The sequence below is a fragment of the Cupressus sempervirens genome, chromosome 9 (assembly GCF_028749045.1).
Source record: "Cupressus sempervirens isolate cs-2001-9-10 chromosome 9, ASM2874904v1, whole genome shotgun sequence".
NCBI classification, from domain to species: domain Eukaryota; kingdom Viridiplantae; phylum Streptophyta; class Pinopsida; order Cupressales; family Cupressaceae; genus Cupressus; species Cupressus sempervirens.
In genome coordinates, this window is record NC_143126.1 from 498720734 (window position 1) to 498792822 (window position 72089).

The following is a 72089-nucleotide window of genomic DNA, read 5'->3' on the forward strand; positions in this document are numbered from 1 at the left end:
TTCTTTGGTCGAATGGCAAAGGTACTAAGAAAGCCCATTCTGTTAAGTGGGCTTGGTGCCATCTGGAGAAAGGTCTTGGTGGGATTGGTTTGAAAGATCTCAAACTTCAGGGAATGGCTCTTGCCTCTAAATGGATCCTTCAATCCCTTGTTGGTAATGAGCCCTGGAAAGTGCTTGTTAGAAGTAACATTCAAAATGGTGTGCCTAAACCTGCTAAATCGTGGAAACATCTGCCCCTCAGTGATCTGATTTTTGGCAAATTCCACGTTTCTGTGCAGGGATCTTGGGTTTTTCGTTCCATTTGGAAAGCATGGGAGAACATTCGCCACCATATTGATAACTCAGCCTTTGACTATCACTATACTCTTCATGGTGAGTGATCATTATGGTGGAATCTTCTCCATCAGGGCAAACCTCTTGCTTTGACCAAAGGCTGTTCAACTAGATTTTGGGCCAACAAAGGTGTTAAATATATCATGGACATCCTTGAGCACAATCAGGTCATCAGCTGGGATGTCCTTGCCAATCAATATAATCTTCCTGCTTCTCATAAGCGTACTTACAATCTTATCAAAATTGCTTGTTCTTAGCTTAATCTTCCCCATAATACTGATGTGGATTCTCACCAATTTCTCTCCTTTAGATGGCAAGATGGTACTCTCCTCACTTCTGTCAAAGCTAAACATATCTACAGATTTCTTAATCATGATAGCTCTATTTCCCACCATCTTAATGGCATTTGGTACTGCTCCTTTACCTCCTCAGACTGGCATAAATTTTTTGATAAACTTTGGAAAGCTCCTATTTAGCCTAAAATTCAATGTTTTAAGTGGCAACTCCTGCTGGACAGACTCCTCATAACAAACCAGCATGCTAATCTTGATATTTGTTCTATCTGCAGAGTTCCTGAGACTATGAGACATATATTTTTTGATTGCTCTTTTGCTAGAGAAATCTGGCTCATGTTTGGTATATGCGTCACTCATTATGTTTACACTTTGGATATTATTTCTGGTTTTATTGAGGGCCTTAGAAAAGATGCTAATTTGTTATGGCAGATTCTCTCATCGCTCATCCTTTGGCATATATGGAAATTTAGAAATGATGCTAAGTTCCAAGGTTTTACCAGATCTCTTACTGGATTTCATAGAAATCTCATACATTTTAAAATTGCTTCACAGGTTTGCTATGTGTTGAATATGGAAAAAAGGAAGTTGCTTAGATTTCTGAGGGATGGTCGGGCTACCATGTTTATCTACGAGATGTAGAATGGTTACGAGCTGGCCACTATAATAGACAATCAGGTGGCGTTTGATGAAGCCCTTGCCAAACTCATGCAAGAGATCAAGAACAACAAGAACCCCTTTGCGGATAATCTCCACGTCTTTCACCAGCTGCTGAATAAGAAAAAAGCCATATGGATGGAGGGACCCCTCGGTTGGACATCCCGGATCAATAAGTTTGAAGATGCTATCCCGTAGCTTTCCATTTGCTATGACTCTGGCTCACCTTTCTCCTTGTATTACTCTGATGTGTTTGTATTTCGGATAGCAGTCCCTCTTGGTGGACTGTTTCTTTTGCTATTTTTTCGATTAGTTGGTTGAGGCTCTGCCTCCCTCCTTTTTGATGTACCTTTTTGATCCCACGATTTATAATATAAAAAAAATTGATTGAAGTTTTAGTTTTTTAATTAATTAAATTTATTTTTAAAATTAGTTTAGCTGATAAGTGAGAGGAGTTGTTATTTTTTAATATCTTTTTATATTTCTCATATTAATTTTTCATAATTAATTTTAAGTTTTAAGTTTTTATAGTTATTTTAGTTTATTTATTGTAATTGCCGTAGGCAATATACTATTGCATTCAGTTCTCCTAAAACTGAATTAGTTTCCATTAATGATAGATTATTATTTTTCTCTAAGTGACATATTTCTAAAGTTTTAATATTTATTGATACAATTTGTATATTATAAAAAATATTTATTTGAAATATGATTGGTTAAATTGGTTGGGTCTTATAAGACCCCTTTTTGCAGAAGCTATTTCCATACCACATTTTTTAGCCACAATTTTCATAATGCACATTATAAAAAAACCTAGACATAATGAATTAAGATGATTATTAATTTTTAAATCTTATTTCTAATTATTTCATTTCAAAACTTAATCTAATATTAAATTATTACTTTTAGATTTTGTTGATTTAGTTTTGAAATTTCATTTAGTAATATTCACTTTTATTACGATTTAATTTTGTAGTTTTAATATTAATTTTTAATTAAAATTTGTGATATTAAAATAATTTTTTTAATATCAGTATACAAAAGTATTAATTATAAAAAAAATGTAAGTTTAGAAAACTATATTATATATAAGTCTTGAGTAATGTAGTTTTTTATTCTCTTTTTTAATTGGTTGAAGATAACAATTATAAGAATGGAGAATTAAATAGTTTTTTTTTTCTATGGAGAATTAAATAGTTTTGAATTTTAAAACTGTATAATTAAATATATTATGGTTTATATTTAATGTACATATTTGATAACTATTGTTTTTATTTTTTGTTGATAAGATGCCAACATTAACTTTTATGTCATTATTAATTATTATTTGTTTAGTGCCAATAGATTCAAACCCAAGACCTCTTCAATAAGAGGCTCACAATTTACATTGTGTTGTGGACTCTTGACTATTTTAATTTATTTTTTTACTATTCACTTTATAAGAACTATTTTTTAGATGATAATTTATTAATATATAAATAATTAAATAAATAATATTTATTCAATTTATTAAAAGAATTAAAATTTCATTTACTTCAATTAAAAATTTATTTTAATTTAGTTTATGCATATTAAATTATAGTTTTAAAAAGTATTAGTACACCTCGTTGCAAGTGCTAGTAATCAATTGTGTTTGGCTGAGGGTTGAAATTTCAGCGAATTAATAGTGCTGATAAATATCATTAACTAAATTTTAAAAGATAAGTCTTTTACATAAAACGAAACGAGCGTGGACGAATAGGCCCCATCATCATCCTCTTTAATATTTATGCTGGGATATTGATTCTGCTGTTTAGAGTTCCCACACATCAGCTGAAACTCATGGCTGCAACTTCCACCCAAATGTTTGCGACCAATCTGCAAAACTTGAAGAGGGCAGTTTTTGCAACCTCAGCTGTTACAGTTCAGAAAACATGTTTATACAGAACTAAATCAGTCCAGATGAGAAGTATACACGGTACCAAGTTAATCCAGATTAAATGTATTTGTAGTAACAGAGAAAAACAGAAGTGGATTGTGTCTAAACCAAGGTACAGGACTCAATGTAATGCGGGGGCAGCTGAATTGGGAGGTTCAGGAATTGGGTCCATTGAAGGAATTCCTGGACAGGATTTAGATAGAGAAAATAGGTTTAAGAAGAAGAAAAAGAAGAAGGTATTTGTTGCTGGAGTAGACCAGGATGAGTTAGTGGATCCCCCAAGTTTAGCTGATTCGGACAGTCTTTTTGTTGAGTTCAATGGGATTCATTTACATCATAAATTGGCTGATTGTTCTACTGAAATTTCAGTTGCGGGCACTTCAGATTTGGACAACGGTGTCAATAGTATACAGAGTGATATTGGTAATTCAATTGGGATTCCTGCAATTTTATTGCATGGGTTTGGAGCCTCTGTTTTCTCGTGGAATCGAGTGCTGAAACCTCTGGCTAGGTTGATCGGGTCTAAAGCGCTTGCTTTCGACAGGCCTGCATTCGGATTAACGTCTAGAATTGAGCTCCCAGATAGTGGGAATCCACTTTCAAAGAATCCCTATTCAATTGGATTTTCCGCTGCAGCAACCCTCAGTTTTATTGACCTCCTGCAGTCACAGAAGGCGATTTTAATTGGGTAAGCAAATCAATTTCAAGTAATTGGATTTTGGATTGCAAGCAAAGTGTTCTGATTTTCTTTTTCAATTCGTAAACGAGTAACAGTTACTTCCAGATGGGAAGGTTCACTAAACTTGGACCAACCGGTTTATTATCACTTCTGTCTCTTTGCTTTTGCTACTAGATAATTATTTCCACTTTTTTGCCAAAAAAGTAAACTATTTTGAGCGGTAGAATCTCAAGAAGAAATTCTTTGATTGTAAGTGGAGATTTTAGCCAACTAACCAGGTGAACTGTAACGGCGCATGGCACAGCCTGATATGTAAGGTACATTGATAGAAACGTTTTGTTTTTGCATAAGACAAGAAATGAATTATGTATCCATGGATCATTTACGGACTGAAAAGCACATCAGTAGTTGATATGGTTTGATAATAAGAACTCTTAGCCATAAAATGAATTATAGAATGCAATAGAACCAAAAAAAAAAGAATAACCCAAGGCAAGTAAACCCCAAACAATTATGTACAAAAGCCATATAATACAAAATAATCCTGTAAAATGAAGTATTTTTGTCATACAAAACTCATCAACAGATCATAGTGCAAAGGGATAATGGAGAACGAAGCTGTAGTTTCGATTGGAGAAACAAGATCACATATCTCAACATCCATAGCTAATCCTCTGGGCATAGAAAGAATTGATTAAACTGTTTATGCTGTTATGGTTAAATATTCTTTAACCAAATATGAATTTTCGAAACAAAATCGGGCAACTGATAAATAAAACATGTGAATAATCTCTAAAATCTAATTTAATTGTTTCTATAAGTATTTCAAAAGCTAAAATTTACTGTAATATATGCAGCAAAAGCCTATTAGTAACAACTTTAGCCTCCTGCATCAGGCAAGGCAAGATAGATCTTGATCCATGTACTGAGCTTATTTGCAGGGATAAGTCTTAGTAGAGGTTGGTGCCTACAAAGATACACAGAAATTGGTATATCTAGTAGGTTGATGTCCACAAAGTTTGTAAGAGAATTTTATATAAGCAATTTTTTGCCATGGTTTACTCCCGAAAGTGTTTCCAAGTAAATCTTTTGTTCTTATGTTCTTAATTGTGGATATTCTATGATTGATGTTACTGTGAACATCAATTTGGAACAGTAAAAGGCTACCTCATACTGATTCAACCCCTTTCTCACAATAACTGCGTGCTCATCACTTGGTATTAGAGTAGATTTCTTCAAGCGTAGTTTGACCGCTAGAAGGTAGATCTTAAAGAGCACACACGGCCTGTGCAGAAGGGCTCTCCTCAAATAGGTCTCCATTGATTGATGGAAGAAACTGTCTTCTACAGCAGAAGGATGTGCACTTACCTAATGGCTCTTGGCTTTGATATTTGGCAATCAGAATGATTGGTTATGTTGCTCCAACTTCACCAACAGATCAAGCTGTAAAGAGATCTAGTGAAAATAACGCAAAAGCTATGAATGCAATTTTGTCTGGTCCATTAGAATTAGAATGTCAAGATGATGCACTATCTATTGTCAAAAGAATAATGTTATAAACTAAAGAATATCTGTGAAGGAGACAATAAGGTGAAGAAATCTAAGCTTCAAACACATTGAAGACAAATTGAGAGTGAAAGAATGAAGTACAAAGAAAATGTTGCAGCCTATCTTTTTCGCATGGACAAAATCGTCAACACCATATGAGGTCTTGGTGAGACGGTTGAAGATAAAATGATTGTGCAAAAAGTAGTAGGCCTCTTCCCTAAAGATTCGATGCAAAAGTTTCCACTTTTAAAGAGATAGAGGATCTAGATAAACTCACATTGGATGAACTTTGCATGGGATCCTCAAGACATATGAAATGAGGACTAGAGAGGAAAAATCATCTTAGCGAGAGACAGCTCTCAAAGCCTCAAAGAAGATAAAAAATATTGAGCCCAAGATAAGTGATACCTCTGATAATGAACTAGATGAAGAGGAATTTCACTTTGTGAGGAGGCTCAAGAAAGGATCCAACAAGTACAAAGGTAAGTTGCCCTTTAAATGTTTTAATTGCATAAAGTATGACATTTTGCTAAATGTCCTTATGAAAATAAAAGCAGTGATGATGAGAATGAGCTTTGTATGAAGAAAGACAGCATACATCATCATCATAAAAGTGACTACAAACAGGGAAAATGAGAAAAAAATAGAGCTTTCATAAACACAAGAAAATCTCTATTCAAAAGAGGAAAGTAGTTCATCCACAGAGTGCTTTTCCTTTACTGATAGGGAAGAGATTCTATTCATGGAATTAGGAAGCAAAAGTGATAGCTTGGAAAGTGGAGATAAAGAAAAAGAAGGGCAGTCAAACAAGGAAGACTATGCTAAAATAAACAGGGAAGTAGATTTGGAAAAATAGCTTATTTGTGCCCAAAGTGAATAAGAGAGTCAGGAAGAAGATCCTCAAACAAGAATTACAACTTTCAGAGGGCAGTGAATCTAAGGCAAAATTATCACAAAGTATTAAAGTATCCAAAAAAATGATCATTGATCCGAAAATTCAATTTTAAGAAGAAAAAAAGGATTGAAGAGGAGGTAAGAATCCAACTGAAGGAAAAGGAAGAAAATTGTGACAGTTTGGAATTCAAAATTGTTTCCTTAAGGAACTGGAAAACAACCACCAAGTTAAACAAAAGCCTTGAAGTTTGAGAAGAGCATCGAGATCTTAGATATCATCAATGGATAGAGGCCACCATTCATAAAAACCAGTTTTGTTTATGAAGTAAAGTAAAAGACTACTAAAGAAGATGTAGACCCAACAGAGCCATGAAAGAAGGCAAAGAAGGAAAAACCAAAGACCTACGCAAATGCTCTCAAAAGTCCTATAAGAAATGAAAGAAACAGGAAGAAAGAGAATCATCTCCCAGAGAATTCAAGCGCTTGTCCAAAAGGTAACAAGGATAATCTTGAAAATTTCTTTCCTCCAAGGCAAGCACATGACTGGGATTCAACATTCTTTCTGTAATCACTTCGGTCATAAAGGCATAAATTATAGGACACATACAAGAAATTTTGGTTGGAACAACAGAAAAGTCTTTATGGCTTTTCAAGAAGGAAGTCTTCGTCTCCGAAATTTGCACCCTGACTAAATTCAAGACTCAGTCACTTCAAGAAACATGGGATCTTTCCCGGCCTGTGGGTTACCCAAGTGGAAAGAGCCTCCGGAGAAGGCTGACTTCCTAAAGTGTCACCTAAAACTGGGCTCTAATTTTTCAAAGGGAAAATGCTAGGAAGAAACATAAATTAATGATTGAAAAAGTAAATGTGGTGATACACCAGAATCTTAAAGCTTGCAATATTAAAAAAATATGGCTCTTTGACTGTCAAAACATAATGGTAAACTTACACAACTTATTTCATCACACATATGCATAAGTATTTCATAGAGAAGTCTAAGGTAAATATATGCTTATGAAGGAATGATAACTTTCACTACAATAAATTATAACAGTACCCTTAAACACGGATTGCAACCTGCACAAAACACTTTAATCACAAAGAGGGTATAACATAAGATACAAACTGAATAGAAGCAAGATACTTTCACTAATAGCCCTTGTCAATCATACACTAATGCACGACTTTGCAACAAATAAGAAGGTCAAAACTATAAAAGATGGTCTCCAATATATTTTCTGCATCTACAAAACTGAGTTACAAGAAGTAAGCTAGAAGTGAGCAAAGTACTGAGAAAAAGTCACTAAGTCTCCCAAATCTGCATAAACCTAAACTCCATTTACAATTGAGCCTTCAACCCATACTTATAGCTTCAATCAAGCTGCACTTAGGAGAGCATTAACTCCTTGGTCAGATTCAATCAATCAGGCTACTTTTTGGGCCCCTATAAGCACTTTAGTAAGATGTATTAGTGGCCCAACAGCCATGCCTTATCAACTTTATCATAATGGCTACCAACTAATGTCCATTTATCTTTTGAAAAAGGCTCATAAAGACAAAAATCTGAAAAGCAAAACCCACCCAGATCTCATTTCCTATTGTTGATGACTGGCTAAACCATTAACGTTTGTCTTATCCCCATGACAACAACACCCATACTACATTTAAAAATCATAGAAGCTCTACCTGATTTAGCTTAGTAGCAAAACTCGGGTAATTATTTGGCAACATCAGCTATATGTCTACATGCTAGACGCCAAGATCAGCTGCCTAGACTATCTGTTGGGCACAGAGTCACTTATATGTGACAAAGACCTCTGAAAAACACATCTCCTTCACTGTTGAAACTCACTTCCAGATCGCAGCCTCCCCTAACTCATGAGGTATATGAGTATGGTTTATGATAGTTGACTAACAAACTCACTATCATGAATGTTATATGTTCACCTCAGAAACAATGCTTGAGATGAATCCAGTTCACTGGGATCCACTCCAAGTTGCCATCCAACCTTGAAAGCTGAAAAACATTATGCTGTTTACACTCAGATAATATAGGGCCCGTTCCAGAATACATCAAACATAGAATGATTCCCTGGCTTTCTTTTACATTCATCCCATTTCAGCACTGTCACCCTCTAGGGAAGTTTATGGAGATGCCCTTTTCTCAAAAGACCTCTTCATCTGTGCTTGACGGTGTTCAACTTTTCCTTAAGGCCTCAGTTCTAACTTCCTCCAGATCAATTAACTGAGCTAGCCTTGCAGTCATTGGCCCCTCCTCTAAAATATCAAGTTGATTGGCCAAGTCAAGAGCTGGAAGCTCAAGTGAATAGGTAATCGAGCCTCTTTTCCATAAACAAGTTTGAAAGGTGACTGTCCTGTTGACCTTTTTTGAGTAATTTGATCAGCCCACAGGGCTGATTTTAGCTGGGTATGCCATGCTCTCTAGTTACCCTCCATAGTCTTCTTACTGATTCTAATCAGATTGTTGTTAGTGGCTTCTGCTTGGTCACTGCCTTGCGGATAATAGTCTGAAGATGTATTAAGATAAGTTCCATTTCTTACAGCCCAATCAAATTTTTTGAAACTAACAAAAGCCAAACCGTTATTTGAGATAATGGATTCATGAATTCCAAACCTGAAAACTGGCTCTTCATTAAAATTCAGGACAACACTTTCATTAGCCTCTTTAAGCATCACTGCCTCAGTTCACTTAGTGAAATAGTCTGTAGCTGTTAGGACCCACTTGTGGCCAGCACTAGATGGGGGATTATAACTCCAATAAAATCCAGCCCTCATCTCATGAAGGGTTGTTCAACTTGAACGGGCTGTAAAGGCAAAGCTGTTAATTTCTCTTTCCCAACAAATAATGCACATTCCCTGCCTTTTCTAACCCATAAGTGTGCATCCTTGAATAGATTTGGACAATAATAGCCACCTGTCATTAACTTGAGAGTTGTTGCTCTAGGTGAAATGTGACCTTCAGCTGACCCATTGTCTGTTTGGTCAGCGTTAATGCATCTAACTAAAACACCAATAAAATCTTTTCTGAAAAGAAGACCATTCAATAGAATGTAAAGAATGGTCTGCAGTCTAAAATACCTCCTCTTGGCTTTATCCAAGCTCTGTGGACATTCACCAACCTGCAGAAATGAATCATTCGCTGCACCCAATCAGTGAATCAGAAGTTGAAAAAAAAAATTGTTCTTCATCTTGTAAAACCAAAACAGCCTCTTGGTCACTTTTTCCTTGCTGATTACAGCATCAACAAGCTTCTAACAGCATCAACAAGCTGCTTGTATAGTCCTTTTCCTCTGATCAGCTTGGTGAACTTGATCTCCACATCATATTCCATAACTGTAGTCACCCAACTGACTCTTTTATCATTTAAATCCTTACTCAGAAGGAATTTTTTCACACTCAGATGAGCAACCTTTAGAATGATTCTGTTATTAGACAACATGTGCTTAAAATTTCTCAAACTCCTTATAACTGCAAGTACATGTTTCTCTACAAAAGAATACCTTAGGTCGTAGTCCTTCAACTGTTGACTGAAAAATGTCACAGGCTGTTCCAGGCCTTCATCATTGCGCTGCACTAACATAACTGAGATAGAATCAATATCTCCATAGGCATACAAAACAAAAACCTTAGAAAAATCAGGATTTATAAGTGTAGGCACTGCTGCAAGTGCCTTTTTACTCAGCTCAAAACCCCTCTTTCCACCAGTAGTTCAGTTGAAGGGTACATTTTTCCTTAGCATGGCTGTTGATGGACTTAACAAATCTGCAATATCTGGAATAAACTTCCTAAGAAAACTTATCCGACCATTGAAACCTTGCAAACCTTTTTTTGTGCCAACAAAGGAAGAGCCAAATTTATTATTATTCTCAGGGTCAAAAGTGATTCCCGGTGTTGACACTATGTATCCAAGCAATCTGCCCACATGAACAACAAAAACACACTTTTTGAGATTAAGGGAATCCCAAAATCTCTGCATCTTTCAAAAATCTGTCATAGATGTTTTAAATGATCTTTTGATTACTTGGAAAAGACAATAATGCCATCCAAGTATACTAAGACAACTTTATACATCAGACTATCAAAAGCCATATCCATGGCCTTTTGAAAGTTTGCCTCAGCATTGGACAAACCAAGGGCATCTTTTTGTATGCCATGGTACCCTACTTGGTATTAAAAGCTGTCTTAAACTGGTCTTCCTCTCTTACTAAAATCTGATTGTAACCATTTTACACATCCAACAAGGAAAACCTCTCAGATCCTGAAACTACTTGAAGGATATGCTCCATAGAAGGCAAGGGGCGTCCATCTTTTAATGAGGCTCTATTCAAATCCTGGAAATCAAGACATAGCCTTATCTCTTCATTCAATCAATTTATTCAATTCTTTCTACATATGGGGCTCCGAATTTTGGGTCTAAAGGCCTATGTTTTTTCCTTACCAGTTTGGCATCAGGTACTAGTTCAATGGTGTGTTGAGCAAGTTTGGTATAAAACGCCTTCAAATCACTATACTCCCATGCAAAACTATCACTAAATTCTTGAAAAAGTTGAATAAATAAATATTGCTATTCTGAGGTACATACCTTGCCTAGCTCGAGTAATTTCTCTTGAATATTTCAACTTCCTCGTAGTTCTCCTGTTGAACTTGCATGTTGGCCTTGGACCTTTTGGTCTCATCATTAGTGTTGAAAATAGATTCAAGGGTGACCAAACCTTTAGGCATCTTATTGTTTGATAAGTAGGAGATATTTTCCACAGCAACTCATATTGTGATATTGCTATCAGGATTTAACTGTGTAGTTTTTAAGTCAAACTCATTGACCCATGTTTCATGAGTAGTGGTTAACACGAACCCATCTCTTATGAGAATGAATGTTTCTGTGAGCATCAACTAGACCTAATGAGTGCTAAGTGTTCTATTCATTCTCATGAGAGATGGGTTTGTGCGAACCACTACTCATGAAACATGGGTCAATGAGTTTGACTCAAAAACTACACAGTTAAATCTTGATAGCAGGATCACAATCTTGTTGGTTTAAAGAACCTCCAGAGAAGGTCGACTTTGTAAAGTGTCACCTAAAACTGGACTCTACTTTTTCAAAGTTTTTCAAAGGGAAAGGGTTAGGAAGAAACATAAATTAAAGCCTGAAAAAGTAAATGTGGTGATACACCAAAGTCTTAAGATTTGCAGTATTCAGAAAAATATGACTCTTTGACTATCAAAACATAATGGTGAACTTACACAACTTATTTCATCACACATGTGCATAAGTATTTCGCAGAGAAGACTAAGATAAATATATACTAATGAAGGAAAGATAACTTCACTACAATAAACTATATCAATACCCCTAAACATGGACTGCAACTTGTACAAAACACTTTAATCACAAAGAGGGTATAACATGAGACACGAACTGAAAGGAAATAAGATATTTTCCCTAAAAACCTTTGTCAATCATACATTAATGCATTACTCTGTAACAAATAAGAATGTCAAAACTGTAAAAGATGGTCTCCAATTTATTTTCTGCATCTGCAAAACTAAGTTACAAGAAGTATGCTAGAACTGAGTAAAGGACTAAGAAAAATTCACTAAGTCTCCCAATTCTGGATAAGCCTGAACTCCATTTACAAATGAGCCTTCAACCCATACTTATATCTTCAATCCAGCTGCACTTAGGACAACATTAACTCCCTGGTCAGATTCAATCAATCAGGCCACTTTTTGGGCCCTTAAAAGAACTTCAAAAAGATGTATTACTGGCCCAACAACCATGCCTTATCAACTTTATCATAATGGCTACCCATTGATATCCATTTATCTTTTAAAAAAGGCTCATGAAGACAAAAATCTGAAAAGCAAAACCCACTCAGATCTCATTCCCTATCCTTGATGACTGGTCAAACCATTAACATTTTTCGTATCCCTTTTACAACTCATTAAGGCATAACTCCACTTAGAAAAGAAAAACTCCACTCAGGTCATCCTTATCCCCATGAAAGAAACACCCTTATTGCATTTAAAAATCACAGAAGCTCTACCTGATTTAGCTTAGTAGCAAAAATCAGATAACAGGAACCTGTAACTCGTTTGCACCTTTAATGGATTATAATATTATACACTTTTAAGTGCAATAGTTCTAGACATACAATATGCTTTTGTAGAAGTGGTTTTGTGGAATTACCTAGACAACACGAGAAAGAGGATACCATGGCCAACTTAGTCTTTGTCGTGTCTCTTCTATAAAGTCCTCACTGCTTCTCACCCGCTGACAGTCAGACGAACCATGTTCTCCATTGGTCAATGCACCTCCCATGGCACTGTGGTCACCTTGTGTGACACCACCGTGGTCCCCTTCGGCAAGTTGCCTGAGCCTTTGCCTCCGTTTGGCTTGTTGGGCAAGAATTAAAGCCTAATGTGCGGCGTGTATGGCATCATTTTGCTCTTTTCTATTTCTATCCTTATTTAATTGGTTTGGCATCAATTACAAGGAAACATCATAAATAAGAAAGAACACTTTTTATTTTTTTATAATCTCTATACATCATGGGTCGTCTATGCAACCGTTTCAAAGTTACACGTGCTCTTTTCCTTAAACATTCTCAAGGCCTAAGGCTCATGGGTTGGACCTCCGTCAGGTCTTATCTCGGTCCTCTTTTTCCCTACAGTTACATTCTGCAAAGTTTCTCAGCGTTTGTTGCCAACGTTTCTCCCTCTTAGTTTCCTCCCTTCGCCTCGCCTGTGCAAGGAATGCTTTTGCAAACAATTAGGGAGACTAATGCAGAAGCCGGTTTGCTGTGGGACTCACAATCAAGGTGTACAACTTCTACATGTACAACTTCTCTTCGTACGAATGTTTGAATCATCGTTCGAAATAGTATTTGGAAGTTTTTCGTGAGAATGTACTCTCCTTTGAACAACTCGTTCACTCCGTCTTCATTCGTTCTAATATTCTCCTATACATGTATTCCCATTTAGTCTATGTATGCCATTCCCTGCACTGCTCTTCCCAAATTTAGTTAGCAACGACGCCAAATGTTTTCCCTTCAATGGTAATAAGGACTAATGCATAAAGACAAAATAAGACATTGAACATAGGAATTATAAGGAACTCAGTAGCAACTTATGTATTCATTCATCATCAAATGCAAGCAAGATTACATTTCCAATGCATAACATGTCTTTACTTGTGACAGAGACTAGTACATATAGTAGTCGAGGGATGCGAGGTGAACTGTCACATCCGAAACTATCTAACTACCCAATTACCCAACAACAATAACTTATTTTTAGAGGCTTGACTATTACAATCCAAATATAGGAAATTGTTAGATAGGGTTATGATACTTACTTGTGCCTTGAAAGCTTTAGACATCCAAGCGACAATATTGTTCATGGGCGATGAAGGGACACTCCAAAATGTGAATAACCCATACTTTCTACAATGATGCCATCCACCCCCTATATATGCATTACGTAAAACAGTCGTGACTTCACAATTAGAGTCCACTCTCCCGCCATAAACACCGTTACCACTCAATGATCTGACCTGTTAGGGAGGCAAAATAGGTTTGGATGATTTAATACCATCATGCTTGATCTTCTCTGGGATATTTGTGAAAGAAACCCTTTATTAGGGTTTTCAGGAGCTTTTTCAATTGTAGACTTAACCATTTGTGTCACCGATGGAAGGGTGGTCGGAGGTCACTGAAAATTTATTTCCTAGAGGTATCTTATTTGCACTAGTTGCACTAGGGTTATTTCCAAACATAGGAATAGCCCATATATTGCCCTGTGAATTTTTTACCCTACTTGTTGAATGGGCACGAGCAAATTTACGACCCTTCACCGTAGTCCATCCATCCTCATTTACAGTGTGATTGCAGATATGTAGTGACAAAATTCTAGGAACCTCATGTTCTATTTCCTTTGAAGAGTGCCCAAAAACAAATTAGGAGTCGTTTCTATAGACGATTTCCCCAAAAGGCTAAACTGATTGCCAATTGAGAAATCCTTCTTTCCATTTTTATTGATAGCCAACAAAGGGTTAAAAACCCCCTATTTATGTGGTTTTGAACGGTTTGGCATCATTCTGTTTTTGAAGGAAAGAGTATTCACATTTGCAAAGTTCACTATCAAGAGCAGAGCCATCTTTTTTATATGATGAGTTTAATATTATGTAATTTATAACTAATAAATTAGATATGTAAAGTTCAAGATCATTATTAATAATATATATATATATATATATATATATATATATATATATATATATATATATATATATATATATATATATATATATATATATATATATATATATATATATATATATATATATGTAGAATTTGATATTATTGAATATATAAGTTGATAAAACTCTATTATTCAATTATCATTATTAAATCTTATTTCAAATAGAGACATCACACATATGACTTCATAATATATTTTATTATGTACAGACACATACCCAAAGGCATCACACTCAACAACAAATGGGTGTGTGAAGTCAGGTAGTGCCAATATTGGGCATGTTCTCATGACTTTCTTGATTTTGTTACATGTAACTATAAGAAGCCTCACACAAATATCCTATAGTAACAATGCATACCAAGATCCTCTTAATTCATATATGTTCTTCAGAGGTGGCCAGTTCTTGGTGTACCTTAACACCATCAACTCCAGTCACATGTCCCACATAAAGAATCATAGTCATACTGAACTCACATTTGGAAGCCTTTGCAAATAGCGACTGTGCCTCCATGATACTCAAAACCACGTTCAAATGCTGCAAATGATCATTCCAAGTCTCACTCTATATCAATATGTGGTCAAAGATGACCAAAACATATTTCCTCAACTATTCATAGAATGTGTGGTTCATGCAGCGCTGAACATTGCTGGTGCATTGGTGAGTCCAAATGACATGACAAGGAACTCAAAGTGCCCATAGTGACAATAGAAAGAAGTCTTATGTATATTTTCTACGCAGACACTAATCTAATGATAGCCTAAATGAAGATCAATTTTAGAAAAGTACACAACTCTTTGTAGCTCATCTAGAAGCATCGATCCTACGAATGGGGTACTTATTCTTTATGGTCTTCTTGTTCAGTGCTTTGTAGTTTATGCACATGCGTAGCATTCCATTCTTTTTGGCCAATACAACTGAAGAAGTTGATGGGCTGGACCTAGAATCTATATGACCCATTTTCAGTAGTTCCTTGATAGTTTTTCAATCTCCTCCTTAAAATTGTGTGGGTGTTTGTAGGGCATAGTGATAACTACTTTTGTGCCCTCCTCAAGATCAATGACATTCTCGAACCCACTATCAAGTGGATGACTAGGAGGAATACCTCCAAACATTGTACTATGCTTATCCAACATAGTGTCGATATCAATATGATACTGCAACTCATTGCTAGGAGAAGATTTGCTGGATACAAACACTGAGCTTTCTACTCCATATCATCATGCCTGAATAGAGCCTCCGTCCTTGCTAAAACCACTTGTGGATCACCATCTACCAAGCCTGAAGCACAATTTTCTTACCATTAACAGTGAATTCCAATTGTTTTTGCTTGGAGTTTTGAGCATACCACTCAAGTGACTCCAACAATTGTAGTCCCAATATGGCATCCACATTGTTCAAACCCAGCACATAAAAGTCACCTGCCAATGTGTAATCTCCAATCTGTATATTCAGCTGTGGCACTATTTAGGTGCAACTTAGTGGGAAACCATCTGCAATCATAACACTGAATCTAGGAACTCTTTAGCTTGAAGCCCATATTTAATCACCAGTTCCTCATCAATAAAATTATGCATGGATCCATTGTGCAACTAACATATGTTGTCCCTTGAGGACACCTTTCAACTGGAAAGGACGGTTGTGATGTACTCCAGATAAAGCAGAAATGTGTTGTCTTTCTGACTACAGTATCCTCCACTTTAAGTTATTGGGGCTGACTTTCCCGTGCAACACCCTCATCAGTACTATCCTCTTGGTCATTCTGATCCTCACCATCAGAGTAGACCTCAACCAAATTTTGCCTCTTACAAGGCAACAATGACCTGACTCCCATGAATCTTTGCAAGAGAAGTATAATCTTCTCCTCCTTATCTCATTCCTTGACCCCTGTTCAGATTTAGAAGGATGTTCTTTGGCTGATTGAAACTTATGTTCTTTTGCTGATTAAAACCTTTCTTATCAGACTTCCATTGGCTGAAACTTTTTCTTTGGTGGCTGATAGGAAGGAGTGACATCCAAGTCAAGGGCTAAATCAATATCATCATCTAGTGAACTAGGCCTATGAGCCTTAACCAACCCTTTCAGCTTGTCACTAAAGCCTTCTACAAAAAGCATTGTGACTCTTTTTTGTGGCATATCAAGAATCATTATAGAATTTGGTTGGAACTCATTGATGTGAGATTTCAAATGTCCTACCTATGTCAGTTGAGCCATTTCCATGTAATAGACTTCTATATCTTTTCTATCAAAGTGAGTAGTCAGCCTTATAACAAATTCTTCATAGGAATGTATCATGGTATGATCATGGGAAACTAATCCATGGTGCCACTAGTCATATGCTACTCCCTCCAGGTGCATGGTAGCAAACTGTATTGCCTTTTCCTCTTTCTTGAGCTTGAGCGCCGAGAATGTGTGTAACTTATGAATCCATGACCTTTATAATATCTCTTCGCTTCCGTTAAAGGCTGGTAGAGAAATTTTATTTTAAGCATCCTTGTATTCCAGAGGCTGAGTGACCTGCCTAACTTGCCCTCTATGCCTCCTGTGTTGCCTAACTGCTTTACATCAGCTGGAAGGTGCATGTATTCAACATGGGCTTCCACAATATCATTTGTAATGTGTGTCTCCACTTGCTCTTCCTTCAGAATGGTTCTCTTTCAATTTGATGAGGTAGAATTGTGAGACGTAATTGTCGATCAGACCTAGTACCTGCTGTCCTTACAACGTTAGAAGTTGCTGTGTCTTGATTGCCATGCCTGACCTAACTCCTGCTGTGTTCAGTACTAGGCCTTCTTGATCTGTATGATCAATTCTCAGTTGACCCATAGCTGTGATCATTCAGTCCTAAAATTGTTGTAGCATTTTTTTGCTGCTGTTTGGCAAAGACCATCAGAAAGTTATTGAGCTGATTATTCATATCCCTAGGTGGGTTTTTTTCTCTTCTTTTTCCCATTGTTGTTTCAACTGGGTCACTTCCAACTCCTCCCACTTTCTGTCCAGACCTACTTCCATCTCTTTGTTGTAACTTTTAGTCCCTTAGACCCTTTTGGTGGCCTCTTGTTGGACATTATTAATTTGTCTTATCTGAATCTAATCTTATCTACCTATGTGGTTCAAACCCTCTACAGTTCATACACTACTTTAAACTGCCATGCGTTTGACTAGGAGTGACATGCAATCATAATTTATGACATGCAACCGCTCAGATCAGTCCCAAATTGACATGCACAATGAATACCACATAAGCTAGAGGGAAAAGTGGCACCAATACCACTGAAAATATTTACTAGAGATTTTTGCTAATAACAGATGTGTTCACAAACATGACTGGCTGTTCGATGAGATATTTGATAGCATTCAAAAAGGATTCTTACCATCCAGATTATCAAATAAAATTTAACCAGAAATACCATTAAATTTCAAGGATAGAATACAAGGCCTACCAATCATTGCATCAGGTTCAGGTTATAATCTTTGACAAAAGCTATTATGAATTAGATGTTGGAAATGGCTCTCACTATTTGAACTGCTCCTATTGATGATGTCTGGTCTGGATTAGCAGCAGTAATAGCCTTTGCATTGAGCATAGCATGTCTTCTACCAAGCTGAGGCAGTGATACTAATTGGACTGTCATTTTTGCTTCTGCCTGCCAAAATGAACAGCTGCAGCTCTTTGCGATATAACCCTCGAATAGTTTTATTGCTTCCAGAAAAGTACAGACTGCTGTTGCAGACCTGCGGCTACGTCCAGGACTGTTGATAGCAGGGGTTTCGTTCTGTTTGTATGCCAAATTGCAGAGAACTCATATATTAACCAAGAAAAAACATAATGACCAAAGAATAATTCCCTTCAAAGGCATTGACCTTCTTTATAAAAAATTAAAAAGCTGTGATTCTTCTAGATTATTCATGATGGTGACTAGGCATAATCTCCGAGGTTCAAAAACATATTTATTAACTACCACCACAGCGCTTCCTAGATGTAATAAGTTGTGGCCCCATCATTAGTCATAATGAAAAATTAAATATATTGCAAATAAACTTTTTCTTTTTGGACTAATATTTAATTATTCACTCATTCTCTTGCTATTCAATCAAATTGCTAGCCTTAGGGAATGAAAAAGGCTAGTTACTTCTTCTCTGCGAACTAGAGCTCGGAGGGGGACATTACATTGAGTCTTAATTATTCATCCCTTGATTCACAACACAATGTATCCCTTTCAATGCTTGGAATGTGTCCTCCTTTATTGGTGGAAGGGTCGTCACCTTTGTTAGGGATTGAGTCACCACTTTTCATTGTTTCCTTTGAGAATAAAATATTATTCCCTGTTCTGATCTCCTTTAGATGCCCTCCTAAAATAAAACCTTCTTCCCTTTATATCTTCCAATGTGGAGAAGAGTCACACCTAATCATCATGTCTACCCATTTGCAATAGTTACAACCTTTCATAGTTACCACATATTGAAAGAGTCGCAACTCTTAAATGTTTTTGCCCTTTGAAAGGGTCATAACTCTTCATAATTGCCCTTATCTGAAAGAGTCACAACACTTTGAAGAGTCAACCCTTTGAAAGAGTTACAATCCTTGATCATGGCTGCCCTTTGAAAGAGTCACTTCTTTATTTTCTTCACATTGCTTTCTTCTTCCATAAATATTTCTTCAATTCTAATGGTGTCCTCTTCCTTCCTTCCTTTATATCCACTTTCCAATGAACTCCCCTCCTTTTTATATCTTATGAAGAGGAGTCACATTCACAACTCTTCATTATGCATCTTTTGACCTTTCTCATTAACTTAATTAACTTGTTATTATATTATATTATTATTTAAAAATTTCTATCTATTTATTAATTTATAATATTTCAATTTAATTATTATTATTTATTATTAAATCCGATTTGACAAAGGTGGCATTACACCTATTCAAGCCAAACAGTGATAACCCTTTCTCTCAAATATGCAACATATACCCTGTAGCTGAAAAAATCCATTGAAATTTATAACTAATCTATCTAAATTCCTCTCAGCACTCAGTAGTCCTCCAGGGTGTTGATGCGAGTTTTGTATTACTTACATAACATATTAGGATTTGAATATTCAATATGGGATATCAAACATGCAACTCCTCTCTTGAAAAGTTATTACTCATGAAGACATAAGCAATAGCTCCAATGTTCCTTACACCGTTGGATACTCACTCAGTTTTATCGATGTGATTTGCTAGTAATCACATAGGCGGCCTTACGCTATTCATTCAAGGATGACTTGGACTTTGGTGGAATGATGGAGATGATGATGGGTTTGTGAAATATGCGAGTGGCAGATAATGTTGATGGTGGTGGTGATGAAGGATGTGTCTGCCAGGGATGATGTTGATGGGAAAGTGATGGTAGTGGAAGGTGAGTGGATGTGTTCTAATGCTTGACCTACTCCTAACTTGCTTCTCTAAGCTTCGACTACCCAACTACTTACTATTCTACTCCTACTCCTATGAATGGAAGGTTAGCAAATGGACGGGGATTGAATCTAATGAGAGCTGGCCAGCGGCCTCACTTCCATAGGTGCAATGATTCAAAGGAATAATAAACTAGCTTACCACACAAAGCTTCCCAACTAGCCGTTAGGATGCTAATGGTCTAGTATTGATCCCTATCAAACATTTACTAATGCTACCATACAACTATCCATCTACTTCACTCCTACTTAGCAACTTGAACAACTTGAAAAGAAATCTAACTATGTGGAAGTAGAAAACATGCAATAACACCCAATGTTCTTGATCAACATGCCAATCGCAACAATGAAAAAGAGAGCAATTTTGGTATTATCTTCGCAACAATTTCTCCAACCCTTTACAAATGAGAGCAAATGGCCTTTTATAGGGGCCAAAAATACAACAGACGGTGGAGATCAAAACAAGATCAACGATCCAGATTGGATCCTCAAAACCCTAATTAGGGTTGCCACCCCATCGGCCAATGAGAAGCTGCCACCTCATCAATGGACCAATGAAAAAAGTGCAAAAAGTGGTAACTAATGAGAAGGCACCAAAATAGTGGCCAATCAGAAATAGACACTTGTCCTATTCTAGAAGAAAGGGAAATTTGCCACTTGGGCTTACATCAAATGATCTTCTAATATAAATCTTCCCTTTTCTTTCATTTTCTTAGCTAAAGCAATGAACTTAGCTAGCCTTTCGGTCGTTAACTTCTTCCATAGGAGGACAAGGTGTGTGCTTCGCCCTGAGTTCACACCACTTGCTGCTTGTAGTATCCTTTCGTGATCTTTCTCATATTCTTTCACAAATCCAATAAAAGCATTGAGAGAGGAAAGGGTGCCCCAAATGCTTTTTCTTGATAGCAACCTTTTCTAGCTCATCCAATCTCGATTCAAGTCTTATCTCATTGATATCCTCTTCTCTGATGTCTTCAAAATCAAGGGCTGCTCCATTGTCGCTCATCATGGTCGTAATGGAAGTGTCGATGCTTGGGCCGTGATGTGCAACTGCCTGTTGTATATCCTTTTATTGTACCGCCATTGGTATCGGTTATTCGCCTCATTTTCAAGAAGAAGGGTGTTTTGGGCATCATATCCTCTTTGTTTTTCTTAGTGTTTGTCCGCTTGGGATTCTTACTTGCACTAACATCCTCCATGCTCGTCGCCCTATTACGGGATGGTAGAGTGGTGGACCAGAAGGCAAGTAGAACCAAGGGAAGCAATTCTAAGACTAGAATGAAAGAGAGAAATCCGCTTAAGGACCCCTTTCAACTCTAAATGATTTGAAATTACCTCTACCTATAGCCAAGGGGGATTGTCCTTCCTTTAGTTTGTCCTTCATCCGTATCATGTCCACTGTATCGATATTAGTGTCGGTTATTCTCTTCATTTTCGAGAAGAAGAAAGTTTTGGGCATCATATCCTCTTTGTCTTTCTTAGTGTTTGCCCGCTTGGGATTCTTACTTGCACTACCATCCTCCATACTCGTCGCCCTATTACGGGATGGTAGAGTGGTGGACCAGAAGGCAAGAAGAACCAAGAGGAGCAATCCTTAGACTAGAGCGAAAGATGGATGTCAGCTTAAGGACCCTTTGCAACTCTAGATGATGAAAATTCACCTTAACCAATAATCTTACTGCGACTTTTCGGAAGCTAGGATATGACTTCAAGAATTTCAAATCCCTTGCAAATCAGAAATTTATCATGCAATTCACCTCCAAATAAAATTACTCAACCTAGGGAAAAAATCACAACCTCTTGAAAAAATCAGAATTTTATCTCCCACAAAATTCGGCTCCCACAAATTTTGCCCTCCACAAATTTCGGCTCCCACAAATTTCACTTTCCACAAATTTCGCCAAGCAAGAAGAGTGCAGATCTGCTCTTGCAAAATCACCAACACCTTGAGAAGGAGAAGCGAGAAGTGAGGAAGAAATGGGAGAGAGGCCTCCTCTTATACCCAACTTTCTTCTTGGACCCTGGGAGCAAGAAAAACAAATAATTAATGCAAAATTATGACCCACAATTAAATACTTAACCAAAATTAATTTTACCATGATAAAAATTAATTTGTAAAATTGCCAATTAGTTCTAAATTGCAAAAAGAAATTAAATGGTGCCTTAAAGATGTTAAATATTTCCATTTAATGAGGATTTAGTAATTAATACGTCATTAAAATTGTATTTTGGCTAACCAAAAGTCATTTTTCAATTTTTTCAATATTAAATTACCAATTTCATTAAAGGCAAAAAGTTTTCAAGGCAATTTTAATCTATTAAAGCCAATTTTTTGCAATTTTTCTCAAATCGATTTTGCTATGCCAATTATAAATTTTGTGACAAATAAAATAAAATTGCTTCTAGAGCCAAAAATCGATTTTTGCAATTTGACTTCACCATCAAAAAAAATAAATTTCTTCACAAAAAAATATAATTAAGATTTTTCAAAAAACCAAATTTAACAAAAATTTCATTTTTTGAAAATTATCCAAATTTATACAATTATATCCAAATTTTCAAAAGAAAATGTCTAAGTACAAAATTCACAATTTTATCCTGCCAAGTATTGCTCTTTAAAATTTTGTTTGGCCTAAGGATGAAATTGGTTGCTCTGGAAAATCAAGTTGAAACTGGGTGAAAAAAAGCTAAGTCTGTCCCACTGGCCTGAAAGTGTCCAAGGCTCAAAATTTTCAAAAAATCAAAATTGTTGGACAATCCAAAAATTTGCCGAGGCGATAAAAAAAAGGGGGGGTCCCCAAAATTTTGGGGCAATGGTGTGAAAACCTCACAACACAGGGTTCTAGGAAGATGGGCATGGTGTTTGAATGCTGCTAATGCTTAATATTTCCCAGGTATGGTAGCTCAGCTGCCATCATTGTCTCTTCACTAACAGAGAACCATGGTGCTTGACCAAGATTTAGGGCTGAATGATAAAACTTCTAACTGAAGATTAACTCCTATTCACATGGCATTAATGTTACTAACTTCAAGGAGATTATAATCACACAGAGGATTTCCTTCTGCCAAGTTGACTATCATTAATTTCAGAGTTAGATATAGTTTCCAAAAATGCCCAAGTGAATTCAGATCCATAATTTTTTTGATGGGTAATTCTGATCCATATTACCCTATTTCCTATGTAACCTACTATAAATGCTCAGTATAATATTCCTGAAACATTATTGACCCACAGAAAATAACAGTCATGCAGGATCATTAAGACAATTTTGTTCATATGTAACGATCAGACCTGCATATAATTAAAGTCAAACCAAGAATCATCTGAAAAGATTCAAAGAACAATAAATATACTGACGACTCAAAATTGATTCAGTAATCATGACAGGCCTAGGATTTTCTTAATTGGATCAACTAGATGTCATTACCTGTCTGCCTGTGTCACTATTGAACCATGAAACATGATTCTTTCCCTCTACTTAGTGATGATACCTTGCAAAACCCTGCAAATTCAGACAAGTTAGTTTTCAGCATTAGTCATGATCAAATATTATCCAAGTTATATTATTTAACAGCTATACTGTCCCAACATATATCAAATAATCACAAGCAGAATTAACTAATAACTCAAATTAATCTAATATACTGTGAAATATAAAAGTATTAAATTTCAGAATTTAATTCTAATAATAATCAATAATCTTTTTGGGGTGCTATTACAATTTCAAGATCCATCGTTTTTGGCAACAGATAGAGGTTCAAACTTAATTCATTTTGTGGCAAGTTATGATTTTTTTTTATGACAGGAAAGCTTTGATCAGGTGGTCTGCCATAGATGAGTGCACACATAAAACACATACATAGTAGGCTAGGTTTTCAGTTAGTTTACTGCTACAGTGCTACTTAGCCAAACTTCTTGATATTTTTGATTTGTACAGGATGGAGTACTTCATAAAATTCAGTAATGTCTGAAACGTAGGGTGAAACATACATATCAAGATAAAGAAATGATTATGGGCAATATGCATCGAAATCTTATAAACCAATTTTTTTATCATATTCCTTGTACTACTCAGTTGCATTTGATTTGGAACATCAAAACTGTTCAAATATGAAAGGAAAAACAAGATAGAATCATATCTCTCTGTTTAGGTTACTCATATAGATTGTATATGGTCATACTTGTCAAATGGGATGATTTTAGTTGGAAAGTAAACCAAGGCATCGCAATCTAATTTATAACATCTAATTATGTAAACCATAGCTTGCAGACTCAGACTTGGAGAGTCCTTTGCAAGCTCAAACGTGTAAACTTGGCAACAACTTGACAAGAACTTAGCAAAACTTGGCAACTTAGAAAGTGCCAAATATTAGAATTTTATAGAAAAACATATTTGTTTTTGCAAAATTCAATTACAAAATGTATTGAGTTAAAATTCACATCTCAAAAGAGAAATTGCATGGTTTTATAAGAAAAAATGTGTGGGAAAACGGATTGTAACCAGAATTTTACTTGCACAGGCATGTTTACCCATGTTTTTCTTGTGTCGATAAAAACTTGCGAGTTGAACTTGTAAAAAACTCACGGATGAAAAAAATAGAGTACTCAGCAACTTGGAGAGCACTGCAGAGTCTGAAAATTGAAAACTATGGTGTAAACAGTGTGTTTGGCAGAAAAAGATTGAGCTGTGTGAATGTAAATATTTATCTATACATTTTATACTTTGTTCTGGATAAGGATGCTCCTATTGTTTAGTATCATTTATTGCAAATGAACAGAAAAAATTGATAGTTTATAACACCGAGTTGTCATGTATAAGATATAAAATGGCAGCCATTCAGCAGGCTGTCTAGTAGCAGCAAATGCATATTTTGAGGCTCCTGAACGTGTTGCAGCACTCATCTTGGTTGCTCCTGCAATTGTAGCTCCTTTAGTCATGGGAAAGAACAAAAATATGAATAGTAATCCAACGCAAAGGAATAGACAAGATGATAACTATAATTCAGAAGAGGGATTGAACCCTTCTAGAAAGATCAAAATGATGCTATTGAGGTTTTGGACAGTTACTTCTAGACTGGTTGCGAACATGGTTCAAGAAATGAAGTCAATGGCAAATACATTTTATCGGAAACTCTTGTCGAGCATCCTTCGTTCCAAGGTTGCAATTATGCTGGTAAGCATAAATGTTTATACTATGATTATGGAACTTTCTGATGTAGAGATTCAACATGGAATTATTGATCAGTGTTCACACCTGCTGATGCATGTGTTGAGAACTTTTGTTTACTTCTGGGTCCAGTTGCTGACCCACTTCCATGCTTGTAGGTGAGATTGATTATGGACAAGTACAGCAGAGAGGCAGTAAGATATGCATGGTATGATAAAAAGCAAGCAACTGACCATATCATACATGGATACACAAAGGTGAGTTTGTTTTTCATGTTATGAATGCAAATCTAGCTGTGATTTTAGCAGCAAGTTTGAAGTGGATGGTAGGAAAGCGTGCAAATATGTTTCCTGGTTTCGTTGGTTTTTTGTATTTGCAAAACTTGTGGGCTGAACTATTCAGAAAATTGGCATCTGAGATTCAAATTTGTATTATGTTCTATTCATCTACAAAAATGAGGATTTGTATTGATATGATTACCTTGGAAGAATTTCACCTGTGTGTCTCAAACATGATCACTTTTTATTTTGCCTTGTAGCCACTAAAATGCAAAGGTTGGGAGAAAGCCCTCTTAGAGTTTACCTTAGCCATGTTAACAGACTCTGCATCTGAAGGGAAGCTTCCACTTCAAAAAAGGCTTAAAGACATCTCCTGTCCTGGTAGTTCGCTCTTGACTTTCTTTCATCTGATATATTGTTTACATATAGAAGTTCAATTGATTCATTTACACATAATTGCTTATACAAAGAGCTGACTCATTGCATTCACCCACTGTATGATGCTTTGAAAATCAAGTGTTGATTGTAACTGGTGATACGGATCGGCTAGTTCCTGCATGGAATGCTGAAAGATTGGCAAATGCTATACCTGGAGCCAAATTTGAAGTTATAAAAAATTGTGGTCACTTACCCCAGGAAGAGAAGCCAGAGGAGTTCCTTGCTGTAATTCAGAGGTTCTTGCAATGGGCTTTCAGCACTTCTGAGAAACAGGCGCTTCAAATAGCTGGATAGTATCAGTTGTAAGACTTCAAGTACTGGATTTGGATAACTTTGATGGGGCAAAGATCTCTTCTCAGTAAGCTCAAGAAATGTATTACATGTGTAGTTATTATAACGATAGATAATAAACATTTTATAACTTTTAATAATGCTAAACCAGACATTTTTGGTGGAAAATATCAATCAATCTTCTCGTACAACTGAATACTACTTAACCAAGATTGCAGATTGTCCAAAGCCTGCCTTTGTTGAAACATGGTGTAACAAGAAAACTTGATGGTCTGACAGATCACTGTCATTACTAATTCAGCCTTTTCTGCTGTTTCTTGTGGCCTACTACCCATGTCAACAAGACACTCCTGTGGTCCAGCTTAAACTTTGTCATCGTTCAGGTCTGAACCTGGTGAATAGGCTTTTCCCAGAGTTACCGAATCCTCTTCCCTTAAGGGATCTTCCTAGGGCTCAGGAGCTTTTGCCTACTTCAATTTATGTTGCCTGAATTTTGGGCTATCTTCTTTCTTTCATGAACATTTGTCTTCCTCGATTAAATTTGTGTCTGTCAATTGCACCTTCTTTGAATAGCAAGCCATTAGGATTCATAATTCCTGGCATATTTGCATCTGAAGTTTATCCTTTAAAATTCAAGCATTTAGGTTCATTGATACCCAGTCCAGATCTATGTTTGCTTTGTCTATGATTTCTTCGATTAAATCTAGTTATAAACAATTTTTGCATAGACTACTGTCCATAATTTTCTTTTTCACATTCTATAACTTCATGTATAACCCACAAATTCATTATCATCTCTTATATTTCATTATGCCAAGCATTTATGGATAATGAGTGTTTTTGGGAGTGTCGTTCAAATGCGGAAAGCACTGATCATTACTATAGCTTTACTAAACTCCAGGAATAATGGCATCAAATAGAATCTGAATCTTCCTTAAATATATGATCCATTGATTGAAGCCTCTTTCCTAGCTTATTAGGGTGTTTTAAGTAACAGAACGAAGGAACTTCTTGTTAATGTATTTAATCTTGATGCCTGATCTGCTTGAACGATCTATAGAGATAGAACCATTTATCAATTTTTGATGGTTTTTTCTCATGATCAATTCTCATATAAATATCCATCGGAAGGCATACAAAAGGAACAGTCATGTCTATTCAAGTAAGTGTTTGTTTGAAGAGACGTGTGTTGGCTCTTGAATCAACAACTTTTCAATAACCCAATGATAGGAACAAATACATCTAGGGGAAGCTAATTCCCATGTTCAATATACCTATTCAGACATCGGGGCCAACTATATTGCTATCCTCCTTCTTCAGGCTCTGCAAGACCTAGGCGGGTGAACCTCAGATTTGTTCATATGGTACCAGTTGCTAAAACATATATCTGAATCTGGATAAAGCGGATTGAAACCCCAATTCTTCTAGTGCTTATGCAAACAACATAGACATGAAATAACTAATAACATGACCTATGAACTTGACAAGCTAAGTGAGGGTAAATCCTTTCAGCTTTTCAACATAAAAGGGAAAAGACTTTGATTAATGTGTTGATTATCAGCAAAACCAATGTATGAACAACAAACATATAGATCTTGTAGCTGATCAGTGCCTTATCTATTGGGCAATTCCACAAATTACTAACACATGTCCTTGGAAATCATTGATACATTTCATATATCAAGGTTCTAGATCTATCCTATCACTTTGTGAATCAAACATCTGCATCAAGACTGAATCTCATACCCGACCTATCCTTTCATGAAATCTACAACCCCATTACATGACTCCTTGAGTCATAAGAAAAATATACCAAACACACAACCTAAAATAGATTGTAACTGGATTTGTGCTCTTTGTTCACAAACCACAGAAGATTACAGACAACATAAACAAGAGACAAGAAATCAGACTGAAGATAAGCTCATTTGCTGCATTTTATTCATTTCCGTTAAACAAATACATGAGGATGCATGAAATTAACTCATGAAACAACTGAATAAAGTTAACTATCTCTGTAATTCATTACCTGTTGTTCATTACAAGAGAGAAATGTTGGGCATGAATGGTGGGATACAGCTAGAGCTCTGCTCAATAGTCTGGACAAAAACCAACCATCAACAACCCTAGAGAAAGAGAAGAGAAGAGACTAAATAGAATGGAAGAAATCCTGGATCTACTATGATGCTGCTATTTGTCCACTTGAAGAACTTCCACCCACTGATGTAAAACCTCTCTCTACTCTCTTCCTTCAACCGAAAATCAGATCTTCATCATTTTGTTTCAAAAATGCTTCAGGGATTGCCCAAATGATGGAGAAAACACTAGTTGAAAAAGATGCTAGATTTGCTGCTAAAAACACATGCCAAAATGAATTCTCAATGACTTTAGAGGCAAAATGATACTTTTAAAAACATTTTCCCCAAATCTGGAGCAAACAAACTTCTTTGTTTGCTCTCTAACTAAATTTGAAGCTCCAACGTGAAAACACGTATTTTGCTAAGAATGCCCATGTTTACAAAACTACCTATAGCTTTTACCACTGAAGACCTGCACACATTTTGACTGCAAAAACAGAAAATTCACTTTCTCCCCTTTCTAACGATATATTGCACCCTATATTTTGGATAAAAATGCCCCTCTGGTGTGCATTTGAAAATTTCAGGCCCTTAGCCATGAACAAAGCATTTTAAAAAGTTGAAAACTTTAAAATTTTATATAGTTTGGACTATATAATATAGTCAATTTTATTTTCAAACTTTAATCAAATCTAAGAATGCATGTGAATATTGAAGGGATTTTAATATTTTAACATTTTGAATATTTCATATCTACCTCCAAATCCACCTCAGTCTAACCTCCTGTTGACCTCCACATGAGCACTACGTGTCATCGCCAGATTGGCCGAATCTGCCACCTCACCTCTTCGTCACCAACTTCTGCCACGTGTCATCTTCTCAGGTGCTCGGGGCCTTAACTCCTAACCATGCCTTAACCGTTGTGATGAGGCGATAACCGTCTCCCTAACCGTGGATTAACCTTTCGCAACCTCACAATTGCTTCTCCTAACCGCACTTTAACTGCCCTGAAGTTGTAATTAGCCATTTTTGCACCCTTGCTACTGTTTCCACTTACTGCTGCCAAGTTGCGACGCGGTTAACTTAACCATTTTGTGGCTTCACCATGGTTAGGCTTAACCAAGCCCTGACCATTGCGGGCATGCAATCCACCGGGCCCACCTTAATTTTTGTGCCATGTGGCACATGCTAATTTGTCGTTCTGCTACCACATCACTGCTGACATCATCATCTACTACCTCCATGTTGGATCAAAATTTGTTTGACATCGTCGCCAGCTGTCCATTCGGGTGGGCCCTCACACGTGAGCCTTACCTCAAAAGAGGCATGTCTTTAAGACACTCTCTTTGTGTGCATTAAGGCATTTAAATACTAAAATTTGTCTCTGTATAGGTGATCTGGGATAACGGTCTGAATAAAACCTCTACCCAAATGGCTACTTGTGAGTGGTTAGATCTCCTTCAATCGCTTCATTCTGTCCTAAAAGTATTTCCTGTACTCCAACGTGACCCATTTGCACTCAAATCCATCATGTGCTTACTGCAAAAACCCGCAAATGTGGAAGGAGATGGTTTCAATTGGAGACTCGGCTTGCCTATAGCTTCATCTTTCCTTGGCATAATGCATTTTTCAGCTATTTCATCAGAAAGCACTTAGCAAATGTCACACGAGGTATAAGTGGGCAACGTTCAGGATAAATAAAGCAATTCCATTCTTCAAACTCTCCATACACCTTCAAAAGTGAAGCTTCTCGGCTGTTGAAACTCATTTGACCCCTGTTTGTTTGATCATGTATCCATTTGCTTATATAAGGATGATACACAATTGCTAGAATGGGCTCCTCTAATTTGGGCACAACTGTGAGGAGAAATAATGTGCATTAGAATTTTTAAAAAAAGCTCCATCCCACTAACTTCAAACTTCCTACAAGATCAAGGCTTGATTGTAAATCATCTCATTCTTCAAAACGCTACACTAACGACAAAAATGCATGCCTTCACATGCAATCCACACCATTGTGTTCTATTTGAACATCAGAGAATACTCCTCTACAACAGCATATCAAACTTCTGCAAAACGCTAGATAATAATCACAAATTTGGATCAACCTTCAATCGCATCAATAACTTCAAGATTGGGCTGGGCACTAAATAAAAGCTGGGGCAATTAGAAAAAAAAATGTCTGTAGACTTCGAATATCCATAAGCAAAATCAACAATCATTATGTTGGAGTAATAATGGCAACAATGAATTATCTTTCTTGCTTATGTAGTAACTTGACAAGATACTCCATATTTCATTGAAAACACCATTTACTAGGCATTTATACCTACGTTCTTTGCTAAGACATTCTACATTCCCCTACAGTTGTTAAAATGATGAAAGTGGGCTACAATTGAGACAATTCATTTGGTCCTTTGACTAATCAAATTCTTACTTGGTTCATATTGGCTCTATCATCTTTGGCAACAGGCTTCCATTTTCCAATTTTCTTATCCTCAACTTTCTTCAGTGTACTTGACGCCTCACCTTTGGCCCTTCCTCCTTTAATTATAAGAATATATTATCTTTCAATACGTAGCAGAATTTGAGCTCCTGACCCCGATCTACTATTATAGCAAAACCACTTTAGAGCCAAATAAAACTCTTCTTCACTCTCCCTTAAAGAGGTCCAAATCTCCACTTAAAAGTACCTTACAAATTGAATTCATGCCCATTCAAAATAAGGCATAAGTCAACGCCACAATGTTTTAACACAATATTTGAAGATTCGGCATACACTTTGCACTTGGAAGCTTTATCCAACAAGACCTTGAAGATCTTTGAAAATTTTCACTACACGCTTAATCCAATTTTTAGCACTATTATCTAAATCAAGATAATTTAAAAAATAAGTGCTAATGCTCTTGATGAAGATGTGACATTTTTTTAGGCCAAGTCGAGTCACAAAGTGACCTGGCAAAAAAAAATCCATTGATTTGACTTCTTGAACTGATTGGATTTGATCTAGATCAAAATCGATCATTAATTGATCATTTAAAACTCACTTTACCCCTTTTTTCAAACTTTAACTTTATGCTAGGGGGCCTTTGAGCTGGCTTTAAAAACTGACTAAAACCAACAACCGGGCCCTAAAATTAAGCATATTGATTCTTTGCTCCACATTCTTGTAGCCTGTCAGATTTTGCCTCATGACGAGATCTGGGTCAAAAGATATTGACTATCAAAGTTGCTCACTTGAAACTGCTTACAAACAAACATGTCAAAAAATAATAAAGTGCATTTGGTTTTGGCTTCGAAAACAAGTCATACAAACACTTGGGGGCACGAAAACTGGTGCATAAGTTTACTCTCACGAGGAAAGTATAAATCTGTGATTTGGGCTCATGAAGAATAACTAATTGTATTTGGCAGGTGTACGAAGTTAGGTGCTCAAAATTGTAGAACTGGGAACATTGGCAGAACAATGATTTTCACAAATGGAATGGACCTAGGAAAGTGTGCAGACAGATTCATCAAGACTTGAAAATTGACACACTCATAGAATTTTCAGAGTAGAACATAGTGGTAGAACCCATTTGGTCTCATCTATCACAGATTCAAAAATATGACATCCCGAAGAGGACCACCGATCAATTTGCACTTTTTGACACCAATAAAACTTTATAAAATGCATTTGGACTTGCATTTGCAAACTAATCAAAGGATTCGTCATAAGCTCAAATATGAAACATAGCAAGTTTCTGACCCCTAGGATGCAATACAAAAATAATTTTCTCATTTCGGTCAATTGGGTCAAAGTTATAACTGGTCAAACAAGGCTTCCCGAAATTCTGAGAAATATACATCAGCAGGACAACAGTAAACAACTAACTTTGTGGGAGTCAAATTCTAGTGAAAACATATCAAAACGACTTAAAAACTGAAACATAAGTTCTTTGATATGCATACAAAACACTCCCAAAGTGGTGAGTCATGAAACTTTACTGGGTGCAAGATATTCAATTGCAAACTAGGCTTCCTGTCGCTGTTTGACACTTGGACAAAAATGCAAATTTGGACAATGCTCAAAATGACATTTCATGAAATGACTCAAAATGACAATTTATCATCATGAGACATATGCATATACTGAATGAAAGGTGTTAGAAACATAAAACACCTCATAGGCCTCAAAGTGACAGTCGAGTATGCATGCAAGAAAAGCCTTATAGGGGCTCAGTTTGACTCAAATTTTAGAATGGTACTCAAAATTGGGGATGCACTTTTGAGTCCCATCAACGCGTAGATGAGACTAATTTATCAAACAAGCCCAATGATGATTGGGTCTAATTAGACATTAACTGATTGCAAATAAACCAATGATTATTGGTTATCTTATATGTTAAACATATTGTAATAAGGTCTCCGATCATAATGAAGCGGATCATTAACTCGATCCTATATAGTCTTCATTTATTCTGAAGCACACAGAATCAATAATGATCAGATGTTTACAACCTGATCTAAGTGAAGGATATGATCCAATTTGCTCATATTTTCATACTTTATTTATTATATTAATGCAAGGATGATCATTGAGACTTATGGCAAGAACAATGTTTATGTCTATGTATATGTGTGTGTGTGTGTGTGTGTGTTAGTTCACATGATGAACTAGTATACATACATGCACATACATATGCATGCAGTTGCTAGGTCTATCCTTGAATTCTAACCGACGCTACCATATTTTAATACTCCCTCTTAGCTAGGGAAGATAACTAAGTGTGAATTGATTTAGATATCACCTAACTCGTGATATCAAGGAGTATATAGAACATCAATTCACATGACATTTGTATATCCTTGTTAGGGCATGTGCACTAACATCACGTCACATGATGTCTACCATAACATATCATGGCATGTCCACGGATATTACATCACATAATATCCACCACAATTATCTCATAAAGAACATATTGATACACAATTGATATCAAGTCGACACGATATCTATCAATAAGTCCAAGAGATATTAACTATCAAGACATTTCCATGAATATCAAGTTAGCATGATACTCATCATGATGGTAAACATTGTAAATTCGTCACCTTACAATGTTGAATGCAAGTGTACATTATTAGAAAGATTGTCACCTTTAAGTAATGTACATAGGGGGGCATAAAGTCATAGAGTCACATATGTGACAAAAGAGTTTACACGGAGTCACCACAGACTCTCTCATGCAATGTTGTCATGGCATCACACACATGACATCCACCATGAAACATATCAGAGGGTGGAACAAGGTTTCCACTATAAGCTTCTCTCTCATGAGGAATAATCTAATAGAGTACATATCAAGAAATCATTGATGCCAAGACTCCCTTTTTTTGGCAAGGGCTTTATTCATCCCCACTCCAAGCTATTTTTCAAATGCACAAACTTTACTTTGGTAGGAGACTTGGGGAGAATATCAGTCGTTTATTCTTCAGTGAGAATGTATTGTGTCTAGAAACCATCTCCATGATCTACTCCCTCTGAATCACTATGGTCAAAGATCCACTTAGCAAATATTCTAGCAAGTCTTTCTCTTTTGATCACAACATTATTTGTAGGAGTAGTCTCTCGTACAAAAACATACTTGTATGATTTCGTAGTAACATGAGTGAATGCAATAAACTATGGATTTATCACCAAGCTTGGTGACACCAACATTCACGATAATGTAGCTCCTATTTGAAGCTTGAAGTACATGCATCAACCTCTTGACCTTCTCATCCAAGTTTGCCTTAGACTTTTTCTAAATGAGATATTAACCTTCTGACCTCCTTGTCTAAGGTTTCCATTGTAGATTATCGAACTCCCTCTAAACCAATATAATCCTTGATGGTCAATTTAAACAAATCCTCTAGATGCTTCATCTATTACAAACAGATACTTCTTATACGATCTCAACCATAGAAGTTATTTTTTCTTCAAAAGACACATTATCTAGCATGGCATGAGATCGAGTTCTGCACAATATTTTGTAGCATGCCTAAGGTACCAATCTTCTTTTCTTGGAAGAACATCCTTGCACATCTTTGATGGTGTCTTTCTAACATCTCCCCTCTAAGGATAGCTCAGATGGGAATGGAACATTGTTTATTATTCCCCCCTTCAATGTAAAATTCCCATTCTTACATTGTTGAACAATTTTGCATAACATCAAAAATGAAAAACTTCTTTATGTTTTTTTTTTCCCTTCTTTGCAAAGAATCATCCTTGGGGATCAAGGAAAAGAACAAGAGCATGATAAAGAAAATAACTCTTACATTGTATGCATGGGTATAGTTAAGAAATTGACTACAATATGCAAATAAAATTAATACTCAAGGATAATAACCAACAATACTTATCTCAAGATGCTCACACATCCCTCCTAATGGACCACTTAGCGAGATTGTTAGTTCCTACACTATAACCAAATATGGGTCAAATGTATTCCTAGCAAGCTCTTTGTCCAAGCGATACAGGTACACCTTGTTCGAAGTACCACTTGGTATTTCTACCTAATGTAGAATCTGTCACCTTGCTTCAAAAGAATCTCATCACATGCACAAAATTAAATTGTAGTCCATTCCCTCTTGCGGGGAGATCCTTCTTATCTCTACTCTTTTCTTGAACTCCTTGATGCTATCATCACTTTTGCAGCTATATCTTGAGTGGGTCCACATAGTCTTCAAATCCAAGGGTTGTAATTCTATAAAGCAAGTCATCTTCATTAATAGTCTTCTTCTAATGGTAGCACTTCTAAGAGGCTTCACTTGCAATGAATATAATGAACTCATAAATGATATCCTACATAGTCTCTTTCAGTTCCATCGAGATCTTTGTATTGGTTGACAATGCACACTTTATTATTTTTCCCAAAATTTTGCTATGGATAAGAGCCTATCTTACTCACGTACTTCATGTACTACCATTTTTTCAGCCATTATTGATTTGGTTCGTAGAGAATGATAATCATTATTGTAGTTTCTTTACATGTCGAGCATCATATTCTTCTAGCAACTAGGACAATGATAGGGAAGAAAACGAGTATAAATATTTCACCTGTTCAATTATAGTCGGCTTAACATATTTCTGCATCATATTGTTTGGTGTAGTAATAGGTTATAGCAGTAGAAACCTCCAAAGTCAATTGACTTGAATCCATGCCTTCCTCCTTATATTACATTGCATACTAGTATATGCAAATCTTGTCTGTATATAAGTAATCCATGTAGTGAACATTCTCTCCCTCACAACTGGTGAACCCCAGTTTTGAAGCAATTTAGAAGCAGATGTATCTCTGTAACTTTCTTATACAAACAAGTGATCACTAAATAATCTGAAATCCAAGTTCTCACTAATCTATCTAATGACTATAATCTAAAGAATATTCTTTACAACCTCTTTTGTTAAACACTTTACATAAATTATCTTTGACAAATCTCAGCTACAAGAACTAGTAACAATTTGATGTTTTCCCTTTTCTCTTCTCTGTGATGATTCTTTTGCTTCTTTCATCACTTCAACATGTACATTCGCCCTTTTGTATATATATGTCAAACAATTCAAGAAAGCATGTTATACAAACTCTCTATTCTTCTCCACCAGCAGGAGTGTCTTCTCCTTTTTATACACATTCTGATCTTTTCATTTCTAGTGATATAAATCTTTTATATCTACCATATACACATACCTTAATTGAATGAACACACAATATATAGATCATGTTTAGTTACACATTCCATTGGGTACATTAACTATACCCTTCATTAACATAAATATACTTGTTTGTATCCCCTAACCTTTATCAATTGACATCCTTGGATGTTTGTTAGCCCGATAACTAAGTATACAATTTGTAATAACAATTTAATGTCAGGACTATGTAAATTACTCTAACTGAGATATGCATTTACTTTTGAAAGTTAAAGACCGCTTTGGAGTAAAGAACTGAATGCCATGTCATCATTTTGTTAAATAGAAATAACACTCACATAGTCCGTGCCAAATCAAGCAGGTTCATTATATCGATAATTGAAGATCTACGTCAGTTTAAAGGCAACGTTTCGAATATGCACGCGTTATCTTGTCTAAACATGGCTTGGTATGCCGTCTAATAATTTTGGGCAAAGAAATATTGAATCTTGATTTAATTTTTCTCTCTGTTGTTCCATATGGCATTATCAAATCCCAGAAGTTTGCAACTTGATAAGTTTCTTGCCAATAATGATTGTTGCCCAGAACTAGAGAACATTATGCATTGATTGCAATTCCACTGGAGATGATTCTGTAACTTCACTATTCTGCAAACTGAAGTAAAACCAATGAAAAGTTGGCTACATATTCCAAACTTGTCTTCAAATTGATGGGTGTTGTGATGGGAAATTTTATCAACTCCATCATTTCTTTCAATGGAACCAAATAGGGAAGTATGAATCTTTTCTTATTAAATATTTGAAATCCTTAATGTTTTGAGTAAAGAGAATAAGTGCTTCAAACATTAACGATATAAATTTTTTGTTGGCCCAACACACAAATATCGCTCTGGCATATTAACTCAGATCACACCCAACTATTATTGTTGTTATTTATTTTCATTTCCCGCAATGAATAAAATTGTCTGAAATAAACATAAGCATTGAATGCTAATGTTTGGAATGATTGTTATAGATGAGAGCCTTTATTCGACCAGTAGTGTTTTTATCTACTAACACAATAATTTCATACCTCTCGTCTGATTCTCACAGTAACCTCTTCAATTGATATCAAAGCAAATATTGATTTAGAACCATGGCTCTGATACCATGTTGATGTATTTAATCTTGGTGCCCGATCTGCTTGAATGATCTACAGAGATAGAAACATTTATCAAATTTTGATGGTTTGCTCTCTTGATCGATTGACATATAAATATCCATCAAGATGCATACAAAAGGAACAATCATGTCTCTTCAAGTAAGTGTGTTTAAAGAGACACGTAGATGAGGCTAATTTATCAAACAAGCGTGGTGATGATGGGGTCTAATTAGACATTAATCGATCGAAAACAAACCAATGATTATTGGTTATCTTATTGCTAAACATATTGTAGTAAGGCCTCTGATCATAATGAAGAGGATCATTAACTCTGTCCTATATGGTCTTCCTTTATTTTGAAGCACACATACTCAACAATGATCAGAGATTTACAACCTTATCTAAGTGAAGGATATGATTCGATTTGCTTAGATTTTAATACTTGATTTACCAGATTAATACAAGGATGATCTTAATGAGACTTATGACAAGAATAATGTTTATGTCTATGTATACGTGTGTATGTATGTATATTAGTTCACATGATGAACTGGTAGACATACATGCACATACATATGCATACAGTTGCCAGGTCTATCCTTGAATTCTGACCGACGCTACCATATCATAACACTCCTAGAACAGGAATTTATGATGACCCTTGATATTTGGTCTCATGACTATCCAATTTTTTGGTATAATTTGTTGAGCTTACATATCTAGGTATATTCTTGACACTTTAAGATATTGCCTTGAAGTTGAGTCGATGTTATTTGAATAATATTGGGAATCACCTCTCTTTTTTTGTGAATTGGAATAATGTACAAAAAGAGGGTGTAGAGGCTTGTTTTGGCAAGAGAATAGTATAGAAATGTATCAAGTGAAACAAAAGATAATATTGTGGGGAATACAGTAGAGGAACAATGGACAATAAGGATAAGATCTACTCACTGACATATTAGCACAATATTGGATTACCATGACATCTACATAAAAGACAACATCCTCCATCCAACTATAACCTTTTTACCCATGCTCTGATTGGTTGTTTGTGTAAATGGCCTTTAGTAGACTCCATGTGTGATTTTATTCTAAAAAATGGGGTGGTTATGAGGATCTTTGTTTCTTGTCCAAAGAATTCTTCATTATTCTATGCAAAAATAAAGAAGATAGGGATGGAATAAGGAAATGAGGCACCCTGGTATTTGGGAATTTCAAATCTACTCATCCAATTTTGGATCCCAAGCTTTAGTTCTAAAGTGAAACTTGTAGATAGGGATTCAATTTGGATCAATATTTTTGACCTCCCTGGGGATTGTGGACAGGGACAAGGCTTTGGAGAATAAGAAACTCCATCAAGACATTCTTTGCATGGCCAAAACTACAAAAGAAATACAAGACATTTCTCCTATGAACATATTTGAAACTAAATGAACATAGCCAAGCCCTTTTTAATGGATGTTGAAAATACATCTTGGAGAGCATTCATTTGAGGATTGGATTATGAATTTTTGTTGGTTAGAAGCCCTCTTTTCGATAAAACTAGAAACTTGAAGAGGTTTTGTGTACTTAAATTGGTCCCACCTAACTCCCATAAGGATTCTTTGGCTTTCCAACCTAAACATTATGCTTGGAGGTTGAGGCATGGGTTTGGGAAGGGAGGCAATAGGTGATTGTTTCTTTTAGGTTGGAAGAAGATTTAAGGATTTCTTTAGGTTGGAAGAAGATTTAAGGAAAAAATTCTATGGAGACTATGGCTACTTACACTGTATAGAGTCAGGATAAAACTAAAGTGAGGGGAGAACTTGAAGAAGAGAATAGAATTGAGCAAAGTAAAAGACTGAGTGGAGGGAGGATACCATAGTGCAAAGAACAACAAAGTACTTATAGAAATTGAGCCTATCTAAGAAATTCGGATCATCAAAGGTATGGATGTTCGACCATTTTATTATTTGTAGATGTTGTCAAGGAGAGGGAGGCTCCTAATGCATGATAAACTTGTACCTTAATCTAGTATGAATACCACACCTAAAGAAAGGGATTTTTATGGAATCTAACGTTGATCTTAGTAACTTTAGTAAAAGTCCAATTCCAAGGACACGTGTATTCCTAGTGTTGTCTAGTGTGGAGTTTGATCAGTCCCCAAGTGGGGGATTGTTAGTTTATGGTGACTATTCAAGGAAGTATTGTACATACTTGTATAAAAGAGCTTAGGGTTAAGGGTTTTTTCATAAGGTGTGATATGAAGATTGCTTCTTGCGGTGGTATTGACCTATAAGGGATTACGGATTATAATCAGGTTGTAATCACTGGATTGTAATAATATTGGACTTGTTGTTTGGTGGACGTAGCCCAGGGTTTAGGTGAAACACGTTAAATCTTGGTGTCTTGTGTTCTCTTCTGTGTGATCTATTGTTTTCTGATATTGTTTATATTTGCATGTAATTGTTATTTTTTTCTGTGGTTAAATCCTAACACCTAGGGACATAGAGGAATCCAATTTGGAGGCAATTAAGGAATTATTACTCAACTCATACTTCAATTTAAGGAGGAACGAAAAAACCTTGATTATCGCAACAAAATGAAAATAAGTAGAATGGGCTTGATGTGGACTTTATTACCCTTTTAAGTGAACATGTCATTAGTATTATAATTGTTCTAAAGTTGGTTCTATAACCAATGCCCACTTGTTAAGGGAGTTAAAACTCCTAAGAGTTACTTGGTTCAATAGTTTCTTCTTCAAATCTTGCTAGACCCTATTAAGAGCAACCTTGTTAGAGAAGTTTGCTTGTCAACCTATTAGAATCAACAAGTATGGTTTGATCTGAAAGTTGTAACTAGTGCATGAAATATCCCTTATGCTCCTATTCTTTGCTCTAGATCAATGTAAACACACTATACATCAATTATACTTCACAAATTTCACATATCATCACATCAATTATCACTGCACACTAATCTAACAATACTTTTATATTGTTCTTGAGAGAGTGAAAAACCCTAAATGTGATTCCATAAATTGGCCTCAAAATCAATGAAATCTTATGAGCGAGAATTAATTCCTTAAACTTTGTGCCTTCATGTTGACCTCTTCACATCTATCCTCTTACTTTATCGATTACCATCATGAACTGTATCGATTCACCAAGTCTTTACAAGTAAAATCTACAAGTTTAATGTTCTTCACTCGGTTACCTATAAACCCAATCAAATCTTTCATTCATGTGAATACCCCATAAATATTATTTTACAATGATCTTTAGACATCTTTGATAAACATATCCTACAAGTCATTCATCATAATTCATCAAAATAAGTATCGTGCATCCAAACCACTCCAACTGACTGTCTTTACCTAACCAAATCAGCCCTTTGATCAATCCAATCACCAATATATCTGATCTATAACTTGTAGATCACTTGGTTGCCAACAATGAGAACACACAAATGATGATCCAAACCTAAACTCCTATCTAATTATCACACACATCATCATCATCATCATGCCAATACTCTACCGATCAACATAATGTAACACCCCGCTCGAGAATCCTTGGACACAAGGATCAAACATAAACTAACACACACAGACACACACATATATAAAAGCATACATACGTCATTCATAAATTAACTTCAAGCATAAGATAACAACAAACCAATGATTCCCAAATCCTCAATTACTTCTATACATATCATTTTTCACAAAAAACATGCAAGGTTCATTTTGATTACTATGTTAGCATTTCATTTGGTGTTCATTTAAAAGCACAAAGTACAATTCCTTTGTGGTTAACCATACTAGTTCATTTTCCAATTTTAAATGCATAGTTAAATATGAAATTACTTCTAACCACTTTGAATGTAATTAATATGTGATATGTTATGAATTGGGAAGATATAGCTACCAAATGGGTATTCAAAACACCAACTTGCAATTCCCAAAAGTGTTCAGAAGTACTCACTATCTAAGAAATGATGAACTTGGATCAGTATCGTATGATGAAACTTTCTATTAGTTGCAATAAAACACCCATACGATGAAATGCTTGAAATTGGAAAGATGAATCACGAGAAGTGGTGTGATGAAATGCCTCATCATATGATGAAAGCTCTAACCGACTGCGATGAAATGCCTTGATCATACAATAAAATACTTCATCGTACCATAGGAGGAATAACAGGTTGTATGAAATAATAGAACGCCCAAAAAGAAAGGAAACCTACACATTGGGGAGTATTGGATACACACAAATCCAAGAGGCAAGAACTCAATTACACTCTACGATAAAATACATCAATGCAACCATCTAAGTCATCTAACATTACTGATACCCATCCTAAGCAAAAATAATAAGGAATCTACACTGAGAGTATAAGTGCAAGATTAAATACAATAATCAAGAGAATGAGAGAAGAGAAGGTCAAGACACAAATCCTACAATTGGAAGATAATCATCCCCATTCTTTGATTCCCAATAGTGATATAGGTAGAAATGCCTCCCAACATTGTGGAACCCATTGGCCCACCCCTCTGTGCTCATGAAGATAATGAACCAACCACAGATACATTAGACATAAATATCCAAGGCTTACACACATCAAACAGTGCATTCCATATGGACACATATGATTGTGAATGCAATGCAATACATTAGGTCACTAGTTCGAACACTCTATAGGATAACTATGTAGGGACTATAGTGAAGCGTCATTACTTATTTCATAGTAGCCCAAGTAGCATTGATTCCTTGTTCCAACTCCCTGAAGAGGCTAGATATTGTGTCTTCGTTCCAACTCCCTTGGAAGGCCAAGTGTTCAATATAATATTACCTTTCATTAAGTTTTATTATAACACATGTTTATTTAGTTATCACTTATTAAAACCCCTTCACATTACCTTGTCAGCCACTTTTGGGCCAAGGTAACCTTAAGAAGCCACTTTACATGTCTACCCTATGTACTCTTCTCATTATATAACGAGTGTCATCTAGCATTGCAAATTCCCAACCCAACCCCCAAATGGCCTAAATCCAAGAGTTCGGGTCTCACAAGATCTCGCCATAGGCACATACACACATGCTTGTGGCTGGGCACAACCAACTCCACATGAAACAATGATATACAATATGCAAGAGTTGGATTCGAGAAATGCAACATCATAAGAAAAGCACACACACACCTGGGAAAGTAACTAAGTGGAAACCATAAGGAGAAACAATAAAACATATCCCAACCAACCACTTTGTTGATAGCACAAATTCCTATGAAATCCATAAATCATCTTGTACCATGCGAGGATGACATATAATGCCCAAAAAGGAACTAATACTCAATTTGACAAAAATATGACAAAAGGCAAAAATCTACATTTTATAACTGAAAGCACACATTCAGATCGAGTTGTAAAATCTTTTGGAATGACCTCTCTCCATTCTAGCTCCACAATCCTACCCTATGTAGAAAAAGGTTACTAACACAAAATTAAAGTCAAGCCACAAAAGGCAACAAATGATTACTTGGTGACACAAAATGAGATAATGCCCAAAATACCCAAAATAGAAACATCTCGAAATTTGATAGAATTGAAAGCCCACTTCTAAAATCTACCCAATTTCCCAAAAATCCAATAAAATTCTCATTTTATGGCCGCACACAAAATTTGACAACATAACAATACCAAAACATTCATTCTAATTCACAAAACCCACATAAACATTCATACTCGACCAACCAAGCTATGTAATCAAATGAAAATAGAGGGGAACACTAGTTCTCAACCTCTCATCATTTAGTAATCAAAGAAATGCAAAGGAACAAAGTAAAACAATTAAAATGTGAAAGCCCTTCCTCTCACCAAGAGATTGATTCTAAGAATCACAAGAAAGAAATGGAGAGAACTCTCTAGATGATGAAAACCTCGGCAAAGAAGAAGAATCTCGCTAGAAAACCAATGAGCCTATCTTCATGATGGACCGATGGGCCAATCTCCCATAATGAATAAATTAAGAAAAACCTCCAAGAGAGTTTTGGAGCTAAAATCCTAATTTCATAATTCATGAAATAAGAAGTGAGTGTAAAAACTCACTTTTTTTGCCAATATAAACACTTATAATTAAAAGTCGCTTATAAATTAGAATAATGCCCACTTGATTCTGTAATTGGCATTTTCCCAATTTAAATAAAATAATTTCAGATTTTTGGAGTTCAACTATGGAAAATCAGCTAGTAAATAAAATGAATTAAAATCACTCAAAATTCAATTAAATGAACATTTTAATTAATATTTTCCGTGGCATCTATAGAACCCTAAATGTGTATACATGCTCGTGGGTCAAATCACATAATGTATTATGAAGTGGAGGGTTAATAATATGATAATTAACTACATTGTCCATACAAAGATGAAATTGGCTTAGTATGTAATGTCAAAATCACTATCTCCTAGTGCCCACTACCAGAGGTATAAGTACACACCCAGATCTTGTCATTAGGGTCAATGTACATATTCAACAAACAAGGAGACAACAAGTGTAGATACTCATATATAAATAGTTGAAACACAAATAGACACCTAGTCATGTTTAAGGAGAACGGTAAACTATGTAGATCTCACAAGCAACTACGACTATGTTCCCGTTGCATACTAGCACCAATGGATAACAACGCATAATTGTGGTGCAGTACAATATAACAACATGATATTATATTTAAATTACAATATTTAAATAATCATTTATGTCTTATGAGCACATATATAACAACTAAAATTATAAGATAGATATCTAGAACACAAATGCACAATAATCATGAATTCAATAACATCCATCAGATACATAAATGATCACCCATAATCGAATATAAAATAACCATTTCCCAACTATTCTAAGCATTTATCAATGAAAATAAATAACTAAAATACTAAACAACATACATGACACAATACTTTATAAAATCCTAGATAGTCATCTTGAAGTGACATCAATAATCTCAAATGTAAGGTGCACTAGACATCATTATAAGGCACCATCATATAGACACGATCAAAACACTATTAACATCCTAATCTAACAAAAGCCAACACTACTACATGAATTAGAATCAAGTGTCATAGTCAAATACACCACAAAATTTAACCAATGTTTATGACTTAAGGGTACTCATGGAATAACATTGTGATGCCATACAATCTAGGCAATTATTGACACACACCTTAGTGAACCCATCAAATACATCATAAGTCTCATAAGTCAGACATAAATCATATCTAGTTTGCAGACATAAACAACATAAGTCAAATCCTAACTACATGTCTAGGAATTCTAACTCTTTGTTTCATTTCTCTCTAGAATTGCTTGAATAACCAAAATAAATCACTTTCAATCATTATTCTATGTTCCATTCTATAATGTTATGTTATCAAAGATGTAGTAGGAATGTCATCACTCAAAACATGAGGGTACATATTAGGAAATCTATGGATTATGTGGAAGAATAGGTGCAATATCAAAGTTCCAAATCTGAACACCTACAACTTGTCATGTTTCATCCTTTTGATGTTTTCTAACACTTGTTGCCTCAAGACCTCACATATATCAAAGTGTTCATTCTCAACTACCATCTTCTATGTTGTCTAAATTACTCTAGCTAAAACAAAATTGTTTATGCTACTACAATGCATCTTGTAACCTAGAATTTTTGGAAATCAATCTCACACCATGTTGCCTTATATCAATAAGGGTCATTACTCACTCATCCCACTTGGAACCCATGTTCTGTTTAACTTCCTTCACAAGTTTGGTCGCAATAGGTATTATGTTAGCATTATCCAAATTAATTACTAAATGAATTAGTTCCTTAGTGTGTTTGACAGGTTGATCATGTAGCCAAAATAACTAATCATGTATCCTGGTCAACACTTTCTTAATCCATTCCACTTGACAAAATCCTCAAAATCCATAACATGAACAATATTTAGGTTTTCCAGATGGTTGAATTCATCCTCAAATGACTTAAAATCATTGTAGATGTCTTTCAAATCTTTCAAAATGTATGCATTTCCTATTACTTCATACTCGCAATTGCAATTCACAGATACAATGCCAAATTCAACAACCTTCCCCAACATCCTCACATATTTTTTCAGTGTGGAAGCTTTGGAATAGGGTATGAGCATCCATCAAAACATCATGCACAAGACTAATTTTGTACAAATTCAAGACTATTTGTTGGAATCAAAAAATTCATTCAATATTTAAAAAAATAAATAAATTGTAACTATAGTAATAGCAATTTCTTATAAAAAAGGCTTAACTTTGTATTTTTTATATTTTAAAAAAGATTTTAAATAACTATAATGATATTTAGATGTAATGCCCCCCACCTGACTTAGGAGCCTAGATAATTTAACCTAACCAAGTTACTAAGTTTAGTTAATATTTTTTTATGTTTAAAAGTTTATACATCAATGATAGAAGTGCAAAATTAAAACAATGATTCCACATTACATACATACAACTCCATTACCAACCTACATTAAATTCCTCTAGGGCTCCATAATGAAGAATCACATGTATTAAATTTTAAATATTTAAGTTAATTATAAGAACATTGTCTCACAACCAATATGAACATCGTCTCACGACCAATATGAACATCAATACATCATCTCAATACATGAGCCATCCTTACAAACATGATTAAATAATTAAATTGATTCTATATGATAAGCTCAACATATGACATCCTCTACACAAGATGCAAGGGATGGCCTAGTAATCCAAGTACATGAATAAAAGTAATATCAATAAGGATCTTAATGATACAAGATACATGAATCAATATACAACCATGAGAATAAGAACATGTCTCCAAGTATGTTGAACATGAATGTACATGTATATCAAGGAATCATCTAGCACTAGTACCAAATTGTCAGAAACTCATATGGTAAGAAAGTTCACTACCACCCGACCATCTGGAACATAAATGGCCCACTCCCACTGTGAGATAACTTTAAGTCCCCCTCGAATACCAGTTTACATAACACATCAAAGGAAACTAGGCAAGGGGATATTGAAAGCTCTTTAACATAATGGGTGCTACATGTGCAATAAAGGTGGTAAACTAATTCCCAGAGGCAACCAACACATGTAGGAAACCTAAGATGTATATGAGGAAGTGTCATCACATTATCTAACTCTAAGGTTACCCTGACTGTCTCTTTGGACCTCGGCCCCCTAGTGACTCTATGCAGCATTAGAAGCATCTCACACAAACAAGGCTACTAACTATGCAATACCTCAATCAGGCATCTTCTCCCACTCCCATCCCATTCTTACTCCCTAAGCTACTAAATCAATTTAAACCCATGCATATATAATGTTCATGGTTAGATACAAAACAAACATCTGAAACTCATTTACTAGTCCTCAAACTAAAAACATCATATCTAGGAATTCTCCAGAATTCATGTTACATAAACATAACATCCATGGTTGGGTATAAAGATTAAATCGTATGATACACTATATCGCACATAAAAGAACACACATGAACACTGATACACAATCCACATACACATAAGTTTACACAAAATGTGATAAAAAAGATAAGAGCATAGAAGCTAAACACTTTGTCACTGAAAACAATCATATCCCAAGTCTTTGGTAAGATTTCCTAAGAGGTCTACTACAACTCCCAAATAAACATCATAAAATTGATCACTACAAAGATCCGCAAACAAGCACATATCAAATACACGTTTTCAACCATATTAACTAAGTTATTTTCTAAGGTCTAGTATGACCATAGAAAGTAAATTCGTATAAAAAATGATACATATGTCATCTCAAAATATTTTTTTAATCATTAATTTAATGCAAAATATTTATGAATATTTTAATATCTAATAAACAAATATTAAGTAATTAACAAATATTAATTTTAATATAATTATTAACTATTAATATCTACAATAATTAATAATTAATTAATGTTGATAGACATTCTACAATGGCAGAATGGATGGAGTGGGATGGTGTGAACATGTTAATGTTAACTTTTATCTTTTTAGGTTAAATTTGACAATCATTTACGTGTCAAATTTTTTAATTTAATTATAAACATAATATGCTTTTAAAAATAATTTAATAAACACCACATAAAATATTTGATAAAATTATAATGTTTGGAGATATAAAAATCATCGATTTTCTTTACAAATTATAATAAAAAGCTTAAGTTAATGAAAAAAATAGAGATAAAAGAAATATAAGTAGTTTTGGGTGTTGTAAATTAAATTTTAATAATTTTGTAGTGGACATCTATCGACATTCCTTTAGATAGATTTATTTAAGATATCTATAGCAGTTAATATATTAAGGAAAACATATATAAAAGTACGTAAATTATTAAATTTTTAAAAATATGTATATGTTTAAAAAATAATAATTAATTTATTCTTTTTTTATTTAATTTAAGTTTAAATATTTTACTTTTAAAAAAGTTGCTAATATATATTTTCATTAAGATGTTAATTAATAATTATACATATTAATATTTGATAATTAAGTCTATTAATGTTAATTTTTTGTAATTATTCTTAATTACATGTTTATTTATCATGTTAAATAATTATGAATAAAAAATTCTTTTGATAAATATTGTGTGTTAAATCAATGATTAAAAAAACTTTTTGTGATGACAACATAAATGATATATGTATCATTTTTGTATGTATTTTCTTTCTATAGCCAAATTAGACCCTAGAAAACGATTGAGTTAATATGGTTCAAAACTTGTATTTGATATTTGCTTGTTTGTGGATCTATGTAGTGATCTATTTGATGCTGCTTATTAAAAAGGAGTTGTAGACCTCTTAGGAAATGTAACTAGAGGCTTCAGATATGATTATTTTTGGTGACAAGTGTTTGGCTTCTATGCTTTTATGTTTGTGATCACTTTTTGTGTAAACTCATGGGTATGTTGATTGTGTATTAGTGTTCATGCATGTGACGATTGTAAATTTTCATACTCAAGAAGGGTTCTTGGTAGGTTGTATAAGGGAGCATATGCATTGGGGAATTTACTGTATTTGTAAGATATAGGATTCTTAGAGTTCGCCATGACACTATACTTTCATATGCCATCAATGGTATGGATGACCATCCTCATAAGCCTATGTGTGTCTTGTGTATTATAAAACCCTTGTATAAACTTGTACTAAAAATAAATGCATAAACATTGTGATGTCATATATGAACATAATGCAAAGTAATTTACAAACTATGACATAACAATCATAAAACATTTTATATAGCTTGATCATGAATCAATACATAATAAAGTCAGATTTTTTGGTTTATCAACATGACGAGTGATGTTTGGGGTACAATTGAATAATGTTTTGTTAAAACAAAATTTTCCATGTACCATTATAATATCATGTGACTTTATTTCAAGCATTGATAATTTAGATGATATTACTATGCATGATTTTATTGCAAATTAAAGAAATCTATGAATGGTGTAAACATGATATCCATTGACAATATTGTAAATCATTTTATTTTAAAAATTTGTACAATTTTAGTCCTAAATACTTGGATTTCAAAAATCAAGCAGTGCATATCTTTAACATTCCTTATGGTTCAAGTTCTATATTTCATTAGATTAAGGAAAATATGTCTATGTGCCTTACGAATCTATGTGTACACGTGATGACTAATTTAAGTCACTTTCCACAAGGATTAAAGTTTAAAATATTCAATAAGTAAGAACTCAAAATGAGAAGCATGTACCTAAATTTGGGTAACTTTCAAGAGGAAGTCAAGACAAGAGAAATGGTTTGTAAGACCCCATTCCTCATAAAAATCCTAAATTGACAAATGTGTATCTTTGATAAAGGATTAGCTATAATAACGGTGTAAATCGAGTTTGATAAATGGAAACATTATTTATTTACTTGGGACTTTTCATGGGAAGATATTGTTGGCATTAAGTTATTATTTCCATTAGTGACAACACTTATCTACATCAGTATAGCTACCGAGCTTCGCAACTTACACCGAGCTTCGCAGTTTACACCGAGCTTCATAGTATCTACCGAGCATCTCAGTATCCACCGAGTATCTCAGTATCTACCGAGCATCTCAATATCTACCGAGCATCTCAGTGTCTACCGAGCAGTCAGATTGTGTCATGAGAAGTCAGTGTAAACTCAGCGTGCAGTATCTACCGAGTAACACTACATCTACTGAGTCACCAATGGTTACCGAGTTTAGAACTACATCGAGTGATTAGTATGGACCAAGCCTTCACTTCTACTGAGTGCATGATGATGCCGAGTAATGCAGTGGATGCCAAGTATCAGAAGGTCACCGAGTCAGTTCAGTGAACCCAAGTTATTTACTATTGGGTTGACTCCGTAAAGTTTTGTTCACTTGTGTTTTAGCCGACCTTGCAATTGTAATTATTGGAATGGTATATATGTAATGTATTATATCATTTGGAAGATATGTGAATATGTTTTAAGGAATGGACATGTAATAAAAAATGAATCAACAGCAGAGCAGAGTATTTAGCAAGGTCTACAAGGAGCAGTAAAGATTCATCAGTCACAAGAGGTGATTTGTACTTCAAGGATCTAATCAACAATCAAGTTGTAAGTAGATCCACTATTTCATCCTAACAGGTGAATCAATTTTGTAAATACTTTAACAAGGTAGACTTAACAGTCTTTGTATAAATCTCCTAACAGAGTGCATACTGCATTGTATGTTTGTAAATCCTCTAACAAGGTGGATGTAGCAGTCCAAATTGCTCTTAACAGGGAAGATCATTAGAAGTGATCAATGTAAGCCCTAACAGGCTAACTTCATACTGCAGTAACAAAGTTTTGTGGGTATCATCCCCACCCCATTTTTACTTTCTATTTGGAAGGTTTCTGGGTCACCAAAATTCTGTGTTCATGTGTTGTAAATGTTTATCTTTCTCATGCATACAATAGATTAGAAGAATGAATGATGTATGGATCAAGTATTGAATTGATTTAAAGCTTTTGAGGTTACTGATTCACCCCCTCTCCTCTTAGTAACGTAGCTAGTCTTAATTATTTCCAATAGAAATATATCCCTTTGACCTACTTGGATTAAAATGCAGTTTGTAAATGATTATTGATAAGGGGTTTGAGAAATCTTGTATTTCACTATCAGATGTAATGATGGTGTATTACACTTTCAAAAATATTTTATACGAACTACGATTGAATGATGTATTATTGTATAAATTAAAACTATGGAAATACAACTAACAACTAAAATGATTTGGTATCGTGAGTTAATTATAATTGTGTTTATGTTACAAGAAAGTAGGTGATCCTATAAGAGGAAAGATAAAGTTCTATGTTAAGAAAAATATACCTTTGGGAAGTTAGAATCTTAACCATTTTGATTATAAGGTGAACTAGGTGTATGCTTGGAGGAGTTGTATAGTACAATTTATCTGTCAAGGATTTCCAATTGAGCCTTGTATTTAGGAAATCATATGGGGGATTGAATTTTGAAATTGACATTTTTGGGGTTTTAAAAAGAATTGAGAGGTCAATTTCATGATTCTTTGTGCAAAATCAGTAGTCAAAACCTTTGATAGAGGTACTCATAAAACTTATAATATTACATTTTGGTCATGATATGACCCTTAAAAATTACTCCTTAATGAGAGCGACGAGTTTGAAATGTGACATAAGGGTTGAAAGATGAATGGGGTGTCTGGTGCATGTTACCCTCTTAAATGGGGAGTTGGCTATCATTAATGAGGAGAGAAAGCACACAATTCCTTACCATTAAAGCCTTTCAAGTGGAAATTTCCTTTATAATGAGAGCTTACCCACTTCTTTTTTGGGGATTTTTTTTTTGTTGAGTGTTGAGAGGAGGGAGAGCTAGAAGGGTGAATCACTTGTGAGAAAATGTGGAGATCAACATGTGTAGATTTAGAGGGATAAGTTTTCCTTATTCCCTCTACCTTTCTTTACTATGTGTTGAAAGATAGAGATATGATGCAAGATTTATTCCTTATTTTGACAAGAACAATTATATGCTATTGTGAGAGTGATATTTACCTTTTGTGAAATTGTTGCAGTTATTTTTCTATAGCTATTGTGGCATATGAGAAGACTTAATGAATTTTACTTGGGTCTATATCAATTTTATCACTTAGGGTATGGCTAGGGTCCTCAAGACTTCATGATGCCGTTATGGAAGGGAGAAGAGAAAGACCTTCTATTGTATTTTTTCCATTTTCAAAACTATATAAGGATCTCTTGAATATTAAAAAATGATAGTTTTTTTATCAGGAAGATTTATTTAACAATATCATGGTAGATATTTTAATTTTATAATGGAAGAGTAAGTTTACTAAGTTAATTTAATGTTGACTATAATTTCTCAGTTATGATTTTTGTAAAGATTTAGGAATTATGAACTTCTTGAGTCCATTTATTGGAGAATGTTATATGTCAGTAAATTGTTTGGGAACTTGATGAAGGGTGCTCTTCTTAATACCACAACGCACAATTGAAATAAAGAAACAACACCAATTGAGAGAACAAAATATGGGCTTCTTATGATTGTCGTAAATGTGGAATTACAGAATTACAATATGCAAACCCACACGGACAACTTCCTTACAATAGTTTGCAAGACTGGGTTGTGACTATCACCTTGAATTTCCCTAGACAACCTTTGGCCCTTCTTTATTCAAGCATTTTTCACCACCCAGGAAGGTTCTAGACACTAATCCCTAACCCTTGAAGCCTACCAACCTAAGATTATATTATTTTATTACATAGGATCGGCTCAAGACAATTTACAAGTTCCATTTTTGGATGGGTCCACTTTGGCGACCATAACTAGCAAACCATTGACCCGATGGGCTATTATACCCCATTCTAAAATCCTTGACTAATATTCTATAATGTACTAATTGTTCAAGCATTCATTAGATAAGTTTTGACCTCATTTCAGAGCCATTTAGGCCTTATTGCTAGACTTGAAGTTTGGATAGCCAAAATTCATATTGAAAATTTGCAATAGCTCCACTAATACATATGATATGACAATGAAACTCATCTGGCAGGATAATATGTCTAAGGCAATTCTCCACACATGAGATTAGAACAATTTGAGCACATTATATCAAATTATTAAAATTAGCATGCTCCCACAAATAGTAACTTTGCACTGGAAGAGCCCTTATTAAAAACACAAAACTGGAAACAGAAATGTATTTGGGCAATGCAATACTGCCCTCACACCAAGGATTCTCCTACATCATAACTTCATTTTAAATAATGGATAAACAATCTTTATTAGTTTTTGTAGTGTGAATAAGTAAGCATTGCAATGGATTACAAGTTTAATTATGGAAAGATTAAGATATTCTCTATACAAACATAGTATTTAAAACTTGGAAGCTTCATTTTTTCATTGGCAGTGCAAACAATTCCTTGAATATTATTTGATTTGAGCTAAATGCTTATACTCAAGAAAACATAATAGTAGTCATTTTGAAAATGAGGTAGCTCTAATTTTTAGGTGGAATAAATATAAAGGTAGAAGATGATGTTGTATTCTTTATATAGTCATCCATATTATTATCTAGCATAATGAATCTTGTGTGTGTGGTTACCAACCCAACCCTACTAGGAAAAAAATGTTAATATAGTAATAGGAGGCTGGAAGCTTTGTCTTGTCAATATAGTAATAAGAGTGTAGAAAACTTTGTTTTTTCACAATGGCTAAATTAATATCTAGATTTACAATTGATAAGTATGGACATTGAACCTAATGCAAGCTAGTGGCTAGTAGTTATTGAGCATTTATTGAATAAGATTTTAGGATTATTTTTAAGTAGAAATCATGAATTTTTTAAAATAAATTCTTGTTGCATTAATGGGTAAAAGGAAAGTCAACCTCCATGTTTCAATACTACTTTGCTTTAATATTTTTTTGAGTATTCTTACTTAGTCATGTGTCGTTTTCACTCCATCTCACATGTCAGAGCCAATAGATGTGAATGCCTTTAATTTTTCAAATAGATCCTATCCTTACTATCACCCAATAGTGAACCCTTATCATCTTTTGTCTCTTTTTTGCAAAAAGAGGGGTAAAAATTTATTAAGACAGAAAGGAATACAACAAGGAGAGCTCAACAAGGAGCTCGATCATGAGCAACAAGATCATCAAATTCTTGCACCATCTCAAAGGACAGTTGCCTCCTATCCCTAATATTCCAACTCGGATCATGACTAGAAGCCCATTTGGCTAAACAATCAACAGTTCTATTCCATTCACGAGGAATATACATGAACCTAATGAACTGAAAAGAGGAAGAGAAGAAAAGAATCTGCTTAACACCAGTGGCCAGCTGCCAACTAACATCCTCAAGCTCTTGCGAAGAAAGCATGTTCACCACCACCTGGGAATCAGACTCACAGATAATCTTACTCCATCCCCGCAAGCAACACTGTTCCACAGCATATAAAATAGCCTGAGCTTCCATGAGATTGCTAGTATAATCACCCTTATGAACTGAGAAGAAAAATTTAACATCCCCAGAACTACAACGAGCCACTCCGCCAATACTAGCCGGACCAGGATTCCCACGGGAAGAACCATCAGTGTTAATTTTCAGAACTCCACAGGGAGGAGGAGTCCAGTGCCCATCCCGGTTAACCCGACCCTTCCTCTGATGGTGAAGCTGCCTGGACATAGAAGGAAACCTATGAGCTGTAGCCCCATCCTGCAGATGAAAATTGAGGCGATTACAGATAGCAAGATCAACCGGATCCATACCCCCATCAAGCTCACACTTCACAAGAATAGTTTCCTGAAGAGAATGTGATATTTTCCACCAAAGATGCAAAACACCAAGCCGAACATCTTGGAATATGCGACGATTCCTCTCCAACTAGATATGCCAAAACATGAAAGATGGGCCAGCAATCCAAGCAGCATGGAGAAAAGAAGACTTGGAGGGAGCAGAATCCAAGCGGACCCAGAACTCAGGCAAAGAGGAAGCATGCCGACAAGAGCAACCCCAAGCACTCCACCAAAGGTTCCATATCTGAGTAGAATAGGAGCAATGGAAGAACAGATGGGAGACAGACTCCTCTCCATTACCACACAAAACACAATAAGAGGGGCCTTGAAATCCACGTTTACAAAGATTATCCTAGGTAAGACAACAGTTGTGAGCCACTAGCCACATGAAAAAATTGCACTTGGACCAAGAAACTTTATTCCAAACTTGCTTCCACCAAGGGACCTCAACATCCCCAAATAATTGTCTAGTTATCTCCTGATACCCAGCAGAGACATGATATTTACTAGACAAGGTACCGCCCCAAGCCAAAACATCTAGAACAAGCAAAGAAGAACACTCTCTAGAGGCCAAAATTTGAGAAAGCTCCTGACGATCCATGTCTGTACCTCCAGGAGGCCAATCAAAAGAATGCTTCCAACTGTAACCAACAACAGGTCCCAATTGATAAGGAGTCTTGTAATGAGCCACTTTATCCCATCCAGCGGCAAGAAAAGAGTCACAAAGAGGTTGAAGATGAGGGTATATGGATAAAATGGAAGGGAATCCATCCCAAGCATCAGACCAAAACAAAGCCTGAGAACCTCCTTTACATATCCAAAACAAACCCCTCTTTACCAACATCGCACCTGTCTTCAAAGTATGCCAAACCATTGAGCCACGACCTTCAAGAGGAAGTGCAGAAACAGAGCAAGGATCAGCACCATGAAAATATTTATGAGTGATAATACGGGCCCAAAGTTGATGTTTTCCAGAGCACCATCGCCAATAAAGTTTAGCAACCAAAGCTTGACTACTCAATAGAGCAGATCGAAGACCAAGACCACCCTCCTTTTTAGGCTACAAACAGTTGCCCAATTAACCAAGCTCCATTTAGTACTACGCAAATTACCACTCCAAAGGAATTGTCGAGAAAGAGCATCAAACTCCTTGAGAAAGTAAATAGGTGCAGCGTGAACCATGCTTCGATAAGAAGGAAGAGCTTGGATAACAGCTTGAAGAAGAGTAACTCGGGTAGCAGTAGAAAGCCATCTATGAGTCCAATGATTTACCTTATCCTGAAGCTTGGTAATCAAATTTTGCCAGAAGAGACGTGGCTGCCTGGAAACAACAATAGGGATGCCAAGATAAGTCAAAGGAAGTGATCCTATCTGAAACTGTAGTATACCAACAATCCCGTGCTGAATAGAATCAGGAGTGTTAAAAAAGTAAATGGAAGAGTTTTGCTCATTAACTTTCTGGCCTGAAGTTGCCAAATAAATGTCCAAAGCATGTCGAAAGGCTTTAGCTTCCTTGATCCTAGCAAGACCAACAAGAGTGGAATCATCAACAAATTGAAGATGGGAAAGAGAAGGTAAGCCATTACCCCACCGCCAGCCTTGAATAGAATTCTGGGACACTTGATGCTTAATGAATCTGCCCAAGCCTTCAGCCATGATGATGAATAGATATGGGGAGAGAGGGTCACCCTGGCGGAGGCCTCTAGAAGCACCAAATAGTTGAGAAGGTTGACCATTAATAAGAACAGAAAAAGAGGCAGAAGTAACACAACTCATAATCCAACTCACCCAGTCAGAGCTAAATCCAAAAGAAAGAAGAATACTCCTTAGGAAGCTCCATTTAACTCTATCGTAGGCCTTAGCCATATCCAACTTAACAAACATGGCTCTCTCCCTTGAAGTAGCCATAGAGTGAATAGCCTCAGTAGCAATAACCACCCTATCCAAAATTTGTCTGCCAGCAACAAAACCACCTTGTTCTTCTGAGTTAATAACGGGAAGCCACCTTTCCAATCTCTCAGCAATCAACTTAGTAATAACTTTGTAAACCACATTACATAAGGCAATTGGTCTAAAAAACTCCAATTGATTAGCACCCTCTCTCTTAGGAATAAGAGTCAAGAAAGTAGAGTTCAAAGCTCGAAGCATCTGCTTGCTAGCATAGGATTCTTCAACCACCTCCAACAAATCATGATTAATGATGTCCCAAAATTCTTGAAAGAATTCAACTGGAAAGCCATCAGGACCAAGAGCCTTCCCCTTAGGCATGCCAAAGACCACCTCCTCCAGCTCTTCCAAAGAAATAGGACGCATGAGATAATCATTCATTTCCTGAGTGATAAGGGAAGGAATACAGGACAAAATAAGGTTTGCTTCATTATCAGCAGGAGGAGAGTCCTTAGAGAAGAGGGTAGAGAAGTACCAAATAGCCTCCTGGAACAAAGCTGGCAAGGAATTCAGTTGGATACCTTGAGAATTAACCAAAGAAGAGATAGTGCTCTGATTCCGACGAGATTGCACTATTTTATGGAAAAAGGCAGTGTTACGATCACCTTCCTGGAGCCAATCAACTCTAGCCTTTTGCTTCCAAAAAATTTCCTCTCGAAGTTCCCATTCTTCTAGAGCTCTAGAAGCAAGGGATTCAGCCTTGCCAAGATCCTCTGAGAAAGCTCGATCTCTAATCTCCCTTGTGATGACATCAAGATCTTCTTGAGCAAGCCTCTTCATAAAGTGAAGGTTCCCAAAACATTCCCTATTCCATATCTTGAGCTGCCTTTTAACATATTGAAGCCTTTTAGAAAATGAGAACATTGCAGTACCATATGCAGGAGCACCATCTTTCCAGCAACAGAAAACACAATCATGTAGAGAGGAGTCCCGAAGCCACATCAATTGGAACTTAAAAGGAGGATGCTTCAGAACATAAGCCCCTATAGCAGAAAATTTGATTGGCCAATGATCTGAACCCCTTCAATCAAGGATTTCTGAAGAGATAGTAAGGGTGCCACTAACCCAGAAGCAAGAAACAAGAAATCTATCCAAACGTTCTGAGATAGCAGCAACACCAGTCCTGCGATTATTCCAGGTATAGAGACCATTAGAAGGCTTAACATCTGAGAGATGCAAAAGAGATATATGTTGCCGGAGAAGAGCAAAAGAAGGCCCCAATCTAGCCAAACCACCATGCTTCTCCTCCAGACTTAAAACTGAATTGAAGTCCCCTGCTAACACCCAAGGATGATAAGGATGACAATTTCTAACATATTGAATATGTTCCCAAAGTTCCTCCTTTCCCACAAGATCAACAGGTGCATACACATTAGTAACCATGATTACCTCTCTTGAGTCTAGAGCAGAAGCTACCATAGAGAGCGCTGAGTGAGAAGACATCCAGCCAAGAGGAGAAATTTTTTGAGGATCCCAAAATATAGCTAAACCACCCGCACTGCTTGTTGCCCCAACACACTGGCATTGGCCACGAGACCAAATACTAGAGGCATGTTGGACCATAGACTCCACAGAGAGCTTAGTCTCTTGGATACAAAAAACATCAGGGCTATGATCAACCACCAAGTTATGAATAGCCTTTTGTCTAGGGATGCTATTCAACCCCCTTACCTTCCATGAGAGAATAATCATCATTGGGTAGAATTGGGAAAATGAGAATCCAAAGGTTTCACTGAACCAGACTCAATCAATATATCTCCTGTGAGTTTAATCTTCTCTTGGTCTGTTTTGCGCCCACTCCTTAGAGGAGGAGTAGAAGAAGCCCGCTTAAAGGGTCGAGACATCAACCCCAAGGGGAGAGGAGAACCCTTGCCCTTACCTGATGGTAGCACATCCTTAACCAAGTCAGCTAAAACAACATCATTATCCTCCAACACTGCAGGAGTCACCAGAGCCTCTGTCATAGGAGCTACAGGGACCACACAGTTCTGATATACTGCAACTTGAGATGCCCCACAAGCATCATTAGGAACAGATCTCTCATCTGGGCAAACTGGATCAGAAGAGATAGGAGGAGGAATACACTCCTCTAGAACCATACTATCCAGCACCTCAAAGCGGTTAAAACCTGAATCAGATAATCTTTCTTTCAAAGGCCTCTTTTGACCACGACCCTTAGCACGCGGGCGAACAGGGGTAAATCCATCCCTATTCTGCATTTGAGCCTTACCCTTACCTGTAGCATCTAGCGGATTCATCCCCTTGGTAGTATTAGCCATTTGAGATTGTCCTTTCCCTGTAGTATCTGCCAGACCACTAGTATTGCCAGCTGTAGAACCATCCACTCCTTTGAAACTTGAGTTACAGGGGCACTGACGCAGTAAATGACCATACTCATGACAAATTCGGCAACGGAAAGGGAGAGATTCATAATCTAACTGCTGCACCCAAGAAAAATCCCCCATACAAATTTCCAAAGAATCTGGTAATGGGTTATTCAAATTAATTTCAACACAAATTCTAGCATAAGAAATAACCTTTTTATCGAGGGATTGATGTGTGATCGCAGCTGGCTTCCCCAACAAAGCAGCAATTTGTCGAAGGATGTCTTCACGCCAAAATTCCAAGGGAAGACGAGGCAAGCGAACCCAAACTGGCACTGTTGAAGGGAGATCCTCAACAGAATTGAAACCTGAATGCCAAGGTTTGACAAATAACCCCACATGGTTGTAGAAATAAGTGCCTCCTTCAAAAACATGATCCCGATCAGACATGCAAGAGAATACAACAAAAAAATAACTATTCCCCACCAACATAATCTCCATATCGCCTTCCACCTGCCATGAGTGACGGATCCATGCCTCAAGAGCGGATAGGGAAATTTGGATTCCAAGAAATTTGCATATCAAAGCATGCTTGGTCCAATAATCAATGTCCTCCATTACAACCATTGGAGGAATAACCAGAACAGGGCGATCATGGCTACGCGAAAAACAACCATTAAATTTTTTTAGCTTGGAGCTCTCCCCTGAATAAAATGATTTAGATCGCATTGCATGCATAGTTGGTGAAGAACCATCTATTCTCACCAACGGAGAAGAAATCCCAGGCCCTACCATGCAAACAATAAAACCCCAATGCAAAATTGACTGCAGAAGATTTCCAAAAACACCGACGCAAATTATGTCCAGTAGCTAGCAATCCAAACAGAACAGAAAAATAGTCATCACTATCACAGATATAATAACAATAAAACTTGTTAATAAAGATCCCCATCTTTTGTCTCTTATGTGTGTTAGGAAATGTAAATAAATCAGGCAAACCTAAACTTGGACAAAACATTTGAGGGTCATCCACTAAAAAATGACAAGATGTGTAAAACATATAAATTGTAGTACTCTGAATCTACTTTCTAAACTACTAGAGTTTTTACAAAATGGATAAGATTAAGTGGGTCAAACCATGAGCACATGAAAAATAGTTCCTGGTTTTTTTTAGAAAACATAACATAGTTATTTTTGTGTGCAACACAAAAGACATAGTTATATTTAATATTTTTCATATCCCTTTGGTAGGATGATAGTTAAGAGTAATATCTAGAAGTTGTGTATTTTTTAAAGTTTATGATGAGTATTTTTTTGTTATGAATTATTGAATAGACTACATCCTAAAATTTTGGTACCTGTTCATGTGTTGAGCATAACTGGCATCAAAATAATTGAAAATGGAAACTTAAAAAAAAAAAATGTATATATAATCAAGTGTAGAACAATAATATGTAATTTATTTTGAATTTGGTTAAGTATATCCGAAGTTATTAAAAAATGGTAGACATATGTCAGTGAGGAATGTCAAGACATTGGTAAAAGTAATTAAAGTTTATAATGTTAGCGTTCTCCAAAAAAAGGAAAAATTATATGGTTAGAAAGCTAAGAAGACATGTAAGATTATGGTGGCGAATTTAGAGATATCCACTTCATCATTAGTGTACCTGATAAAGAAAAAGATGATAATTAATCTTAGATGATGAAAAACATCTAAAGGAAAAAAAAATTGGAGGGAAAACAGTCTCCCTAGCCTTTAGGTCATTTTCCTAGGCTATCAACAAGCCATAACCCAATTAGGTTTTTTGGATTCAAATAACCCGATCAAGTTACGAAAATAAAAAATGTATTTAGAACCCAATCGGGTTCTATAAAATCAGATTCGATTCTACAAAACCTGATCGGGTTTTGTATTAATACTTCACAAGGTTAGAGAGAGAGAGAGAGAGAGAGAGAGAGAGAGAGAGAGAGAGAGATCTGGTTATGTATTATACTAAACAAGTGTCTATCATATCCCCCACTCCTTGTCTCCATCCCATCCTCTCTCTCTCTCTTTATATATATATAGATCTCTCTCTCTCTCTCCCTCTCCCTCTCTCTCATTTTCGCTCTTTATCCTATCCTCATCTCTCTTTCTCCTATCCCCTTCTCTCTCTCTCACTCTTGATATCATATCCACTAATCTCTCTCTCTCTCCTATCCCCCCTCCCTCTTTCTCCTATCCCTTTCTCTCATTCTCTCACTCTTTCTATCCTTTCCCCAAATCTCTCTTCCCCCCTCTCACTCTTTCTATCATATCCTCTAATCTCCCCTAATCTCTCTCTCTCTCTCTCTCTCTCTCACACACACACACACACACACACACACACACACACACACACACACACACACACACACACACACACACACACACACACACACACATTCTTTCTGTTAATGTATAGATTAGTTTTAATTATGGATCTTGTGAATAGTTATTTGTGTTTAGATATTAAAATATATTCATGCATGCATACATACATACATACATACATACATACATACATACATGTGTGTGTGTGTGTGCAAATTCAACCTGCAAATATATTTTAATAAAGTGAACAGAACAACATATAATAATAAAGTGAACTAGATATATAACTTTTCTGACTTATGTTAGCAGCTTAATACAATTCAATAGCCTTAATGAAGGGTATCAGGGTGATATTAAGTCACACCGAATAGATGGGACTCAATCATGAATCACGGCTATCGATCGTGACTCACTAATTGCCCTCCCGCATACTTATATTCATACTTTCACTGATCTTCATAACACATAGTGAACACAAAAATATCTAAGTCTTCAAGTGGATATCTTGCAGATTAGCGGATTCATCTGAAACATCTCAGTTTTCCATAATCATCATCCCATATTATATTATACCTTTATCTTGAGAATTCATTATGAGTAATATAATTCATACAATCTGATAAATTAACATGGTATCAGAGAAAGTTTAAAGAAGTGATCTTGAAATCAGACTTTATTCAAACATTACTTAAAAATAAAATAGTGAATGGTATGAGGCTAAAAGATAGATTAGAAGGTGATTCAAATTTTGCAGGCTGGAAATTACGACTAAAACTTATACTGAAAGAACATGGCCTAAATAAGTTTATTGAAAAGTTTGACCCACCACCTAAAGGAATTGATGAACTGGAAAAATGGGAGAGTGACAACAATAAAGCTATGAAAATTATTGTGGACGATGTTAAAACTCATCTTCTCCCTATAATCTCAGAATTGGACACTGCACATGAGATGTACAATGCTCTTGGAAATATGTTTGGGATAAATAATGTTGTTTGGATTATTACATTAAAGGATAGAATGTCAAGTATTAAAATGAATAAAGGAGAGAAAAAATCCTCTTACTTTATGAGACTAGATGAACTTTGAAATCAACTCTCTTCCATAGGACACATCTGTGATGGAAAGGAGTTAACAATAATTACTCTAAAAGGCCTTCCATCATCATGGGATACCTTTAGACAAGGGGTATGCTCTTGGTCAAAACTACCTAAATTTTAAAGACTTAAAGCTAACTATACACAAGAAGAGTGTATGCAAGTAGCTCAAGGCCAAAACGTTTCCTCATCAAAAGAAGATTTAGAAGTTCTCTACACTCAAGTAAATAAGAAGAAAAGAAAATTCAAAGGAAAGAGAAAGCTACCTGACTTCTCCAAAATGCAATGTTTTAGATGTGATAAAATTGGACATCCGACATCTAGATGTCCTGATAGAATTAAGCCTCAAGCTTCATTTGCAACCACTCAAAACTCAAATGGAAATTTTGAACACAATGCTTTCTATTCAACTTTCTCTAGTGAAGCATCAACTAGATCAAGTACTTGGGTAATTGATAGCGGAGTGTCTCGACATATTACAGGTTTTAAAGGATAGTTAGACTCTATCAAGGAAGACTATGTTGATGAAGTAACCATTGGAGATGATACAAGCTATCCCATAATGGGAATAGGAACCTAAACTATTCATCTAAAATCAGGGAAAACAATTGAACTTACTAAGGTACTATATGTACCTGGGATAAAAAGAAACTTACTTTCTATCTCTGCTCTTGAAGATGGAGGATTCAGGGTTACATTTACGGAAGGAAAGGTCTTAGCTTGGCCTAAGAATTATAACACAAAAAATGCATACACGATTGGCTCTAGACATGGATGTCTTTGTCAAATTAACTCTCTCACTCATTCAACTCTACTTCATGATTCTTTTAAAGAAAATGAAATCTAGCATAGGAGACTAGGTCATCTTCATTTTCGAGGATTACCTTCTCTATAAAAATGGTAACAGGTCTATCTAAACTTCATTTGTATCATGAAGGAATCTGTAAAGGTTGTGCTCTGGGGAAGAATATTAAAGCTACATTTCACAATAGTCAAACCAAATCAAAAGAAATTCTAGAACTTATTCACTCTAACTTATGTGGTCATATGTTAGTTCCTTCCCTAGGAGGTTCTCTATACTATATCATATTTGTGGATGATTTCTCTAGGAAGACTTGGATCTATTTTCTTAAAAGTAAAGAATCTGAAGGAATCCTTAAAAAATTTAAAGAGTTTAAAGCCCTTGTAGAAAACCATTTTGGAAAGAAAATAAAAGTCTTAAGAACAACCAATAGTAAAGAGTATATTTCTGATATCTTTATAAATTATTGTAAAACTGTTGGGATCAAGAGGGAGTGTTATGTTCCCTAAAATCCTCAACATAATGGAATATTTGAGAGAAAGAATAGATCCATAGTTCATTTCACTAAAGCAATGCATTATGATCAAAATCTTGAAATCTTTCTTTGGGGAGAAGCCTCAAATACTGGTGTTTTCCTTCAAAATAGATGTCCTCACTCTCATCTTGAATTCAAGACCCTTGAAGAAGCATTTACCAAGAAGAAACCTGATCTTAAATACTTGAGAATTTTTGGTTGCCTTTTCTATGTACATATTCCTAAAGAGAAGAGAACCAAACTAGAGCCCTCAGGAAAGAAATGAACTTCTATAGGTTATAGTGAAACTTCAAAAGCTTATTGTATCTATATCCTTGGACAAAGAAATATTGAACTAAGTCAAGATGTAATATTTGATGAAGATTTGACCTTCAAAAGATCTAAAGATGAAAATGAATCAAATTCAAAAGAAACCCTAGAAGAAACTCTAGAAGAACAAAACTCTGATAATGAGAGGGAGTCTCTAATGGAGGAAGATAAATCAATTGAACCCATGAACATTACTCACACATCTAGGGAAAAGAAAAAAACACTATAGGCCAAAAAAATAATTGAAGAAAACAATTTAGGAAAAGAAAATGTCCTAACATATACTAAAGTTACATTGCATTAATGAGTGAAATCTCCAAATCTAAACCATTTGATGTAAAAGAAGCAATAAAACATCAACATTGGAAAGATGCCATGATAGAAGAATATAACTCCATACTTAAAAATGATGTTTGGGATATTGTTCCTAGACCCAAAAATAAACTAGTTGTCTCCTCAAAATGTCCATTTAAAATTAAACATGTTGCAGATGGAAGTATTGACATATATAAATCAAGGTTTGTAGCAAGAGGACTTTCTCAAAAGGAAGAAATAGACTATGAGGAAACTTTTGCTCCAGTAGCCAGATATACTTTAGTTAGAACTGTCTTTAGCCATTGTTGCATCCAAGGGATGAAAAATCCATCAAATGGATGTAAAGACTGCATTTTTGAATGGTGTTATAGAAGAGGAAGTTTATCTTGAACAACCAGAAGGATTTGAAGTACACAATAAACAATCTCATGTATGCAAATTAAAAAAGGCTTTATATGGACTGAAATAGGCTCCTTGAGCTTGGTATGAACAGATATATCATCATCTAACTAAGCTTGATTTCTCTGAAAATATTATAGATCCAAATTTATACTACAAGGTGATACAAGGGGATATGTTAATTATGGTTCTATATGTTGATGATCTTTTGATTACAGGAGAAGAACATCTAATTGAAAAATGTAAACAAGATCTCATATCTAAATTTGAAATGAAAGACCTAGGAATACTACACTACTTCTTGGGACTAGAAGTATGGCAACATTCAAAAGGAATCTCCTTAAATCAAAGGAAGTATACTCTAGACCTTCTTAATAGATTTGGCATGTTGGACTGCAAGGCAATGAAAACTCCTATGGAAACAAACCTCTAGAAACTAAAAGAAGCAACTGAAGATTATGAAAGTGACTAGGTACTCTATATCGACATATAATTGGTTCTTTAATGTATTTGGTAAACCCAAGACCTAACATCTATTATGATGTAAATGTTCTCAGTTCATTCATGTGCAAACCTAAACAAACTCATTTAGTAACAGAAAAACACATGCTCAAGTATCTCAGTGGTACAATTGGATATGGTCTCAAATACACTAAAACTGAACTAAATCTAAGAGGATATATAGATTCTTATTGGGTAAGAAATTCAGAGAATCGTAAGAGTACTTCAAGATGTTGTTTTTATCTTGGGCTCAACAATGATGTCTTGGTTTAGTTGGAAGCGGTCTTCAGTAGCATAGAGTTCTACAAAAGCCAAGTGCATAGCTACATCTATGGGAGCAAGAGAAGTTGTATGGTTGAGGAAACTTCTATTTGGATTATTTGGGAAGCCACTTCCACCTACTACTATTTATTGTGATAACTAGAGTTGCATCAAGCTATCTCATAATCTAGTGTTTCATAACAGATCAAAGCACATCGAGATACCATACCAGTATGTTCGAGACATGGTTGAGAAGGATGTAATCAAGTTGGAATATATTAGTACATAGGATCAAATTGCAGACACTCTTACCAAACCACTTGCTAAGACAAAAGTGGAGCATTTTCGTAAAGAACTTCACATGATTGTAAAATATGAGGAAATGTCTTAAAGAAATTGATTATTGTACATTTTTATATATTATAAATTTATAAACCCTATGTTAATCATTAAGAAGTGACGACTTCAAAATGATTTCACCTGTATCAGGAGAAGTTTTTGTAAAGTGACGTCCTTACAATAACTTGTAGCATGATTCATTTTGTGAAATTGTTTCATGTAAATGCTTTATCTTATAAATCAACAACTAGGCATTTGATATCATTAATTTGATTATCTACAAGTTGCTTGTATAGATATATTTTTGGTACTTGGTGAATATCTTGCCCTGATATTTTGATAGGCCAATACCACATTGAGTACTTGGTGATCATCATTCAATTGATGTTTTTTGATAGGCCATTACTCTCGAGAGCTTGGTGAATATCATATTGTAGATATTCTGATAGGCCAACTCTAATGTTATATGATGTCAAATATAAGTTGATGAATATCATTTCATTGATGAATCAACCCTTATCTGATGTTAAGAAGTCTTTTGATCAAAGACTTCTTTTGTGTATTTTTATTACTAATCTAAGAGGGAATGTTAATGTATAGATTAGTTTTAATTATGAATCTTGTGAATACTTATGTTATTATTATTTATGTTTAGATATTAAAATATAATCATGCACACACACACACACACACACACACACACACACACACACACACACACACACACACACACACACACACACACACACACACACACACACACACACACACACACACACACACACACACACACACACACATATTTATATGTGTGTTTGTGTAGATTCAACTTGCAAATATATTTTAATAAAGTGAACAGAACAATATATAATAATAAAGTGAACTAGATCAATATATTTGCTGACTTGTGTTAGTGGCTTGATACAATTCGACAACCTTAACAAAGGGTATCAAGGTGATATTAAGTCATGCCCAATAGATGTGACTCAACCATGAGTCACGACTATCGGTCGTGACTCACTGATTGCCCTCCCACATACTTATATTCATACTTCCACTGATCTTCATAACACACAACGAACACATAAATATCCAAGTCTTCAAGTGGATATCTTGCAGATCAGGGGATTCATCTAAAACATCTTAGTTTTCTATAATCATCATCCAATATTATATTATAACTTAATCTTGATAATTTATTCTGAGTAATATAAGTCATATAGTCTGATAAATTAACACTTTCTATCATATCCTCTAATTCTCCTCTCCATCCCATCCTCTCTCTCTCTCTCTCTCTCTCTCTCTCTCTCTCATTCTCACTTTGTCCTATCCCCTCCCTCTCTTTGTCCTATCCCCTACTCTCTCTCATTCTCTCCATCTCTCTCTCACTCTTTCTATCATATATCTCTCTCTCTCTCGCCCCTATCCCCTTCTCTCTGACTCTTTCTATCATATCCCCTAATCTCTCTCTCTCTCTCTCTCTCTCTCTCTCTCTCTCTCTCTCTCTTCCTATCCCATAATCTCTCTCTCTCTCTCATATCCCCTCTCTATCTTTCTCCTATCCCCTCTCTATCTCTTTCTCCTATCCCCTAATCCTTTCTCCATCCTACATCTCTCTCTCTCTAATTATTTCTCTTTATGCTATCCCCAAGCTCTCTCTCATATCCCCCCTCTCTCTCTCTCTCTCTCTCTCTCTCTCTCTCTCTCTCTCTCTCTCTCTCTCTCTCTCTCCCCCTTATTCCCTCTCCCTCTTTGTATCCCCTTCCATCTCTTTATCCTAGTTTCACCCTTTCTATCTCTCATTCTCTCCATCTCTCTCTCACTCTTTCTATCATATCCCTACTCTCTCTCTCTCACTATTTCTATTATATCCCCTACTCTCTCTCTCTCTCTCTCTCTCTCTCTCTCTCTCTCTCTCTCTCTCTCTCTCTCTCTCTCTCTCTCCCCTCCATTATCCCTTTCTCTCTCACTTATTCTCTCCACCTCTCTCTCACTCTTTCTATCATATCTCATAATCTCTCTCTCTCTCTCTCTCTCTCTCTCTCTCTCTCTCTCTCTCTCTCTCTCTCTCTTTCTCCTATCCCCTTCTCTCTCTCTCTCACTCTTTCTATCATATCCTCTAATTCTTCTCTCTCTCTCTCTCTCTCTCTCTCTCTCTCTCTCTCTCTCTCACTCCCTCCCTCCTTCAATCTACCTTTGTATAGTAGTAATACTGAACCCAATCGAGTCATACATGTCATGCCCAACTTTTACAAGGAAAAACATAACCACAAATTATTATTTTTTGAAAGGTGAACTAAAGATAGTATGTATAGACCTACATTTAGTTGTGAATGTTCTGTCAAACTACAAGGTTCTTGGAATAAACAACTCATATCCCTTAAGAATATTGGAAGGTTACTTTAATCAATTATTGAATTGGAGAGAGTTAATTTTTTTAGTTGTTGTGAAGGAATTTGTTTTCATTTCAAGTTTACTACTTCAAGATTTTGTAGGAGGCCAATTTGTTTTCTAAGTCATAATATAAAGACTAGATAATATAATTTCATTTTGAATCCCCATCCAAACTGGGAAGTAAGACTTTACATATATGGATGTGAAGTACCCATTTTATATTGATGTAGTAGCAATAATTTCATCTTTTGCGAATGTGACTATGTTTACAATTGTCCTAGATGTTCCGACTTTAAGTTGTATAACCTTACTCGTTACGCTCTAGGTTCAATAATATTACGGTATGGTTATTACCATTTTAATGAAATACTTACATTTTATCCTTTATTAATTTCAACTAATTTGACGTTTTATGCCTAGGTATTTTAAATCAATTCTTAATTATTTATTCTCCAAATTTCTTGAATGTGCTACCCATTTATCCATAATTAAGATTCTCATTTTTAATCACTAATTTTTTTTGATAATTCTCGAATGATCTATAACTAAAGATACCCTAACAATTCCCATGCCTCATCTAAGAGTCATACTCTAATTATATATATATATATATATATATATATATAAAATGTCATATCTTACTTTCAAATATAAATCCAATTACACAAATTACTTCTTACATCCTACTATCCTAACCAACCACCTATTTACATAAATGTTAATATAATGGTCAACCCATTAATACATCTCCATGAAATAAAATAAGACTAAATAAATAACACTAAACATCCCATTATTCTTGCAATTGTTTCCTGCTAACCCAACCTACCTCTTAACACCTACCTCCACCTAAGACTTTACTACTCCCAAGCACCTATACTCCTAGGAAAGTGCATGGACAAATGTCCCCAACCTTGTTCATGGGAAAATCCCTTCCCAAGCATCCAACATTCCAAAAAGACGTGAGGCAACCTAGGAAAAAGGTTACTAACATATGTCAGACCATGGACCAACTCCCTATACCATCACATGTGCCTAAAAGGGAGTTTCAAAAAGGAGATGTCTCATTTCAAAGGTGGATGCCATGTGTTAGAGGAGGTGTCTTGTCTAAGGTAAGGGTCAACATCAACATTTTCACGTGTGCCTAGGTGTTTTAAATAGAGTATGATGTGCTTAGACTTTCTTTTGTTTATTTTTATTTTTATTGTTTGAACTTTATTATCAATTGGTGGTGAAAGTTTCTTTTGAGCATATCCTAGTTTTAAGGGATAGGTGCCTAGGCCTAACATAGTCCTTGACTTTACATAGTTTTAAAATTTATGTATTATTATTTGTTTGTGTGGTTTTATAACATAGTGACATGTGATTCATAGAAGACTTTTCTTACAATCTCTAGGAGCTAGGTGTTCATTACTTGTTGAGTCTTATTCCTAAGCTAGGATATTATTTAATTAATATTTTATGCACAATATTCCCAGTATATTCCTCTAAATAAAATATTGGTCTATAATAGAAGAGACTTTAATTTCTTACCCTCATACAAATTCCAGAGGACAAAAAGTGCACATACAACATACCTTTCCTTATAGATTTAGAGTGTGAATTACATTGAAATTCCTTTCATCTCCACTACTACGAAATTTAGAGAGTTTTCTAAGTGATAAGTTAGTGATACTATAGTCCATAATGCATTAGTATCATATGACTTAATCTTAAAACTTACATGCACAAAGTTTCTCTTTAACAACTGAATCATATTCCAAGTATATGGAATAAACTATCAAAATATAATGCTTTCTTTTCTTAACATATGATTTTACAAGTCAATCACTTATGATTTCCAAATTGAGCCAACTATATCAACATAAAATCTCCCTCACAATAAATCATGAAATGTTTCTACCAATTGATTTATAGACCAACATAAGAAGGAATGTCTCATGAATTAACTTATTCATATTACACCAAATCACATAATGTGAAACTTACAATGATTTTACTCAAATCTCCCTTGCATAGTTGATACGAGGATTATCCTATATGAAGAACTCATAAGATTTAGCTTTAACTAAATGCATACATCTTCATGTGTAAAAGCTTGATCATCGAATTTTTAGCATACCTTTCCTTACAATAAATATTTCCATGCAAGACAACTATATACAATTTTCTCAAAACTCCACTTTACACAATCACAACAATATACAATAAGAAGTAAATCCCCTTTTTGCATTACAATGAAACAACAAGGGAAATTAAACATCCCAACACATGAGAAGGTGACATGGGCAGGATCAATCTCTCCCCACACTTGACTTTCAACATCTCGAAGAGTGAAACCTAATCTCTTCAAGGAATCCATCTTCACAAAATTTGCAAACAACACAAAAACTAGGAACCATGGAGGCTCACCTCCCATCCTAGGCTTCTATGAAGCCACCCACTGAGCAAGGGAAACAAGATTTAAACTGAGTTTCATTCCAATCTTACAAATACATAAACATCACATTACAAAATTTGAACAATCCCATCCCAAGGGTATTTTACAATTGTTCACCAATGGAACCTTGAACATAGGGTGAAGGTGTGATTTTCAAATGGAGACTTGCCATATCAAAAAATATCTGCAATAAACATATTTCATGGCCTTTTAGGGCTTTCACAAATAAGAAGATTACATGCCCTTTTGGGGCTTCCACAATCATCCTCCAAACACACTACCATCAATTGTAGCTTCTTTGGAGCCCATACTCCATAAACTTCCTTTCCATACTAGACTTTCCTTATCACCCCCAACAAGATATGAATGATTATGACATACAATGGAGCTCATACTCTAAGGTTCTCAAATACATTTTCAAGCCCAACTAAGCCCTTCACCTTGAACTTCTCTTCCCTTCCCAAAGGGTGAGTGAAGCCCTTACACCCATAACAACACTCATGCAAAAAATCATGAAAAATCTAAAGCAAAAAATAATGAAAATCCAAACTCATACTCATCACAACACAACACAACATGATACAAGATGATACCACACATTTTCCTTACAATGGCATTTTCTCTACCTAAATTCACATGAACTCAATACCAAGATTCAACTTCAAAATGGAAGGAATTAACTACATGGAAAGAAACACCAACCTTGAATTCCTTTGCAAAATGGAAATGTAAGGTTGTAGAAGAGCTCCCTTCAAGCTTCCAAACTCTAAGTGTCTCTAAAGTTAGAGAGTGGGTGAACACCCTACTAGTTTGTCCAAGACTCTCTAAAAAGGCCTTCCCACTAACTATTTTAGCAAAAAAACCAAGCCACTTTCTCTTAAAAACTTGTCTCTCCCTAAGTTTGCTATTTTTGACTTAATGGAAACATGGGAAAGAGCTCATGTGACAACTCCATTTTCGAATTGATGGAAAAAGGCATTGGTAAAGGGGCCCCCTAGGCTGTCTAAGCACTATCATGGTCAAAATCAGGTCCCTAACATGCTATACTATCATATGGGTTGCTCATTTTCACATAAAAGACACTTTGAGACCACCTAATGACCCTTCAAAACCCTAGTCAAGTCTAATTTCGAATTTCCTTTGATTGTGACTCATCCTTCCCCTTTCAAGTGGGTTTACTTAGTCATTAACAAGATGATTAGTTTAAAGATAAAATGCTACCATGACCAACCCTAGGTGACATGTCATTAACACACAACAACCTACAAGTGTCAAGTGACACACTAAAGCACATTACACATCATTATGACATGTCTCTAATGCATTTTGATATTAAAAATTTCACACAATTGAAAGCTTACATTTACGAAATAAAATACGTCACAACGAGGCTTTTGAATCCTCCAAAGATTCGCCTTGTCTAAACCATGTTCACATAGGTTTGGACCTTGTTTCCCCTAATAATTCCCATGGTTCCACTTCCTACACACTAAATTCGAGTATCTGTAGTCCAAGGAGGTCATATAAAACACATATCATAAATGTATACAAAATTCAAATGTTACGTAATCCGTATTAACATGATTCAATTAATTCCTTTTCTTAATCATTTCAAATAAAACATTCAAAACATTAAAATATCAAAATCTACACATCACATTTAATCATAAACCATCATAATCAATTTAACATTTTACATCACATCATAATCCATTTCCTATCAAAATGATGAAATGTTGAATCTATCAGGCAACATGAAAATCAGTTCCAATTACATACCTCAGATCAAAACCACCAAAATGTAATCATCACAACTAGTATACTTGATTCAATTAAATATAGTTTGATTACTAATAGTATCTCATTATCATTATGAGATATTACATGATAAGGCAGATGTCTCCAAAATCACTAATTGTCAGGAAATCAAGATGTTTTAATAATCATGTCTGCATAGGTTCAAAATCAATCATTAGATAAACCCATTATATCTGTTAGTCAATATATTATATTTTCATCTTAATCATCATGCGGTGTAGCCTATCCACCTAATACTACTTGTACAACA

At 35.4% G+C, this 72089-nt stretch overlaps 1 protein-coding gene across 1 annotated transcript; it reads left to right on the forward strand.

The window, feature by feature from the left end:
- Positions 1–2995: 2995 nt before the first annotated feature.
- LOC149539510 (alpha/beta-Hydrolases superfamily protein) lies at positions 2996–26397 on the forward strand. Its single transcript, XM_089800740.1, has 5 exons — positions 2996–3889; positions 24889–25228; positions 25381–25479; positions 25761–25881; positions 26018–26397. The coding sequence occupies exons 1-5, from the start codon at positions 3105–3107 to the stop codon at positions 26230–26232; spliced, it is 1560 nt and encodes a 519-aa protein (XP_089656866.1). The 5' UTR covers positions 2996–3104; the 3' UTR covers positions 26233–26397.
- Positions 26398–72089: the final 45692 nt, after the last annotated feature.

What these genes read in the sequence shown, in the direction of transcription:
- LOC149539510 (XM_089800740.1), top strand. Translation starts at nt 3,105, where the DNA reads ATGGCTGCAACTTCCACCCAAATGTTTGCGACCAATCTGCAAAACTTG. An exon ending in CCAAGGTTGCAATTATGCTG is followed by an intron (nt 25,229 to 25,380) that starts GTAAGCATAAAT and finishes CCATGCTTGTAG; the next exon opens with GTGAGATTGATTATGGACAA. An exon ending in TAAAGACATCTCCTGTCCTG is followed by an intron (nt 25,882 to 26,017) that starts GTAGTTCGCTCT and finishes TTGAAAATCAAG; the next exon opens with TGTTGATTGTAACTGGTGAT.